Source organism: Canis lupus, chromosome 8 (assembly GCF_011100685.1).
Source record: "Canis lupus familiaris isolate Mischka breed German Shepherd chromosome 8, alternate assembly UU_Cfam_GSD_1.0, whole genome shotgun sequence".
Taxonomy (NCBI): domain Eukaryota; kingdom Metazoa; phylum Chordata; class Mammalia; order Carnivora; family Canidae; genus Canis; species Canis lupus.
This window is the reverse complement of record NC_049229.1, coordinates 25,739,727-25,811,815: the sequence shown is the minus strand read 5'-3', so window position 1 is coordinate 25,811,815 and position 72,089 is coordinate 25,739,727. Positions and strand designations below refer to the sequence as shown.

Genomic DNA, 72,089 nt, shown 5'->3' with positions numbered 1-72,089 from the left:
CATGTAGTCAGACAGTAAGAATTTTAGTTTTACTTCTGCTACTTGCTGTGTTAACTTGAGCAAACCTATTTCACTTGGGCTTACTTTTCCTCAACAGTAAACTGGAATTTTATATACCTTAGATGTTACCAATGGTAAAATGAAATCATAAGTAAGAGCATTTTATAAACAGAAAAACATTATCTACTTGAGAAGAGGCCCTGCTTTGCCTTTGAGATGATAATGGAGTCTTAATTTCAGGCATCTATTAATGATAGAATTACTCTCAGGACTTTCTGATTTAATTTTAGTGAACAAAAACCAACTCTTCTTTTAGTGAGTTGGTGTGTTTCTTATGAATTTTGGTTCAAGGATTTTTCTGTGTGTGTGATAAAGAACAGGTAAGACCTGCCACCTAAACTACCAAAGTAAATATAGGAAATTTGTGGAGGTAGCATTGTTAAATGCTTCCCAACTCTCTTCTTTGTACTAAGCCTTAACTATTGTACCTGTGGAATACTGGATTCTGTACTGGATTCTTGAATGCATGCGAATCTAAAACAGCAGACTGAAACGGCTGACCTTGCACAGATTCTTGTTGAACCACCACAATTGCTGGTCTCAGTATATAGAGTTTCTTTGGATTTCCCAAGACCACAGATGGGCACTGGGAAAAGTTACAAGCTAGAAGAATCAAGCACTAGAGTTGTGGCTTCCTTAACAAGTTCCTTGAGACTGAGGTAGCAGTTTTATAATAACTGAGCTTTCACACAATTTTATTTCCCATAAGATACAGTTCTCACTAATTAGATAATATTAATCTTGTATTAAAAAGCCAATGTGGTAGACAGTAGATGATTTGACATTTAGTGAGAAGCTGCTAAGGTAGCAGGATTTTGGAATGTTTGGAGGATGTGATTAGGTGAAAATCGGGAAAAAAATAAATGCCCTCTAAGATAGACACAAAATATAAGTAGTTATAAACTATTGTTTCTTACATAATAGTGAGACCAAAATTGAATGTTCAAGTTTGCCTTAATAAAAAAATTCTTTATTCTTTTTTTTGTACATGATTACTTAAAAGTGACTTAATAAAGTTAAAAGGTAGATGCATACGGAACTTTTAGCTATTTAAAAGTTTGAGTTATTTACAAAACTTAGATTATACCTTCTCTTAACCACAACTGGAAAAGTGACTCTTTGTATGTATTTCAAACATAATATCTTCACTACTCTCTCCCTCTCTTTTTTAAAGATTTTATTTATTTATTCACAGAAGACACACACACAGAGAAAGAGGCAAAGACAGAGGCAGAGGGAGAAGCAGGTTTCAAGCAGGAAGCCCAATGTGGAACTCGATCCCGAAACTTCAGGATCAAGTCCTGAGCCAAAGGCAGACACCCAATCACTGATCCACCCAGGAGTCCCTCTTTACTGCTCTCTTATCATATATTAAGTTGAATCATAAAAATAGTTTTGCGAATAAAAAAGTGATCAGCTATTAGGAATTTGGGCAGCCTGGGTGGCTCAGCGGTTTAGCGCCGTCTTCGGCCCAGGGCTTGATCCTAGAGACCCGGGATCGGGTCCCACATCAGGCTCCCTGCTGAAGCCTGCTTCTCCCTCTGCCTCTCTGGTCTCTCCTGGATAAATAAATAAAATCTTTAAAAAAATATATTGGGAATTTCATATGGTTCAGCCTCGTGTATTTGCTTCTATTTTCTAATCTTGTTTTGTGAAAGGCGTGGTCCTTCTAGACATACAGTAGGAAGGGAATAGACTGCATATGTGTAATATCTTTAGATTTATGAGTATTTTAAAATTGTTTTTACTTGGTTTCCTGAAAAACTCATCACCTAAAAGGGGTTAATGTCAATGATAAGGCATGAAAATATGCTTCTACCTACTAGTATTGTAAATATATGAAATATTCTGGATTAAATGTATTTGAAGCACTATTTCCACAACTTAATATGATACTTAATATGATACTTAATAATTATAATTTGTGAAAACATTGTTTTAGGATTCTGCGTAATGCACAATTCAATGTAGGCACACATATTATGTACAAACCATTTGATTCTGTTTGCTTTTTTTGATTAAAAGACTATCAGATACAGGGAAGTTACTTCTCCCGCAACGAGTTGTGTTTGTCTGTTTGTTTGTTTGTTTTTAAAGAGACACAAATTTATGTGTAACAGTAACTACCCAATTAAATACTGACTTTAATAACCTCTAAGTACATTTTTCTAATAGTCTCCCTAAGGAATATTTCATTACAAGGTTTGATTCTTTTATATATCCATTTTGGTCACAGGTCATTAATTGCTGATAGAGATTATTATATTTTACAATTTTAATGGTAACATTTCATTTCCTAAGACTACTCATGCCTTTACTAAAACAATATGACATCCTTGACAAACTGAAGTATTTCTGTACATATCTTAAAAATGGATATATATGCTGAAGTATATTTTAATGTAGCTGCATATAATGACACCTGGATTGAAATTCTAACTTAATAAAGTGGATTGTTTTTTAATTGAATGTTTTTCCCCTCAGTTGAGAATATTACCATTTTAATTACGTTTCATTGAAGAGGAGGAAAATGAAAATCAGTTTATATTCTGACAGTTAAAACAAAACTTAGAACATTTCCTACCATATATTTTTTAAAGCTTTCCAATACAATCAATTAGAATAATTTGAAATTGACCAATTTTAAGTTAGGTTTATCATTTGTAAGGTGACTTCTGTGCCAAAACATGAAACATAACATGCTTTTGATAAAACTAAAAGTATGTTGGGAAGATAATTAAGATGTTTGAATTGAATATGTATGGTAAAAAGGGAAAAATCAAAATGTTTTTGGAATTAATTATTGCTTTGTATTTTCACAACACCTTAAACTTACAGAATTAAAAAAACTAGTATCTCCAATTTTAAAATCCATTTTAGAAGTATAAAATTTATTACTGCTGATGAAGTTCAGGGAAGATAAAAGAGAAAAGAAAAAGGAAATATATTCAGACAATTATAACCTAAGAGCTGGTTCAGGAATACTCTTCTTTTGGCTTTGCATTAGCAAATTTAGGATCTTACTTATATAGTTGTAGACATGCTGTTTTTGAGGTGTGGGATGGGTAGATATCTAGACATCCAATTGGCAATCTAGAATATTGGATATAGTAAGAAAACAATGCCATGGTATTAGCAATGATAACAACAGTAACCTTTATTTGGCATTTCCTGTCAGCAGCTGTGGGTCTTAAAATAACAAAATAACTATCTTACTTTTTCAACAACTCCATACAAATGTGTAGTAGGCATTCTAAACTTTATTTGTCTTAAATGGAACTCTGTTTTGGCTTTACCTCTTTCTTCTCATCATCTAGTTCTCCTCCCAGCCTTCTATATCTCAGTAAATAATGTCATCATTGATTCTGTTCCTAATATATATGCAATATATTGCTTATATATTTACATAGAGATCATATTGACTTCCCTTTTCTGTACATCTAATCTCTCATCAATTTCTGTCTTCACTTTCAATATATATACCAAACTTCATTACTTTTCATCTTCTTTATAATTGCTATGCCCATGATTGTCAGCCTTGGAAATGATCCATTGGTCTCTGATCTTGGCATTGTACCAGTTGGTTGTTTTGAAATACGTAGGTCTATTGTTAAGTGTTCCGTCATTCTTTAAGAAAATCCAAACTGCTTTCCGTAGCCTATGCAGTCATAAGTAATCTGGCCCTTGCCTACCCTCTCACCTCTTATATTGTTCTCTACCTGTTTTCTCTTCTCTGTCCATTTTAGTTTTCTTATTTTCCTCCAACAATCTAACTGTATTCTTAGTTTAGACATTTGTAATTGTTATGTAGCTCTGGAACTCTATCTTCTCTTTTCTTTCTTTTTCTTTTTTTAATTTATTTATTTATTCATGAGAGACACACACACACACAGAGGCAGAGACACAGGCAGAGGGAGAAGCAGGCTCCTTGCAGGGAACCCCAATGCAGCACTCAATCCCAGAGTCCAGGATCATGCCCTGAGCCAAAGGCAGGCACTCAACTGCTGAGCCACACAGGCATCCCTCTACCTTTTCATTACATTGCCATGCTGAATTACTTTGATCTTTCACATTCCAGTTACAATGGTGTTTCCTGACTTCGTAGGGCCTACATTAACTAAAGTACCCACGCAGCCCAAGTTATTGTCCATTTCTTACGCTTTCCTATTTATTTCCTCTTCAGTCCTTAATGGTCTTGTGTTTTTATTGATTGAGTCATTCATTAATTCGGCTATTACTTGTGTTTTTATTGATTCAATTATTGCCTCTTTACCTACAACTAGGCTGTTAGCTCTAAGAATGTAGATGCTTGATTAGGGATATAGTAAATGCTCAATAAATATTTTCAGAAGAAATTAAAGCTGTAGAATTGAAAAATGATTCTTTTTATGAATATAAACTCATCATCTGATGACTATTAGCACCAAGGAATGTAGTATATTCTCTCATATCCTAGAGTCCTGACAAAATATATGGCCTAAGAAATCATCTATTCCAATTCTGCTCATCTCCCATTATGAAAACCTCAGTTTAGAGAGATTTAATTGTCTCACATAAATCATAAGCAAGAGTTGAGATGGAGTTTACCCCTAAAAATCTAACATCAAGTTATTCAATGTCTTCCTTATACCCTCTTTTTATAGTTTAGTTTGTGGCACATTTTAGAAAGTATATTGATAATATCTGCAAGTTATCACCTTAAGTATAGCTAAATATGATCGATATTAAACTTGAAAAGATTAACATCTGATGAACACCTTTGAAAAAAAGATAAATATGACTTTTCAGAATAAAGTGTTTCTCAGTTTCTATCTCTGACATTAAAAAAAGGTTAAAAAGTTAATCCACAGGTACCAGGATCTCTTCCATCATTCATTTTTAAGTTTTTCAGAATATATCTATATTCAGTTTTAGCCAACACACACTGAATAGATACCATGTGCTAGGTATTATGCTGATTACTTTTGTCCATGTTATCTCACTTAATTATCACAATCATTTGGTAGTTATTTTTATAACTTTTGGTTTGAGAGAAAGCCTTGTACAGTGAGTAAGTTACCAGAGTCTTCTGATTCATAATTAATTGCTCCTTGCATTGCATTTTATCGTCTCTGCCCTGTCAGGAAAATATCTGCATGATATAATTAGTGGAAAGAAATTTAGCATCTTGACAACTATATTGTAATGTACCATAATATTCTAGGACCTATCTTCCAAGTCAAAAACCCTAGATTTTTCTTTATTTCTCTTGGCCCATATTTAATTTTTCAAAAGATCATGATTACTCTATTTCTAAACTATTTTAAATTTGCTCACTCTCTCCATCTCCATTGCCATTGTGCTAGTCCCAATTCATATCATCTTTAACCTGAACTAACTCTGGTATCTCTATTCCCACACTTGTTTCCTTCCAAGACATTCTTTGTATACTGCAACTAAAATTAGCTTTTCAAAACTGAAATCAGATCATAGCTCTCTGTTAAACAAAACAAAAAGATAAACCAAAAATAACCTGTAATGACTTATTATTGTATTAGGATCAAAACCAAACTTTTGTCTTTGGCCTGTAATACTATAGATTCTGACTTCCATCTGCTCCATTCTCCAAGTTATCTCTCTCTCTCTCTCTTTTTTTTTCCTAGGTTCCAGTTACTGGGGCTTTCCTTCTCTTATTAAACATGCCAAATCTTTGTGATCTTTGCATCTGTCATACCATTTTCCTTCCTTGACTTTTCTATTTCTGTGAAAAATGCCATTAGAATTTTAATAGGAATTGCATTAAATCTGTAGATTGTTAAAATGTCCATACTACCCAAAGCAATTCTAATTCTTACAATATGCAAGCATGGAAAATCTTTCCACTTATTTGTGTCTTCAATTTCTATCATCAGTTTCTTATAGTTTTTCATGTACAGGTCTTTCACCTCCTTGATTAAATTTATTCTGAGGTATTTTATTCCTTTTGTTGTAAATGTAAATGGGATTATTTTCTTAATTTCTCTTTCTGATAGTTCATTATAGCATATAGAAACAGAACTGATTTTTGTATGTTCATCTTCTATCTAGTAACTTTGCTGATTCTTTAAAAAAATTCCAACAGGTTTTGGGCGGAGTCCTTAGGGTTTTCTATATATAACCTCATGTCAGGCAGCCAGCGTGGCTCAGCTGAGAGACAGCATGAGAGGGAATGATGGATGGGGGAGGGGCAGAGGTAGAAGGAGAGAGAGAATCTTAAGCAGGCTCCACACCCAGGGTGGAGCACAACACCACTGGGCTCAATCTTAAGATCCTGAGATCATGACCCAAGCTGAAATCAAGAGTCAGATGCCTAACTGACTGAGCTACCCAGGCTCCCTGTATTTCTTTCTTATTTGGATGATATTTGTTTCTCTTTCTTGCCTAATTGCTCTGGCTAGGATGTGATACTATGTTGAACAAAGTGGGACAAGTGGACATCCTGTTTTTGAGCTTAAGGGAAAGGCCTTTTTACTATTGCATGTAATGTTGGTTATGGGTTTGTCTTCTTTGGTTATTTTATTATATAATTACCTTTGTCTTTCATTGCATTCTTTGTTTTAAGGTTTGTTTTTTCTGATATAACTACCCAAGCTTTCTATTGTTTTAAATTTGCATAGACTCTGTCCCTTCACTTTAAGTCTATGCAATTCCTTATATCTAAAGTGAGTCTAGTTTAGGCAGCATATGAGTCTTTAAAAAAAAAATCCATTCAAACACTCTTTATATCGAATTTAGTTCATTTGCATTTATTTATTTATTTATTTATTTATTTATTTATTTATTTATTTATGATAGAGAGAAAGAGAAAGACAGAGAGAGAGAGAGAGAGAGAGAGAGGCAGAGACACAGGCAGAGGGAGAAGCAGGCTCCATGCTGGGAGCCCGACGCGGGACTCCATCCCGGGACTTCAAGATCACATCCTGGGCCAAAGGCAGGTGCTAAACCGCTGAGCCACCCAGGGATTCCCTAGTTCATTTGCTTTTAAAGTGATTTTTGATAGGTATGTACTTATTGCCATCTTGTTAATGATGTTCTGGCTGTTTTATAGTTCTCTTCATTTTTTTCCTCTTACCTTCTTCCCTTGTGATTTATTTTCTTTAGTGTTATGCTTAGATTCTTTTGTGTGGTTACCATAAGGCTGACATAAAGCAATATACTTATAATTGTCTATTTAAGTGGATAAGAACTTTAAGTTTGGATGCATTCTAAAGTTCTACTTTTTACCCACTCCCAGGATTTATGTCATCAATGTTGCAGTTTATATCATCTCGTGTATCCCTTAACAAATTATTGACTACTTAGTTTTACTACTTTTGTCATCTAACCTTTATATTAGTTTTATAAGTGACTACTACTTTTACATTACGTTATTCGAAATTGTATTATATATTTCTATTTACTCATAATATTTATACTTTCATATGTTTTCCTGTTACTAATGAGTGCCCTTTAGTATCTGCTTAAAGAATTCTCTTAACATTTCTTTTCAGGCCACTCTAGCGATGAACTCTTTTAGCTTTTGCTTGTCTAAAAAACTCTATTTTCTCCTTTAATTCCGAAGGATAACTTTGCCAAGTTGACTATTCTTGATTGGCAATGTTTTTCTTTCAGCAATTTAATAAATCATGCCATTGCTTCCTGCCCACAAATTTTCTGCTGAAAAAGAAAAAAATAAACACAGTAAAAACAAATTATTCTTCTCTTACAGTATTTAAAATTATTTCTTTGACTTTTGATTATAATTGTCTTGGTTTGGGTCACTTTGCTTCAACTTTTTTTTTTTTTTTAACTCTCTGGTCTTTCTGGATACAGATGTCTGTTTCCTTCTTCATATTAGAGGAGTTTTTAGCTGTTATTTCTTTAAGTTTTCTGCCCCTTTCTGACTCTGTTCTCCTTCTATGATGCCTGTAATGCAAGTGTTCATGCACTTGATGTTGTTCCATCAGTCCCTTAAGCTAGCTTCACTTTTTTTTTCTGCTCTGATTGAGAAAAGTAAAACTATGACAAAAACAGCACAAAAGCCAATAGGTAAAAAAAACCATGAATGTATTAATGCAGGATACCTTTCTGTGTGTTAAGTGGTAAAGTAATTAAAAATTATTTCTAAAAAAAATATTTCTAAACTATTGCTGTAAGGCTAATATAAAAGATAAAGTGGAATAGAAAAGATGAAAAGAATAAATAATACTAGAAGAAGGAAGAATTAAAAAAATAAGTGAAAAGGAACAGCACAAATAGAAAACAAATAGCAAAATGACCAACTTAAACCAAACTGCATCATTAATTACTTAGAGAAGTATTCAATTGTCAGCAACTCTTTAATCCACACACTCCACCAAAACTAATTGTTATCAAATTTAATTAATGGTCTCTAATCATATGATGTGTTTGTCCAGGGTAGTACTGAGTTATTTCAATTTATAGAAGGAGAATATTGATGTGGACAACATGACGTAGTGATTATATTCCCAGTTCTTAGTTAAAGGAGGAAAAAAGGACTTGATATATCATTAGAAATTACTATTGTGAAAATTCTTATGTGTATTATAAAAGATTAGCATGAAATAGTTCTACTTCTAAACATTTAAAAATTCTGAGGCCATGTAGTAAACTTATTCCATAAAGATTATACAACATTAAAGATAAATATTAGTTCTCTATGACTATTCATGCTAAAATTTAAAGGAAGAAAAAATGATCTAAAATTCTGTACCTTACAAAATCTGTTAGATGATAATATGTAAATAAGTTTTGCCCATTCAGACTTTGTTAAAAATTTAAAAATTACACATGCAAATTCAGAACTAAATGTTTTTAAAACATTCAAGTAAGACAAATGACTTTATTACTGAAATATGTTGACAGATAACAGTGTATAAATTTAAGGTATACATGTTAGTTTGACACATTTATAGATTGTTATGATTGCTATTGTAGAGATTATTAGTACCTCTGTGAAGTTACCACTAAAATGATAAGACAATTACATAAGAATCATTAAGATCTAGTCTCTTAGCAAGTTTGATGATTATAATACAATATTGTTGTCTATATTCACTACAATGTGCATTACATCTCTAGGACTTATTTACTATTTGTTGGAAGTTTGTACCCTTAAACAACGTATGTCCTATCCCTCTAAACCCCGTCCTCTATTACAACCATTTTACTTTCTGTTTTTATGAGTTTGGCTATTTATAAGATTCTACATATAAGTGGTATCATCTAGTCCTTGTCTATTGTGGTCTTAGCTCACAGCATAATATGCTCAAAGTCAATCAATGTTGTCACCAATGGGAGGATATCCTCCTTTCTTATGACTGAATAATATTACAGATACATACACACCATCTTCTTTATCCATTCACCCATTTATGGAATTTTCATTGTTTCCAGATTCTTGCTATTGTGAATAGTGTTGCAATAAATGTGGAATCATATGTCTTTTCAATATTTTGTTTTCATTACCTTTGTTTATCCTACATCCAGAAGTAGGATTGCTGAATCATATGGTAGATTGATTTTTAATACCTTGAGGAACATCCATATTGTTTATTTTAGCACCTAAACCAATTTACATTCCCACCAACAGTGTACAAGGGTCCCTTTTTGTCTACATCCTCACCAACACTTATTTGTTTTCTTGATTATAGCCATTCTAACAAATGCAGTGACAGCTCATTGTGGTTTTGATTTGCATTTCTTGATGATCAGTGATATTGAACAACTTTTTATGTACTTGTTGGCATTTTGATGTCTTCTTTGGAATAATGTCTACTTAGTTTCTCTAATTCCATTTAAAAGTTCGATTGTGCTTTCATTATTAAGATGTATGAGTTCTTTGCAGATTTGAGAATTAACTTCTTATCTGATATATGATTTGTACAACTTTTCTACTAGGTTGCCATTTCATTAATTGTTTCATTTGCTGTGCAGAAACTTTTATTTTTGCCTTTGTTGTTTGTGACTTTGATGTTCTGTCCAGAAAAACATTGCTAATACCAAACTCAAAGTATTAGCATTTTCTTCTGGAGGTTTTATGGTATCAGGTCTTATGTTTAAGTCTTTCTCCCATTTTGTGTTAATTTTTGTGGATGATGTAATATAGAGCTCCAATTTCATTGTTCTGTATATTTACCCAGTTTTTTTCAACACCGTTTGTTGAAGAGACCATCATTTCCCATTGGATGTTCTTGGTTGTCTTGTTAAAATTATATTTAACATATATATATATATATTTGATATATATGTATATATAAATGCATCTATGCAAAATAGAATTAAATGCTGATATATATATTATATATGTACATATATATTATATATGTATATATATATCAGCATTTAATTCTAAGCTCCCTATTCTGTTCCATTGGCCTATGCATCTATTTTTTATGCCGATGCCATACTCTTTTTATTAATACAGCTTTGTAGTCTATTTTAAAAATGAGGACATGTGCTACTTCGGGCTTTGTTCTTTTTACCCAGGATTGCTTTGCCTATTTGGGGTCTTTGGTAGTTCCATATAAATTTTAGGGATTTTTTTCTGTTTCTGTGATGAATGCTATTGGTATTTTGATAGGGACTGCATTGACTGTTGCTAGCTGTGAGTACTATGGACATTTTCACAATAATCTTCTGATCCATGCACACAGGATATCTTTTCACGTGTGTGTTCTTTGATTTCTTTTAGAAAAGCTTGCATTTTTTGTTGTACAGATCTTTCACTTCCTTAAATTTATGTCTAGATATTATCATTTTTGAAGCTACTGTGAATGGGATAGTTTATTTATTTTTCAGATGTTTTATTATTAGTATATAGAAATGCAATTGATTTTGGCTGTATTATATTCTGTTTCTAATTTTGAGTCTTGTTTTTTAGTCTAGCTAATCTTTAAAAAAAAAAACAGCTCTAAGTTTTGTGATCCTATTTGTTTTTCTAGTCTCTATTTCATTCCTTCTTCGAACTTTAGACTTAATTTGTTCTTGAGGTATAAAGTTAGGTTGAGATTTTTCTAATTCCTTAATACATGCATTTATTACTGTAAACTTTCCTGTTAGAACTGCTTTTGCTGTTAGCTATTGGTTTGTTCTAATGGCCCTTATGTTGAGGTTATTCCTGCTAGATGCAATCTGTATCCTGTAAGATTCGACACACCGTATTTTCATTTTCATTTGTTTCAAGATAACTTTTGTTTTCTTTTGGATTTCTATGACTCATTGGTCATTCAAAGTGTGCTGTATAGTTTTCATATATTGGTAGATATTCCAGCTTTCTTTTTGTTGATTTCTAGTTTCATGTCATTAAGGTCAGGAAAGGTACTTGGTATTATTTCAATTTTTAAAAATTTGTTAAGATTTGTTTTGTGTCTTATCATATGAGCTATCTTGGAGAATGTTCCATGGGCACTTGAGAAGAATATGTATTCTACTGCTGTTAGATGAAATATTCTATATGTGTCTACTAAGTTCATTTGTTCTAACGTGGTTCAATTCCAACATTTCCCTGTTGATTTTCTGTCTGGATGATGTAGCCATTGCTGACAGTGGGATATTAAAATCACTTACTATTATTATATTTTTTTTCAATTTTACCTTTAGATATACCAGTTTTGCTTAATATATTTGGGTGCTCTGCCACTGGTTGCATATAGATTTATAATTGTTTATTTTCTTAATGTCTTGACTCTCATATCATTGTATAATAACATTCTGTCTCTTGTTAATATTTTTGGCTAGAAATCAATTTTGTCTGCTATAAGTGTGGCTATTCTTTCTTTTGGTTTCCATTTGCATGGACTATCTTTTTACATCCTTCCACTTTGAAACTATATGTATCTTTACAGCTGAAATGAGTGTCCTGTAGACAGCTTATAGTCTGTTTATTTTTTGAGAGGGGCTTATATTTTAATCCATCCAGCTTTTCTGTGCCTTTTGATTGATGAATTCAATTCATTTACATCTGGAATGATAATTGATATCTAAGGACTTTTCTACCACTGTCTTGTGGTTATCTCCACTGTTTCTTTTCCCTCTGTTCTGCCTGCCTTTGTAAATTAGTGCTTTTACATAAGAACACTTTTTTAACATGTTTCATGAATCTACTCTAGATTTTTGCTTTGCAGTTGCCATGACGCTTACCCAAAGATCTCAGATAAAAAGTCCATTTTTATGCTGATAGCAATTTATCTTCATTTGCCAATAAAGTCTCTGCCCTTTTACTCCTCACCCTTTATATTTTTGATGTCACAGTTTACCTCTTTTTATGCTGTGAATTCATTAACAAATTATAGTAGCTATAGTTATTAAGTTCTTTCCCTTTAATCTTCACACTATAATTTAATGGATCATTCTGACAGTTTTCTAATTCTATCTTTCTTTTCTCTTTTTAAAAAAGATTTTTTTTATTTATTTATTCATGAGAGACACACAGAGAGAGGCAGAGACATAGGCAGAAGGAGAAGCAGGCTCTTGTAGGGCGCCCAATGTGGGATTCCATCCCAGGACACTGGGATCACACCCTGAGCTGAAAGCAGACACTCAACCACTGAGCCACCCAGGTGTCCCTCTAATTCTGTTTTTCACTTTTACCAGAATGTTATAAATGTTACCAGAATGTTATGCTTTCAAGTTCCTGATTAGCATCTTTTAAAATTCCAATATGATTAATCTACATTATATTAATTTCATGTGTACAAAATAATGATTCAAGAAATCTATACATTACTCAGTGCGCATCATGATAAATGTACTCTAAATCCCATCACCTATTTCACCCATTCCCCCACCCACCTCTCCTTTGGTTTCCAGTTGGTTTCTTTATTTAAAAGTCTGTTTTTTGATTTGTCTCTTTGTTTTGCTTCTTAAATTCCACACAGGAGTGAAATCATATGGCATTTTTCTGATTATTTGACTTAACATTATATCCTCTAGATCACTCCATGTCCTTGCAAATGGCAAGCATATATGTGCACATATATATATATGTATTAACTTAGTGCACTTTATGTCCAATTCCTTCCCAAGGTTTAGGAGGGGTTGACTATTATTTCTTGAAGTGAACTCTTTGCTCCAATCCACCTCTCCTTTCCTTCTCGCACACTATTTTTGAATTTCATAGCTTTCATAGGGTTTCTTTGCATTTAAAAAATCTCTTCTTTGAACTGAATTATTTCTATATTTCTATCCTTCAAATCACTTAATATTTCTTCTATCTAGTCTGCCCTGTTACCTATGCTCTCAATATATTCATCTCATTCATTGAATTCTCCAGCTCCAGAATTCTGCTTGGTTCTTTTTTATAATTTTGGTCTCTTTAATAAAAAGGAGTTCTTTGCCAGTTTTTTTTTTTGTGTGTGTGTGGGGGGGGGGGGGGGGCAGGTTGGTAGCTGTTTGAATTTTTTCATAACAGCTATTTTGAATTCTTTACCAGTTAGATTGCAATAGTCCATCCCTTTGAATTTAGTTGCTGCAGAATTTTCTTTTTTTGCAACACTTATTTCCTTGATTTTTCATGTTTAACTATTTGCATGTATAGTAGCATAGACCTTCCTCAGTTGAGAATTTATGTATATTTTGTTTCTTATAATTCAACAGGCTGGCAATTAGAATCCTTTCTTTTATATATTAGAAGGTGGCTATAGCTCAATTCTCTGGTTTCTCCTACTGGAAGAGCTAGATGTAGAGATGGGAAAGATATGCACTTAGCATTTGGGGTTTTGGGTGGGTGCCCACTCTCCCAGTACTGGGATATTCAAGTGACGCACTCCCAGAAGTTCACTGCAGATCTCCTGCTGAAACCCTGAAGCAGACATCAGGAAATATGTTGCTTCAGTGTCCTTTGATATCTTGTTTGCCTCCTTCACTTTCCTTCCTTTCTCCTCTGCTACCCACTCCTTTGTCCCCACCAGAGGTCTCCTCTGCAATTTAGGTGCTGATGGAAAGAAATGGATCCTTTTATCTGCCACTCAAACAACTTGGGCAACTGGGTTGTCACTTGTTGCTTTTGCTTTCCATCTCCTCTGTTGGAGAGGTGGCTTCTGATCTGCCAAAAGCCCAGTACTGACTTGGCAAGTTGTTTCCTCTGCCTCAAAACTTGTCTTTGTTCCTCTCTGATGGCATACTGGATTCTCCTGTCAGGCAGGCTTGATCTCCACAAATTCTCCATCTTCCACGGGAATCCATCCAATTCTGTCCCTTCTCCATTCTCCCTTTCCTGATTGTGTTGAATGGGGGTAGGGCAGGCTCCTAACTCCCTTGGATCCACTGCCCCCACTGAGGTCTTATCTGCCCACTTTTGGATGCAGTGGGGAGTAAAGGTTCCTGTGTGTTCTGTTATAATGTGTAGTGGAATTTAGAGTCAGTTATACCTGTCCAATCAACTGTAAATCAAAAAGGAGAGAAAAAAGGAATGTTTGATACTGCCATGATGCAGACATCCAAAAGTAACTCTTGTCTTTGAATTTTCAGGGGCAATATTTTCTTCACTTTGTATAATGAGAAAAAATGAGGAAATAAGCTAAAATATTTTTTGAAATATGAAACAAAGGGGCTTTGAAAGCAGAGGCAACAGATGATGATTTTGCTGTATAATACAAATGAGTCTCCCTGAGGTTTTCACATTTGATGGAAAAGTATGTGCCAGCAAAATCCTTCTCTAAAACATTCCTTGCTTTAAATGATCAAAAATTGAATTTAAGTAAGATTCACCCAGAATAAAAAAAAGATAAGTTCAGAATGATAAGGAGACAGAGAGGTCATGAAAAATGGTCTCTGAAAGCAAGCAAAATAACACGTGGATTCCATAGTGAAGAATGGAAGAGCAAGCAGTACCACATCAAGAGAGCACCAAGTTTACCAAATGGATAAACTGAACAATCATTCCAAGAGTATTTAGTGAAGTTCCATAGTTGAAACTGATTGTTTTTAAAGTTAATACCCCTATGGATTTCCCTCTTTTCTGCTGAGTTCAGGTGGCCTAAGTTGCTTATAGGAAAGTAAGTACTGTTTTCAAACCTAACATTATCTCTATGCTGAGCATAGACAAGCTAGGAGGTTTTAGGGGCTGATATATATATATTTTTACTTGTAAAAGTTAACTGGTTTCAATTAATTTCAACTGAAATTAATCAAATAATTGGGGAATGAAAAAATATAAAATGCTTGAAATTCGAGAATTTTAAGTTTAAAATCTGCCACTGCCATTTCCATGGGATATTTTCTCTAGGTATTTGTGTTTCCCTGATATTTTGTCATTTTTCAATAATGGAATATTCTGGAAATTGCTACAGAATTAAAGAAAAGGAGCATGATATTCATCACTCGTCTATTCATAATTATTTAGGCACATTGATTTTATTTTAAAATATTGCTTTTAAAAATGTTAATAGTTGATATTTGTTTCTGTATATTAGTGAGTTTCTTGAAAAGCTGATATATTTTGCTGCTTATCCTTAAAATGTCAACTTATTGTAATGAATTTAATGGAGGGTTTTAATAATTATGACATTTTCTTGAATAAAAAAGTAGATGACAATCATTTTTGCACAAAGCTCATTTTGTATTCTGGAAAAGTCTGTTTAGTTAATTCAAGGGTGTTAAAAATACTATTGTTACTTTCAAGTAAATTATGGATTATTTGTGGCCTAGTACGAGAGCCTTTGCAATAACACGTATTGATAGCGTGATTATTTTTAGCTCAGTCATAGAAAAATGCCTGTAATATTTGGAGACTGTTGTCTAGGTAATTCAGAATGCTGGCTTAAAGGTAAAAGAATTGTTGGTTTGGACTTTCTAAGGTGTATATGCAATTATTAGGATACTCTATGTGGAATAAAATCAACACTTTTTCTGAGATATTATTGAGGTCTTTAAGATGGAGAGGGAGTGCTCAAAACAAAGACCACTTCTTATTAGAAAATGTGCACTTTACTATCCTTTTTATCAGTAAGAAATGAATTCAAGGAGAATACTGATAGCCTAGAAAGGGAAAGAATGCTATTATTTGTGTAATTTGTGGGGCTATTACAAGAGAATAGTTTTTGCTATCCAAACACCATCCCTCTTCTGGAAAAAATAAAGATGTTTTCTCACTTTGTGGTATAGAGGATGCTTTGTTCTGTATAACCAGTCTAACAGTAGATTGATATAAAAGATGAGAAAATATGACCAAAAATTAACCTTATACTGTCATCTTAATTTTAAGATTACTATGTAAAATATGCCTTATCAAGTCCTATAGTCTATAGTTATTAGAAGTGAGCAAAAGATTGCTATTGTACTTCTTGTTGGCAAAAACAAAGGACAATGAATTACAGTGTCTAAGAAATAAAACACAGTTCATAAGAATAGGCATAACTACTGCTGGAATTGAAAACTGATAGAAAATAGTCAATGAATGATGTCACCAACATCCCTAAATGGTATTAAGTTTCAACTGAGTAATTCCTGTATAGACTCAAAATGTGAGCCAAATACAAAGCAGATAAGTGTAAAATTCTGTAAGGCAAGAAAACAGTGTTACCTATCTAGGTAGCTTTCTGATTCTCTAGATTGATCTTAGGATAAAATATATGAAAATGCCTATCCCTTAGCTCTGGATTTTCTATGGTTCAGTCACATAAGGCCTTTGTTAACTGCAACCTCAGTCCTTTATTTAAAATTATTCTATGGGCCACAGATCACCTTGAACATGGCTGTAAGCAGTCTTTCATGAATATTGTATAAGTTAGGATTATATTCAGCTGTAGTGTGAAACACCTAACATCATGGGCTTAGATGAGGGGTACTACTCATGTAGCAAAGTGTGAGGGAGACAACGAAGGGCAGTTCCTCAGCATCGTCAAAGTCCCAGGCATTCTATCTTCTTGCTCTGCAGTCTTTAGCATGTGGCTTTTGCCCATTCAGTCACAAAATTTTCCTGGATCTTCAACATATCATAGTTAAGCAGGAAGAAAAGGAAAACACAAAGGAATGAAGGAAGATGTGGTCTTATTTTGTTCTTTTGAAAAAATTTCCAAGAGTCCTGCCTTGTTTTAGCTTATAATTTCTCTGACATTTCAGTCATTTGAACTAAGTCACATGGCTACTGCTAGAACCAAGAAAGTGGAGATGATGGGCATTTTATTTATTTTTTTTAAAGATTTTTTTTTATTTATTCATGAGAGACACAGAGAGAGGGAGGCAGAGACACAGGCAGAGGGAGAAGCAGGCTCCATGCAGGGAGCCTGACGTGGGACTCGATCTGGGGTCTCCAGGATCAGGCCCTGGACTGAAGGTGGCACTAAACCGCTGAGCCACCGGGGCTGCCCTGATGGGCATTTTAGACAAAGCACATGGCTGCACCATAGGAAAAGTGGAATTCTCTTAATAGGAGGGAAGAAAAGAATGTATTTATTGGTAACCAGCTGTGTCTGTCATATATATCATTTCTTGCAATCACGGTTTAAGAAAAAATAGTCATCAGAAAGATCAAGGCTATTATTTTATGTCAAGAATATGAAGTGCCACTGTGCTATATTGCCAGGGAAGGGCAACCACGTGTTTGATGTGCAACTGAACGGAGAAAAGTGCTGATATCCTTTCATGAAAGTAAATAAGCCTTACCAGGATAGAGGCTTAATACACAGTCAACCCTCCTGTGTCCAGATTTATAATAAGGAAATGCGTGAGTGTGGAACTGTAGTTTGTCTCAGAAAATAGCCATGGTTCCACTTAACACATTTTTTAAAAAGTACTTTAAGATATTGAATATGTGATCAATTCATTCAGCAAATATATACAAGGCACATACCAAGCATTATGTATGACACAAAGAGGGAACAGACAAAGGCTTTATATAGAGTATTGTTGTTTGCTAGAAGAGATTCATAGGTACAAGTAGCTATTAAAATCTAGATAACATGACAAATAACATAAAATATATCAGTGTATATTAGGAAAGGCCTGACACAATTGCATGAGATTTGTATTTATTTCCTGGTGATGGAGATGGAAAAAAATAAATTTGAACATGACATAGACAGACAGGTGTGATAGTTTATAGAGACTTTGGAGCCAAAAGTCCTAGGTTCAGGTCTATCTAGATTGACCACTCTCTACCTCTAGCAGCCATCCTCACAGGGTCTACTTTTGTTAATAGATATACCATATATAGATGTTATATACCAGCTATATCTTTACTAGCTACCTCATTATGATTCTGGTTTTCAAAAAGTATAGATAAAAAAATCTGTTAATTTCATATTACATGTTTGAAGAAATAGTCTTAAAGATAGCAACACCATACTACCACCCTATTTTCCTCTGGATCTTTTTGTACTTTTATAATCTTTTTTTTTTAATTTTTTTTTAAAATTATTTATGATAGTCACAGAGAGAGAGAGAGAGAGAGAGAGAGAGAGGCAGAGACACAGGCAGAGGGAGAAGCAGGCTCCATGCACCAGGAGCCCGACGTGGGATTCGATCCCGGGTCTCCAGGATCGCGCCCTGGGCCAAAGGCAGGCGCCAAACCGCTGCGCCACCCAGGGATCCCTGTACTTTTATAATCTAATTAAGAGTAAAATATTTTCTCTTGCTTTATGAAACTCAGGAAATATTGGACATTTCAAGGGAAAAATAACATGAAGATGTAAAATATAACATAATCTAAAACATATTCTTATTTATATATTTAAGTCTACAGTTAAGTTTTTTAAGTTTAAAAGACACTTTTTAAACTTTTATTTAAATTCAATTAACATATAGTGTTTTATTAGTCTCAGAGGTGGAGTTCAGTGATTTATCAGTTGCATATAATACCCAGTGCTCATTACATAATATGCCTTTCTTAATGCCCATCACCCAGTTACCCCATTCTCCACCCATCTCCCCTCCAGCAACTCTCAGGTTGTATCCTATAGTTAAGAATCTCTCATGTTTTTTTTTTTTTTTTTTTGCTCCTCTGATTTCATCTTATTTTTTTCTACCTTCTCCTATGATCCTCTGTTTTGTTTCTTAAATTCCACGAGTGAGATCGTATGATAATTGTCTTTCTATGAATGACTTATTCTGATTAGCATAATACTCGAGTTCCATCCACATTGTTGCAAATGGTAAGATTACATTTTTTTTAAGATTATTTATTTATTTATTTGTTTATTCGTGGGAGACACACAGAGAGAGGCAGAGACATAAGCAGAGGCAGAAGCAGGCTCTCTGTAGGTTGCCTGATGTGGAACTCCATCCCAGGACCCCAGGATCATAACCTGAGCCAAAGGCAGACACTCAACCACCAAGCCACTCAGGTGCCCCAGATTTATTTTTTTGATGGCTGAGTAATATTCCATTGTAGATATATACCATATCTTTATCCATTCATCTGTTTAAGGACATGTGGGATTTTTCCATAGTTTGGCTATTATGGACATTGCTGCTATAAACATGGGGGTGCAGGTGCTCCTTCAGATCACTACGTTTGTAACCTTTGAGTAATTACCTAATAGTGTAAGTGCTGGTTTGTAGGATAGCTCTGTTTTCAACCTTTTGAAGAACTTCCATACTGTTTTCCAGTGTGGCTGTAGCAGTTTGCATTCCCACCACCAGCATAAGAGGGTTCCCCTTTCTCTGCATCCTCACAAACATTTGTTGTTTCCTGGCTTGTTAATTTTAGCCATTCTTACTGGTGTGAGGTGGTATCTCATTGTGGTTTTGGCTTGTTTTTCCCTGATGCTGAGGGAAAAGCATGCTGAGGGAAATGCCCTGATGTTGAGCATTTATTTTTTCACCTGTCTATTGGTCATTTGTATGTCTTCTTTGGAGAAATATCTGTTCGTGTCTTTTGCCCATTTCTTGACTGTATTATTCTTTTGGGCTTTGAGCTTGATAAGTTCGTTATAGATCTTATTTAAGATATATAGATCTTAGCGCTTTATTTGATAAGATATTTGCAAATATCTTCTCACATTCTGTAAGTTATCTTTTGGTTTTGCCAACTGTCTCTTTTCCTGTGCAAAAACTTTTTTTATCTTGATGAAGTCCCGATAGTTCATTTTTGCCTTTGTTTCCCTTGCCTTTGAAGACACGTCTAGCAAGAAGTTGCTGTGGCTGAGGTCAAAGAGGTTGCTGCCTATATCCTCTAGGATTTTGATGGATTCCTGTCTCACATTTAGGTCTTTTATCCATTTTTAGTTTATCTTAGTGTATGGTGCAAGAAAGTGGTCCAGTTTCATTCCTCTGCACGCGGCTTACCAATTTTCTCAGCACCATTTATTGAAGAGACTTTTTTCCATTGGATATTCTTTCCTGATTTGTTGAAGATTAGTTGACCATAGAATTGAAGGTCCATTTCTGGGTTTTGTATTCTGTTCCATTGATCTATAGCTCTACTTTTGTGCCAGTACCATACTATCTTGATGATTACAACTTTGTAATAGAGCTTGAAGTCTGGCATTGTGATGCCACAAGCTTTGGTTTTCTTTTTCAAAATTTCTTCAGCTACTCAGAGTCTTTTCCAGTTCCATACAAATCTAGGATTATTTGTTCTAGCTCTGTGAAAAATGTTGATAGTATTTTGGTAGGAATTGCATTGAATGTGTATGTTGCTCTGGGTAGCATAGACATTTTAACAATATTTGTTCTTTTTTTATTTTTTTTAATTTTTTTTTTAGGTATTTATTTATTTATTTATGATAGTCACAGAGAGAGAGAGAGGCAGAGACACAGGCAGAGGGAGAAGCAGGCCCCATGCACCGGGAGCCCGACGTGGGATTCGATCCCGGGTCTCCAGGATCGCGCCCTGGGCCAAAGGCAGGCGCCAAACCGCTGTGCCATCCAGGGATCCCAACAATATTTGTTCTTACAATCCATGAACATGGAATGTTTTCCTATTTCTTTACATCTTCCTCAATTTCTTTCATAAGTGCTCTATCGTTTTCAGAATATAGAATTCTTTACCTCTTTGGTTAGGTTTATTTCTAGGTATCTTATGTTTTTGGGTGCAATTGCAAATGGGATCGATTCCTTATTTTCTTTTTCTTCTGTCTCATGTTAGTGTATAGAAATGCAACTAATTTCTGTGGATTGATTTTATACCCTGACACTTTGCTGAATTCCTGTTTGAGTTCTAGCAATTTTTGGGTGGAGTCTTTTGGGCTTTCCACATAGAGTATGATGTCACCTGCAAAGAGTGAGTTTGACTTACTTGCACATTCTGACACTTTTTTTTTTTTTTTTTTTTTTTTGAGGCCAGGACTTCTAGTACTATGTTGAACAATAGTGGTGAGAGTGGACGTACCTGTCATGTTCCTGACTTTAGGTAAAAGCTCAATTTTTAACCATTGAGAATGATTTTCCTTGTGGGCTCTTTGTATATAGCTTTTATGATATTGATGTTTGCTATCTTTATACCTACATTGTGGAGAGTTTTAATCAAGAAAGAATGCCATCTTTTGTCAAATGCTTTTTATGAGTCATTTGAAAGAATCATAGAGTTCTTGTCCTTTCTTTTATTAATGTAGTATATCACATTGATTGATTTGTGGATGTGGACTCTTGTTTATTGGGAAATTTTGGATGACTGCTTCAATTTCCTTGTTGGCTATAGGTCTGTTCATGTTTCAGTTTCAGTTTTGGTAGTTTATGTGCTTCTAGGAATGCATCCATTTCTTCCAGGTTGCCTAATTTGTTGGCATACAGTTGGTCATAGTACTTTCTTATAATTGTTTATATTTCTTCAGTATTGGTTGTGATCTCTCCTCTTTAATTCATGATTTTATTTATTTGTTTTTTTTTTTTAATAAATCTGCACAGGAGCTCTTGGATCTTATTCATTCTTCCTCTGTCCAACTGTTCTTTGATTTCAACTTCATTGATTTCTGCTCTAATCTTTATTATTTCTCTTTTCCTGCTGGGTTTAGGCTTTATTTGCTATTCTTACTCCAGCTCTTTTAGGTGTAAGTTAGCTTGTATACTTGAGACTTTTCTTATTTCTTGAGAAAGGCCTGTATTGCTATATTTCCTTCTTAGAACTGCCTTTGCTGCATCCCAAAGTTTCTGAACTCTTGTTTTCATTTTCATTTGCTTCCATGAATTTTTTAAATTCTTCTTTAATTTCCTGGTTGACCTATTCATTCTTTGGTAGGATGGTCTTTAACTTACCTGTATTTACTGTTCCTTCCAAATCCTCTCTTGTGATTTAGTTCAAGTTTTAAAGCATTGTGGTCTATGAATATTCAGGGAATAATCCCAGTCTTTTGGTAACAGTTGTAACCTGATTTGTGACCCAGTATGTGATCTATTCTGAAGAATGTTCTATGTACCCTGGAGAAGAATGTGTATTCTGTCACTTTAGAATGGAATGCTCTGATTATATCTATGAAGTCCATCTGGTCCAGTAGACACTCCTTTCTTAATTCAGCATTACTATTTGTGTTGACTACAGTGTGGCATTTTTAACAATAAGTGAACTCAAAAGTCTTATTGGTTGAAATTCTTCTCTGATATTTGGCTTCAAGATATTCTTGATGATTTGCAGAAAATTTTCAGTGTGAATGCTTAAGTAGATTGAAAATTCTTTACAATTATCTGAATTAAATAATCGCCTCTTGTACTTGAAACTTTGATTTAGAGTGGACTAGAAGGTCTAGAAGCCCCTTAAACCATTAGCCGATCATAACCAACATGTTAAAATAGTCTTATAAATTTCATACTGACTTTTGATAAGGTCTTCTTACTCATATCCCTTGTGAAAGCTGATGACTTTAATGGACTATGACAAATATGTTGATAATTCCTAAATATAGTTCTTTGTTATTTTGTATATCACAGTCAAGTATATATGGTCAGATGTAGTTTAAGCTAATATTTTCCAGTGAATAGTTCTTGGAGTAGGTATATGTGACTATATATGGGAATAAAAATCTATATTCAACAAAAAATTAATCATTTATAGGCAGATAACTTAGTAATGAATCATCTCTTAAATTCTCCAAATAGGTTTTCTACAAAGGAAAACAAAAATTAGAAAAAATAACTTTCAATTAAAGCTATTCTTTTTTTAAGCAAAAAGTTTTTAAAAATTTATTTATTTTAGAAAGAGTGAGCTGGGGGGGTGGGACAGAGTGCCAGGAGAGGAAAGAATCTCAAGCAGACTCCCCTGTTGAGCACAGAGCCAGACACAGGGCTTCATCTCAGGAACCTGAGATCCTGACGTGAGCCAAAACCAAGAGTCAGATGCTTAACCAACTGAGCCACCCAGACACCCCAATTAAAGTTATTCTTTGATCACCCTAGATGAGAGATAACTTGACTATTACCTACAGAAATATTATTTATCATTTATTATTATTATTAGGTGATGAAATTGATCAAGTTCAGGCTTTGTGATAATCTTACACCCATAAGAAATACAAGGATTAAATCATTGGAAAAAAAAAAAACCAATATATTAGTATTGCTTTGAGGGGCACGTGCCATTAATACCAGAACAATTGTTGTAGCCCACTTGGTAGAGTCCTATTAAACAAGGACATGTGGTTCCATTAGATACTCGTTTGTCAAATAATAGTTCTCTCGGGGGCAGAGAAATGTTTCAGTTCATTTATACAGTAAATGTTTTTGAGCAGTTACCATGTTCTGGGCATGATGCTAGACTCTGTTTTCACTGGAATTGGTTAATAGTAATAACCAGAGGCAATATTAAATTTCTCCTGTAAATTTGCAAAGCATGGGCAGTTAGTTGATAGTTTTTGTTGTCTGACTTTTGCTGGATCAGAGATTTTAAATATTTATCTTGACTGTTATTGATTCCATGATATTTTTGAAGGCTTCTCTATGAAGCTATGATGCATGATTGTCGTAGTTCTGAAAAATGAATGTTGGTCCCATCCACATCTAACACTTCTATAAACTATGCCAATGTGCTTTTCTCCTTTGACATTTTATGTAATTAAATTTTCTGCCTTGGGGTTGGTTGAATATTAGAAGATGAAGTGGAAAATAGTTGTGGGGAATTTTTTAAAAAAGTAAATATTCAGTTTTGATATTTAAAAGCAGAATATTGCAGTAAGAAACCCATCTTGAAACAAAGACTAGTAGAGAAAGGATTTCCTAAAATCTCTTAGCTTTCTTTCTTTTTTTTTCTCTCTTAGCTTTCAATTAATAGATCATAAATGAAGACTAAAACTATAATTTGAATTCCTCAAAGTGTTGAAAGGATATCTCTTTGTTTATGAAAACTAGATTTTCTGTATTAAAGAAGAAAATAATGAACAGGATATTAAAAAAACCTAACGCTTGACCATCTAGCTTCTAGCAGGTTATAGGGAGAAGTCAACAGGAGAGACGAGAGGAAGGACAGTCAAAAGGTAGGATGCAAGTCTCTCCAGGATCTGAACCTTGAATTGGTGGAGATACCTTAGAAATATCTTGATTATCCACATCAGTATGGAAATAGATAGTGACAATATTCTTTTTTTTTAATATTTTATTTATTTATTCATGAGAGAGAGAGAGAGAGAGAGAGAGAGAGAGAGAGGCAGAGACACAGGCAGAGGGAGAAGCAGACTCCATGCACCGGGAGCCCGATGTGGGATTCGATCCTGGATCTCCAGGATCGCGCCCTGGGCCAAAGGCAGGCGCTAAACCGCTGAGCCACTCAGGGATCCCGAGAGTGACAATATTCTACCTGTGGTACACTTTGTTTTAGGGGATGCCTTATTCATTGGGCTATTACCAGTATGGCATGTAATGATAGTAACTTAGGCTCCTTTGCATGGGTGTTGGCTATTTGTCTTTAGGACCTCTTCACCATAGGTAAGGAAGCCTCAAGACTCCCTATGCACCATTGTGGAGACTCTGAATATGTATCTGAGAGGACTTTTAGCCCAGGTATAGGTGGGTCAAGAACTTTGAGATTTTAAGAAGTGGCTGAAGACATGGACTTCAGTGGTGAAAATTAACCCATCTGTACCTAACACTTAGGTAGAACCAGTTGCATCTCAGAATTTGCAAGTTATCGCAGACACTCAGGTGTAACCAAGTACATCAGCACCCACCAGTCCAACTATTATTTCAAAATACAGATAAGAGGGATCCCTGGGTGGTGCAACGGTTTGGCGCCTGCCTTTGGCCCAGGGCGCGATCCTGGAGACCCGGGATCGAATCCCACGTCAGGCTCCCGGTGCATGGAGACTGCTTCTCCCTCTGCCTATGTCTCTACCTCTCTCTCTCTCTCTCTCTGTATGACTATCATAAATAAATAATAAAAAAATTTAAAAAAATACAGATAAGAGAAAACGCAAAAGAGCACTAAATGGATCCAAGAGCTCCCTGTCTTAAGCAATGAAACTCCATAAAACAAAATTCTACTCCAAATACTCAGGCCAGTGTTGTAGAAGTGAAAGGAATGAACTCAGAATTCTAAAAGATTTCTACTAGAGAAACCCAACTAAAATTGCCATGTAGGACTGTATTTTCATCCTTTCTGTCTCAGCCCTAAAAGTTGAAGACTCACACAATAGTTTAGAAGCAATAGAGAATCAGACAATTATATTTTTGTTGCCTACTTGAGAAAATTTCTAACCTCCTAATAAGCATTTATAAAAATCTCTATGAAAAAATATATACAGCATATATAAAGTCTTGATAAATATGAGTTCCAGAGAACTAACCTCAAAAATGTCATAGATATCTACTTAGAATTTCATTTGCTTCGAAGAATGGACTAAGTGAAATTGCTTTTGAAAAGAAAGTGAGGGTGCATTTCACAACACCTAATATTTGGTACTGATCTGGGGCCTTGGGGTGGGTATCTGGAAGTAATAACATTTTTTCTCTGTCAGCAGTTGACATTATATGAGGTTGGCGATATGAGTCAGGGAAGAAACTAAACCAATAATTATTGAATCCTAAAGAACTATTGCGTACAACTATAGGAACTTAAAAGGAACAGATGACTAAAAATAATAGAGACCTGAGTTGAAAAAATTAGTTGAACACCTAATTTTCCATTTGGTATTCCATTGAAAACCAAAAATAACTACTTCTAATTAAATTTTATTTTCTTCTAACTTGTTATTTCCCATATCAATGTTCTACTCACTAAGCCATAACCTCATGGAAATTGGCCCATCAGGTTTTCAATTGTAGGAGAGAAATGAGAAATCTGTATGCTCTGCTTATGTTGAACAAGGGTAGGGGATTTATCACTTCAAAGGAGAGTTTGCATATTTCTAAAATATTGCTTATATAAATCTGTGTATGTATAAAAATCATTATCTAAACCATTCCTATACTAAATAGATTTTTAATAAGTGATATTGAGGAATTCGAAATTCAATTACTTGTTTGTCAGTCATGTAAATTTTATGGTAGTTAATGTTTAGATAATACAGAATTCCAACCATACTTGAGAGTGAATAGTCTGTGAATTTCCTTACATAAGCATCAGTAATCCATGTCTTATTACAGGATTTTCAAGGTTATCATTTTCTGCATAAAGAAGCTTAAAAACAATGGGAATGAAAATTTAAATTAAACTCCCAAAGGAGGTGGCTTGTGGTGACCTATTGTGGGTATAAAATCCACTATATGAATAGTTGCTATTTAATTTATTCTGTAGAAGTGAGATGGCATTTTTCTCCTGCCTGTTGTGTTTCATGAGCAATTTTTATTATTTAAAGACAAGGGGATGCCTGGGTGGCTTAGCGGTTGAACACCTGCCTTTGGCTCAAGGCATGATCCTGGATTCCCAGGTTTGAATCCCACATCAGGCTCCTTGCATGCAGCCTGCTTCTCTGTCTGCCTGTGTCTCTGCCTCTCTCTCTCTCTCTCTCTCTCTCTCTGTCTCTCCTGAATAAATAAATAAAATCTTAAAAAAATAAAGACAAGGAGAGAAGATTAGGGTTTTTTGGATTTTTGTTTTTGTTTTTGTTTTTTTAAAGAGATTCAAGACAGGTATATGTACTTTATCTATAATGAAAGCATTTAATACTTACTGTAAGTTCATTCAACTTACAATATTTTAAGCCTTTTGCTTTTTCATGCATGAAACCAGCTTATATAGGAGGTGAATCAGTGCAATTGGTCTCCTGAATGCATCAAGGTTCTAGAAATAACAGTTGCAACAAGAGGAAAAAAAGGTAGATAGAAAGAAAGGAAAAGGAGCTTCCATTCATATTTTGTGACAGGCACATCTCTGTTAGCTTATAAGGCCTAAAATGAATAACTACTGCAAAGAGATTTGGACTGATGAATCTAAAATTTGAGAGTACTTGACATGCCTGGGAAGGCAGCCATGTGAAAGATTAAAATAGCCCACTCTGATTTCAGCTCCATTGAAGAGTAGCAGAATCAGTCATGGAGGATGATTCAGAGGCATATTTATTTCACTGTGATATTATTGTCACACAGGAGCCATTTATTTGCTAATAAAATTATTCCTGAGGTTTATAATTTCACGCTTGTAATACTTGCTCTATGATTTTTTTATCATTTGTCTGTAAATATGAAGTCTAATTTAGATACATCTTACAATTGGTTAACCTGTGCAATGCATGGTGAGAAAAAAAGAGTTCTGTGTCACTGAAAGTTATATTGAAAAGTTTCATACTGGGGACTTTTTTGAATTTTTCTTAGTTTGTCTTTCACTTCTATAATTTGGTTTACTCCATTACTCAAAAATGTGAGACTGAGGTTTACTGATTTTTTTAATCTCTGAAGAGAGTTTACTGTCATTGACAATGTTATTTTTAAACAGAGGTTCACCTTCAGGTAACTTGGAGTTTACTTCTAACCAACAATTGTGGGTTTACAAGACTGCATAATAGTATAATCAGTGGTTAATCCTTCATTCCCAGGTCAAAAGAGTTCTGCTGGAATCTCAGCTCTGACTCTTACCAGTTGTGTGACCTTAGGGGAGTATTTTTATTTTTCTGAGCTTAGTGAAATAAACGTACTTCACATGTCTAAAAATAAACTGTATAATTATGGTAAGGATTTAAATGAGATCATGAACATAAAGAATTTAACTAAACACCTAGCAATGAACTATTAAAATTTAATGATCATTTTTTTCCTAAAGACATTTAGATAAGCATACAGGTGACAAACAGAAAAGGGCTGAAATAAAATAATACTTATGATTCAAGGAATACATCAAAAACCAAATAGCAGCTTTTTCCAACATTCCCTGTAAAGAATATAGGGAATTCTTTATATTGTTCTCTTCATCTCTTCATTAAATCTGAAATTATGTCAAAATAAGAGATTAAAAAAAAGAATAAAATGGAGTAAATAGGGCAGAGGCACAGAAAAAGTGCTGAGCATGAAACTCATCAGCCTCAGATTAGTTTTATTCAGGAAACCTGGGACCTTGGCACTTCATTTGGAGTTTTGTTCCACTCATTACCACGAAAGAGATCTCAAGCTTGATCTATAACAAATTTATCCACCTTGTAAGTTTATTGCTTAAGAACAAGTAATAGAGCCTTTCAGAATTATAAAACTCCTAGCTCCTACCACTATAATAGGAAACATTTTACTCAACCCATGACAAATCAAGATGTAATTTCAAAAAAAGTGAGAAATTATCATATTTGATTTATAAATACATTATGCAATATCTAGCAGTTAGCAAATCTGTTATTTCTAAAAGCAAAAGATATTTGTAGGTAAAGCTTAATAAACAAAATAACAATATATCCAGAAGATAGCAACTGTGAATTAAAATTAGAGAAGCTCTTAATAATTAAATTCTCAATGTTAAAAACAACTATTGAGATTCAATGGAAGAAAAAAAACTTGCAAATAAACCAGGTAGCCTAGAAATATCAAAATTAAGAAAAAGATATGTCATGAATACATAAAATAGATGCAGATACTGTCTATGTCATTTACTACCATAAAATATACAAAAATATATTATCAGTTTTTTAAATGTATTAAAACTTACAATACACACTTACATACCAACATAGTGCCATTTCTGCCAAGAGAAATGTAAACAAATGTAAAGATGAGGATTAAATAAACTGATAAAATTAACTGTAGTATATACCATACTACTGCAATAATTACATAGCCACCTCCTGGTGTTGTGGTGAGCCCAAGTATTGCTAGGATCCACTTAAAATGCTGTGTGACACTATCTCTGCATGAGATATGAGCATGTTGTCTCTTCAATACATTGCATTTTGCAGTAAAAAGTGATCTCTCATGATTTCCATTTATTTTTTGTACTGTTTAGTGCAATACCGTAAGCCTTGAATAACACCAGGAGACCTATGCAAAGTGCCAACAGTGATGCTGAAAGTGCTCCCAAGAAGCACAGAAAAGTCATGACATTTCAAGAACAAGTCAAATTGCTTGATATGTACCATAGATTGAGGTCTGCAGTTGCACACCATTTCAAGATAAATGAGTTTCAGGTAAGGACCACTGTTAAAAATAAAAATTAAAAGGAAATAATGAAGTCATTGCTGCTGCTATGCCAACAGGAGCAAAAACTTTGCACTCTTTACAAAATACAAAACTTTGCACTTTTTATCTTGTATTGAAAAATATAGGTTTTATGTGGGGGCAGGATTGCTGCACGAAAAGTATACCTATAGTCACTAACATGATTCAAGAAAGAGTGAAGTCATCATATGACAATCCTAAGTGAAAGGAAGGTGGAGGATCTAAAGCTGGAAAATTTAATGCCAGAGGGGTTTAATTTCAGAAAAGGGTTTGGCTTGAAAAAATGTAAAGATAACAGGAGAAGCAGCAGAAGCAGCTTCCATCAACTGAGAGACAAAAGACAAGTTTCCAGACATCATTAAGAAAATCATTGAGGAGAAAGGATGTCTGCCTGAACAGGTTTTTATTGCAGATGAAAAGTTATGTTGGACTTATGGGTCTGGGTAGCCAGTGGCATTGTCTAATATCAAGAGAATTGTAAAAGTCTGTCCCTTACAGACTAGTACCTAGGTAAGGTACTCCCTGACTTCAGGGATAAAGCATACATAGAACCAATCCAGGAGGAGCAAGATGGCGGAAGAGTAGGGTCTCCAAATCACCTGTCTCCACCAAATTACCTAGAAAACATTCAAATTATCCTGAAAATCTATCAATTCGGCCTGAGATTTAAAGAGAGACCAGCTGGAATGCAACAGTGAGAAGAGTTCGCGCTTCTCTCAAGGTAGGAAGACGGGGAAAAAGAAATAAAGAAACAAAGGCATCCAAGGGGGAGGGGCCCCGCAAATGACATATCAGATAAAGGGCTAGTTTCCAAGATCTATAAAGAACTTCTTAAACTCAACACCAAAGAAACAAACAATCCAATCATGAAATGGGCAAAAGACATGAACAGAAATCTCACAGAGGAAGACATAGACATGGCCAACATGCATATGAGAAAATGCTCCGCATCACTTGCCATCAGGGAAATACAAATCAAAACCACAATGAGATACCACCTCACACCAGTGAGAATGGGGAAAATTAACAAGGCAGGAAACCACAAATGTTGGAGAGGATGCGGAGAAAAGGGAACCCTCATACACTGTTGGTGGGAATGTGAACTGGTGAAGCCACTCTGGAAAACTGTGTGGAGGTTCCTCAAACAGTTAAAAATATACCTGCCCTACGACCCAGCAATTGCACTGTTGGGGATTTACCCCAAAGATACAAATGCAATGAAACGCCGGGACACCTGCACCCCGATGTTTCTAGCAGCAATGGCCACGATAGCCAAACTGTGGAAGGAGCCTCGGTGTCCAACGAAAGATGAATGGATAAAGAAGATGTGGTTTATGTATACAATGGAATATTACTCAGCTATTAGAAATGACAAATACCCACCATTTGCTTCAACGTGGATGGAACTGGAGGGTATTATGCTGAGTGAAGTAAGTCAGTCGGAGAAGGACAAACATTGTATGTTCTCATTCATTTGGGGAATATAAATAATAGTGAAAGGGAATATAAGGGAAGGGAGAAGAAATGTGTGGGAAATATCAGAAAGGGAGACAGAACGTAAAGACTGCTAACTCTGGGAAACGAACTAGGGGTGGTAGAAGGGGAGGAGGGCGGGGGGTGGGAGTGAATGGGTGACGGGCACTGGGGGTTATTCTGTATGTTAGTAAATTGAACACCAATAAAAAATAAATTTAAAAAAATAAAATAAAATAAAAAGGAGCAAAGAGAAAAAAAAAGGAATTGTATTAAATCTACAAATCATTTTGGGTACAATTGACCTTCTTACTGTATTGAAACTTCTATTCCATGAGCACAGTATGTCTCCCCATTTATTTAGGCCTTAAAAGTTTGTTTCATTAGCATTTTGTTATTTTCAGCATACAGATTCTGTGCAAATTTTGTTAAGTGCATTACAAAATCATTTCATCATTTGGGAATAACTATCAATAGTGTCATGTTTTTAATTTCACTTTCTGCATGTTCATTGTTGGTATATAGAAATGCAGTTGATTTCTGTGTGTTGATCTTGTGTCCTGTGACTTTGCTGAACCACCTTTTAGTTATAGAAGTTTTATTTTTTTTAGTTATAGAAGTTTCATAAATAGATTCCCTTGTATTTCCTACTTAGACCATCATGTCACCTGCAAATAGGGACAGTTTTACTTCTTCCTTTCTAATCTGTAGGCCTTTTATTTCTTTTGCTTTCCTTAACACAATGGCTACAACTTCCAGTATTATGTTGGATGAGAGTGGTGAGAGTATATATCCTTGCTTTGTTCTTGACCTTAGAGGGAAACATTCAGTTTGTCATCATAAAGTATCATGTTAGCTGTAGACTTTTTGTAAATGCTCTTTAGCACATGCTCACATCATATCATGAGACATACTGTGTTGATGGATTAGAGAACTATCATTAGAAGAGTCAACATAGTAACTATGTCAGTTCTCCCCCAAATGATCTATAGGTTAATTCCTCTATATTTCTATTTTTCTGAGAGTTTTATTTACCATGAATAGATAGAAGATTTTGTCAAGTGTTTTTATGCATTAATTGATGTAATTATATGTTTTTCATCTTTAGCCTATTGGTATGAAAAGTTATATTATTTAATTTTCAAATATTGAACTATGCTTGCATGCCTGTAATAAATTCCACTTGTTATTGGTGCAAAAAAAAAAAAAAAAAAAAAGAACCAATCCAGAAAAAGTGTTCCTATTGTCCATACCTTCTTGTTGTACAACCAAAAGACTGGCAGCTAGTATTTATCTTTTCTCTTTAAAGCTCAGGGGTTAACAGCTTTATAGATAAGTGCAGTCCTGATCATAAACCCAACTGCATTTGCACAAAACAGAGTTAGCTTAACCCTTCCTGCCTTAAATCCTAGTGCTCGCTTCTTTTCCTTACTAATCTATGTCCTTTGGGACCTTTTTTTTTTTTTTTTTTTTTGTCCAGAATAAGTTGTTGTTGAAGTGGTTTATTTGCCTCCAAACATAATGTCTCTAATTCAGTCTCTAGATCAGGGGATCATGAGGACTTTTGAGGCTCTTTACACATGGTACTCTAGGGAAAGGACTGTAAATGGTATGAAAGAGAATCCTGATAGAACATCATGAAAATCTGAGGGGATTACATCATTGAAAAATCCATGAAAGCCATCGAGCCTGAGACCAATTCTTAGTGGAGAAAACAGTATCCAGGTGTTGTACATAACTTCACAGGATTTGTGATAGAACCAACCAAGGAAATCTTAAAAGAGATTGTGGATATTGTTAAAAAAAAAAAAAAAAGAGTGAGGAGTCAAGAGTTTCAATATATGGATCGTGAAGAAATTAAAGAACTAATTAACAGAAGATGACTTGATGGAGCTGAATGCTTCTGAACCCAGTGCCAGATGATGATGAAGAAGGTGTAGAAGCAGCAGTGCCAGACAACAAACTGACATCGGACAATCTGGCAGAGGGTTCCAATTATTCAAGACTACTTTTGACTTATGACATAGACCCTCCTAGGACATGAGCACTGAAACTAAAACAGTGGAAGAAGGCTTGATGCCAGGAAACCTAGGAGGCTCAGTGGTTGAATGTCTGCCTTTGGTTTAGGTTGTGATCCCGAGGTCCTGGAATCGAGTCCTTCATCGGGCTCTCCACAGAGAGCCTGCTGCTCTCTCTGCCTACATCTCTATCTTTCTCCTGTGTTTCTCATGAAGAAATAAAATCTTGAAAAAAAGAAGGCTTGATGCCATATAGGAACATTTTTAGAGAAATGAAAAAGTTAAAAAGTCATACAGAGGGACACCTGGGTGACTAAACAGTTGAGCGTCTGCCTTTGGCTCAGGGTGTGATCCTGGAGTCCTGGGATCGAGTCCCATGTTGGGCTTCCTTGCATGGAGCCTGCTTCTCCCTCTGCCTGTGTCTCTGCCTCTCTCTCTCTGTCTCAAGAATAAATAAATAAAATCTTTTTAAAAAAAGTCAGACAGAAATTATGACATATTTACATGAGGTTACACTGTGTGTGCGTCTTTCACCTTGAGACAGCAAGGCCAACCCCTCCTTTTCCTTCTCAGCCTATTGAACATGAGGATGATGAGGATGAAGACCTTTATGATGATCCACCTCCACTTAGTGAATAGCAAATATGTATTATAGTTCATAAACTTATATATGCATGTGTCTTCAATTAAAAATCTAGTGACTAAATGGCAAGAACTATAGGAAACATATTTGTGTTATCATCCTCATGGCCTAAGTACTCATCATGTAGAACACCGTGTGCAAGGCTTGTATGGAAGTGACTAGCCTATCCTGACATAGGTATAAGGTGAGTGATACTTAATATAAAATTAATGTGTTTTCTTATGGTTTCATGACTTTGAAGAACTATATTACCATATGGTATGCCTCTGTTTCTCCCCCAAAAGGAGAAACTATATCAGCCTATTATCACTGATAAGTGGTTTTTCAAAAAACAAATTAACATTGTTTCCTATACTGTACTATGAATATGCTATAATACTGTATGCTGTAACATTTTTATAATAATTCATTTATGCAAGGTAGGCTACCTTGAAGCAATCGTATCAATTACATTAAGCTATCATAAAGTATACTATTGCTGCTTCTTTGTTATCAAAGCATAAATCACTATACCTGTAAATAAATGTTTCTTTTTCACAATGTCTTTCCATTTTTGATGTTTAGTGTTAGTGATACAGAACATCTACAGTGTTTTGTATCATATAAGACAATATTGATGCAAGTACTGACAGATGATTCATCTTGTAAACAAATGACATAAGCTTATAGTATCAAATATAGTACTGTAAATGCATTTTCTTTTATTTTAATAGCATTTTCCTTATTCTAGACAGCAGTATATGATAAAAATAACATAAAATATGTATTAATCAATTGCTTATTGTCAGTGAGGCTTCCAGTCAACAATAGACTGTTCGTAATCAAGTTGTAGGGGGAGTCAAAAAGTTATATGTGGATTTTTACTATGTAGGAGTCACTGCCCCTAATATACTTCATTGTTCAAGGGTCAGTTGTATGAACAGATATCCAAATCTACCAGGAAAACTTTTTTCCTATCATCATACATGTCAATTTTTGCACATTCAGCACTCCAGGGTTATGGGGCGACTGTTATGGGGTGGATATTCTCTTAAATGATGTGTATTCCTCACCAGGAACAATAGCATTAAATATTACTTTTTTCTAACTAGTTAATCTCAAATAAAACCATTTTACATACTAAACTTATAGGAACGGCAAAATGTTAACCATCAACAAATGAAGACAAAATAACTTTTATCACATTCCTTTTCTTGTATTCCTGTTATCCTTTCACCAAATCTTTCTGTACTATAATAATACCTTCATTAACTACCTTGCCAAAAAGAATTCATTAAAGTATATATTATAATAGTAACCAACATGTTATTAGAGCTTGCTAACATGACCTATACAATGTCATGGTCACACATTCTCTCCAGTTTACAGATGAGCTAACTGAAGCTCATAAAGTTTAATTTTTCCAAGGACACAAATACCTGGACAGCCACAACAAAAGCAAAACAAACAAGTGTGATGCCATCAAACTAAAAAGCCTCTGGTCAGCAAAGGAAAACATTAACAAAATGAAAAGTCAACCTATGGAGGAACTATTTTCAATCCATACATCCAATAAGGGGTTAATATTTAAATATACAAGAAACTCTTACAACTGATTAGTCAAAAGCCAAAGTAACTCAATTAAAAAGTAGCAAAAGACCTGAATGGACATTTTTTCTACAGAAGATATCCAGATGGTCAATAGACACATGAAAAGATGTCCAACATTACTAATCACCAGGGAAATGCAAATCAAAATCACAATATCACCTCACAAAATGACTGTTAGGATGACTGTTAGGATGACTCATATCAAAAAGAAAAAAAGATAACAAATGCTCAAAAATATCTGGAAAAAAGGGAACCCTGTATGCTATTGGTTGGAATGTAAACTGGTACAGCCACTATGGAAAGTAATATGGATGTTCCTCAAGATATTAAAAACTAGAACCACCATATGATCCAGTAATTCTCCTTTTGTGTGTATGTCAAAGGAAATGAAACCATATCTAAGAGGTATCTGTACTCCCACATTCATTGCAGTATTATTCACAACAACCAATGTATAGAAATGTCTGTCAGTGGATGAATGGATCAAGAAAAATAAGACACACACAGAGGAATATTATTCAGCTTTAAAGAGGGAAATCCTGTCATTTGCAGCAACATTGATGAACCTGGAGGGCATTATGCTAAGTGAAATAAGCCAGACAGAAAAATACTGAATGATATGGAACATTTAAACAAACTTCTAAAAACAGTAAAAAAGTGATTGCCAGGGGATGGAGGAAATAGGGAGAGGTTGGTAAAAGGGTGCAAACTTTTAGTGACAAGATGCATAAGGTCTGAGAAACTAATGTACGATAAGGTGAATGTAGTTGATAATGCATTGTTGTAAAACTGAAATTTGTTAAGAAAATAAAACATAAATGTTTTCATCAAGAAAGGAAAAAGGTATATATGAGAGGTGATAGGTGTCTTAATTAATATTCCTGATGTGTACATATATAAAATAATCATGTTGTAGTCTTTACGTATAACTTTGACAATAATACCTCAATAAGCCTGGGAAAAGAAGTTTCTATGAGGAAAATAATTGTATTTTATTTGCTGCTTTAGATATACTTCTTTAGTACCTGCTGCACAGCATAAATTAAATATTTTTTCTATGACCTCAATTGTATTTTGTCATCATCTCTAGGTGCCCTCCACTTAATTTATTCTGCTTACAGTTCTTCCTTTGACTAACTATCCCTCTTTTTGAGATTTTTGTTCTGTTTACCACTTTCTGTTTTAGGGTAGTATGCTAAAATAAAATCCTTCCTGAGTTTTCATCTGCTTAATGTATTCATCCATTTACATTGTTTTTGGTCTTAAATACTGCAGTCACTCTAATAGAAATTTCCATTTTACTTTTTCTAGTTAAAAATTACTAATAAAGTATATGCTTCTGCTTCTATATATTGGAGAAGATTAAAAATATCTAAAGAAAGTAGCTTCCTTCAATTAACTGAAAATATAGTTGAGTAAAAAAAGAATAGATAGAAAAATATTTGCTTAAAACTGGTAGTTCTGTTACTATATGCAACATAGATCGAGGAGAGAAAGCTCTGTGTAGGTGGATTTAATTTCTCCTTACCTTTATGGTAAAGAACATACTTTTTTCCCTACTCAGGCTTCTCTTTTATATAAGAGAATTTTGCTTCTAGTTTTCGTATTAAATTATTATAGAAGTAAAATATATACAAAAGACAAGAGAATACTATATTGAACTTCATGGACCCATCACCTAGTTTAAATGATTATTGCCTCAATATCAATCTTGGTTCATTCATATCTGCACCAACTCTCCTTGCTGGATTATTCTGAAACCAATCCCAAATATCATATAATTTTATTTGTAAATGGACCATTTTAAACATAGTAATATCATCATCACAGTTATATAAAAGAAACAATTTCTTAATATCATCAAAATCGACTCATATTGCCCCAGTTGTCTTCTTTTTATAGTAGTTTTTACTTGAATCAAAATACAAAAATGTTTCTATATTTGCAATTAATTGAAATCTCAAAAGTATTGATACATAATTAATTTCTAATGCTAGAAATTTATTCCTTTTAATTGTGTGATTCTTGTCTAAGCTTATACTGGGGAACATATTTGGCATCAGCAAAAATCCTAGGAAGAAAATTGAGATATCAGAGTATGAATTCTGCAGGGAATCACTCCTGTTTCACTGGTTTGTAGATGAGAGCTTAAACCAGCCTAGAACTTCTTACCAATTACTCACTTATACACTATAGTGGTCACCCTGATTAAGTACCACCAAGAGTGCATAGCCACCTGCCTAAAGAAATGGTGAGTGATTCTCATGACATAGGGATTCTTGGGCTGCCTTTTTACCACCATGGCTGTTATTCCATAGAAAGTTATTGTAATCAAATGACAATATTCATTTTCTGCTATTATAGCTTTATATGTTTTATTTTTCCTTTATTTTTTTGGCAAGGGAAAAGAAGTATACAGTCACTGTAACAGCAATGATTGGAAATAACTCTTGAAATGTCAAGGACTTTTTCTTTAAACAATAATTAGCAGATTAAATGCCAACAAGTACATTTAATAACCCTGATATTTTACATTTGGACCATAGCCAGCATCATCAGTAAATGTAGTCACTTAAGGGTCTCATAGCAGTATAATCTTGAATTAAAATGTTATTTATTCAGGTATATTTTAATTCCCTAACAGTAACCTCCAGTATATCAGGTATGTGTAGCAAGTACTGAAAAAATGACACTGCACATAGTTTGCTAAATAACAGGAAAGTATTTAGAAGTAAATGCCATGTCATTTTAGCTTTTTCCTTAAAAGATTTTTTGATATAATTTCATTACAGTGCCACCAATATTCAGGTGTTTTGTTCATGTACAATGCTTTAGAAAATATGAACACTAATTAAATAATTGATTCATTGAATCAATATTTATAAGGTGCCTACTATAGGCCAGATGCTATTCCAAGGAGTTGGTATAAAGCAGAGACTAAAACTAAGACCCCTCCCCCCTTTAAATAAGCCTCCAAATGAAAATAGGAAGGAAGAATTCTCACTGACATTTCTGAAAAAATATTTGAGTGCATTTATTAAACATCTAACATATTCTAGGGACCATGCTAAGCAGTAGGGTCAGTGAAAAGAGTTGGAAACATTCTTCCTTCCAGAATGATATGAGAAGCTAATAAAGATAAAAAGAAATAGCAAGCCAGACAGAGTAAAGGGTTTGGAGCAGAAACCTCAGCTGACAACTAAAGGCAGTGTTGGCAAATGAAAATATTTACTAGAAGATAATGAAAGAAAAGGAAATAAAACATAAGAGGATATAGAGACAGAACCTTTCCACCTTATATTGGTGGTAAATTCTTGGACAAATAAGATTGATTTAGCTTTTAGTTTGCTGTAGATTGAACTGTATGACAAGCTATTGAGAGTAAAAGTTCAGATTGCTAAAAGTGGGAGCTGAAAGATACTTTAACAACTCGGAAAGTCAGAGCAACAATGTTGAAATACACTTTCCTAAATCAAGTTGATGCCAAACTTGAACTAAATCAAAATTTATAAGGTTCTCACAAATGAATTTGGATTCTATAACTCAAAGTTTATGAATATTAATAAATTTATTTCTCTCATGATTTTTCTTCTATACAGTTCTTAGAAGTTGGTATTTGAATCAGAAAAAAATATTTATTTTGGTAACTCTTGGATTTTATTATCCTTTTTCTCTCCCTCACGAGAGACCACATTCTTCCCATATTAGAATCTTTGCATATGCTCTTCTCTAGCCTAGAATGGTCATCTCCCCACACTAACTGTAAATTCCTTCTTCTAATTCCTTAGGAGGTCTTACCTGACTGCAGACTCATCAGCCCTCCTACCTCCATGGAAATAAGTTCATTCATCAAAACACTGATCAGACACTGCAAATATTGATTAACTTCTACATCTTCCACTGGACTGTAATCTCATAAAGGTAATAAACCAGTCTGTCTTTCCAGTATTTTCACAGTGAATAATTCAGAGTAGATACTCAGCAAACATTTGCTGGATAAATGAATTCAGCATGTTTCTTAGAGCTAGCTGTCTCTTCTCAAGAACACTGAACCTACAGTCTAGTGAACAATTCTGAATTGCGGGTAACCCCAAACTTCTTCCATAGACATAGGGTTATTACTGTTGACATACAGTCATTGAAAACAAAAGGTCTGTCCATCTAGTCACTTTTCTAATCAATACCTTTCCAAAACTAGACCCAAATTGTTTGGATGCTTTATATATAGAAGAGTAAGCCCACAAAAATCTTAAGCCAATCAGAAAACCAAGAGTGTCCTAAAACATCATCAGCTGAAGAGTGATTTAGTAGACAATCTTCCACCATTTAAAGTCATTAAAAAATACAGCAATAATGAAAAGTTCTAAAAAGTCAGAATAAAGATGTTATTCCTTACTGGACTTATAATAGGCCCCATATTCCCAGGGACAAAGGCAATTAAATTCCAAAAATTTTAGCACTGGTGAGTGGTTTAATTATTTGACAGACTTTCTGCATACTCAGCAAGATACATTCTCTGCTTAGATCTGGGCTAATTTGGAAAGAATTTTGAGATTCTGATACTGTTCCAGGTGTGGCATGAAACAAACAGGCTCTGATGCAGAACCTCCTCACAGAAACAAAGATAAATGCATGCACGATGTGCAAGTAACATCTTCCCAATGGGGTTGTGTGCTTTTGTGTGCATGTGTCATTTTTAATCTTTTTTTGCAGAGCTGGTCAGTTGGAATATCAGGAGATAAGGAGCCATAAAGTACAAATTTTTGAAACCTTGCAGGACAAACAAAGGTTAAAATAAAAATCAAAGACATAAAAGAAGAAGAAAAAAATTGGCCTTCTGAGGGATATACAATTTAAACCAGATCCTGGCAGAACAAATTATCAGACAAAGCATCATCTGCACACATTCCCACTTAAATATTGATTTTCCTTTTTAAAGAAATATGTTCCATCTTATAACTCTTGCAGAATTTTTGCCACTTTAGTATGATTATTACTTTTCTGTTTGTATGAGTACATTGAAAAATAGACAATTGGGAGCTAAGAGTCTCAAGGAAAGATCAGAATTATACACGGTAAAACAATAAATAAGAAACCCGAAGAAACAAAGGATATAGGTTTTGAAAAGCTCAGAAAGATTGAAAAAGTAATCTGTTCATCTAATCTATTCCCAATGCAGGAAAAATTGAAAATTAGATCTTGCAAGTATGTCAGTAAAATGTAGCCCTACTTAAGATATCCCTCTAGACAGTCAAATGATCTGAAGGCAAATGCTGAGATGCAGTTTTCAAGCCATTAATCCAAGTTCTAGAAAAGTTCTCCAATATAAAAGCTGAGATAAATAAATGCAATGAAAAATAAACTACTGCTTTTCCCTCCAGAATTTAGCAATGAGAAATACACTTCTAATAGATGTTATTGCCAGGGTCCATGGGCAGTGTGTTGTAATAGGCACACAGAGGAAGACGAAACCAAAGGACTCACCTTTCACTGACAAATAATGATAGTAGTAAAATTGTTGTAATTATAAGCAGTCCAAATAGGTATCCGGTCTCTAAGAAATAATGGAATCATTGCCTCTTGCAGGAGCACTACTAACTCATAGATCCCTTTGTGAGAATTCAGAAACAAAACAAAAACTTATTTTCCTTGGGGCAGGCTTAGCCCAGCACCTTTCTGTAACTCTTACAGTCTGGCTCTGATCATGCTGAGATGTTTCCATTGCTGACTTCAGGTGGGATGTACACAAAGGTTTCCTGTAACTGACAGAAGTTTTGCATCTAATTTGGAGATGACTATAGGAGAAAAGCACATACTTACACATGATTTTCTTTTATTTAATGACTACTACTAATGCTATTTGAGAAAATTGCAAATACATTTTTTAAAGATTTTATGTATTTATTCATGAGAAACAGAGAGAGAAAGAGAGAAGCAGAGACATAGGCAGAGGGAGAAGCAGGCTCCATGCAGGAGCCGGATGTGGGACTTGATCCCGAGTTCACAGGATCACCACCCCAGCCAAAGGCAGATGCTCAACCACTGGGCCATCAAGGCATCCCTGAAAATACATTTCTAAGGTAAGTGTACAAAGTAAAAAGTTTATTTTTGAATTGACAGTGAAAAGTGAAATGTAACGTTTAGTTAATGAATAAGGCCAGAATACACTTCAGTGATCGAACAATATATTTTTAATTTTCTGTCATTTTTAATTTTCTGAACCAAACAATTCTCATAGGTTTGTAGTGTACTAGAACAACAACAACAAATGACAGGAACACATCACTTTAAACATATTTTTAGCTATCTTCAATAACTTACCTTCTCCACACATGAAGGCATTATTTATATGCTTACTTAGTCATGCAATGAGAGAAATTCTCTTTGCTGGTACAGTTAAAACTCAGTCAAAGGAGAGAATCTTAAATAACCTAAAATCTAATGTGTATTTATCATATATAACAATTATATAATATGTTGTATATAATACAATATAAAGTAGAACAAAACAAGACAAACTATACAAGTACAGGAAATATGTTTGCTCTGCTGTGGGCAGGATCCCTCTAGAATTTAACCAGCGCTTAAAGTTTTAATAAATCTTTGTCATCCATCAGTGTAATTATCTGCTATGGACTGAATGTTTTTTTTAAAATATTTTATTTATTTATTTATTCATGAGAGACACACACACACAGAGGCAGAGACATAGGCAGAGGGAGAAGCAGGCTCCATGCAGGAGCCCGATGTGGGACTCAATCCCAGGACTCCAGGATCACGCCCTGGGCTGAAGGCAGGTGCTAAACTGCTGAGCCACCCAGGCATCCTGGATGAATGTCTTTATCTCCCAATATTTATATGTTGAAATCCTAACCCCCAATATAATTGTATTTGGAGGTAGAGACTTTGGAAGGTAATTAGGTCATACTGTGGAACCTCCATGAATGGGATTAATGTCCCTATAAGGGGATAATATGACTAATGCTAGCACATACTCTTTCTGATGGGAGGATGTACAATGATAAACATGGCTGTCTGAAAACCAGGGAGATAGTACCCAGCAGATTTCAGATCTGTCAGAGCCTTGATCTTGGACCTCCCAGCCCACAGAACTGTGAGAAATAAATTTCTGTTAAGTTACTTGGTCTATGGTTACTTGTTATAGCAGCCTGAACTAAGACAGTTATCTATATCAAGTTTATCTTTTTTTTCCCAAAATACCCAACTAGCTTTCATGGACAATTTTCTATGTATTTCTTTTTTAAAAAATATTTTATTTATTTATTCATGAGAGACAGAGAGAGAGGCAGAGACATAGGCAGAGGGAGAAACAGGCTCCATGAGGGAGCCCAATATGGACCCAATCCCAGGACTCCAGGATCATGCCCTGGGCTGAAGGTAGGTGCTAAACTGCTGAGCCACCCAGGGATCCCAATTTTCTACATATTTCAAATAATAATGCATAATTAAATTTCATCACTAAATTCTAAATATAATCAGCATAATCTCTATAAGAAACACAGAGATGAGTCTTTTTCATTATATCACTCAGGCAGTGGAGTAAAAGTGGCTACAGGGATATGAAACAAATAGAGAATAGTGAAAATGTCAATGCCAACAAGTGGCATCTTCCAGCTACCTAGCTCCAGTGGCAGATTTTTATACAAAATGTAAAGTTTAATGAGGGAGATTATTTACTTCCAACACACTTTCTCCCTCCTCTTAATTATTTTCTCCTCCAAGATCAATGTTACTTTGTTGCAGAAGAATATAGACCAGCATTCATACAAAACCTACAAATGTGAATATCTTACCATTTATGCTGAGTAAGGCAGGCTCAATTCATGCAAAATGTAGAGTTCCTGTTATCTTTTCATTGTTCTTGTTGCTCTGTGTCATTTTCCTCTCTCGAGAGTTATCAAATATGTCATTGGAAATAGTGTCAATTTGTGTATTCAGTTTGAAAACCACCCTGATTCTAACTATACTTACTGTTTTATATCACTAAACAATGGTCATCTTTCTTACCTGACTTTGTAGGACAACTCTTGAGCAGAGATCCCATGATTTGGGAGAGGGTATTTTATTTCTTTATACTTTTTTTCCTTAGGAAGTTTATAGGAAAGAAAGGAAGATGGTTAAATACAGTATAAATGTAAAACATTAGACATACACATTGAAATCAACAGTAAAATACTGAGTTTGCTGGCACTTGGAATTTCTCCCTGCAATGAAGGACTTTTATCTGCATGCCAATGTTGTAAATTTACCTCAATCTCATAATTATATGCTTAAAATACTACATTATGTATTTTGGTGAAGGAGTACTTTGAATCTAATTGCACTCTAAAATTTTATAATTTATTCTATATGTAGGCCTGTCAATTGCATCTATGTATAGATAATCATAGTCATAAATTGACTCTTCTGTGCTTTTCATATTTGACAGAGATTTTAATGAAAGGCGAATACCAAGTATATAATTACTTGCTCTGTTCATGCCCCATTAAATGAATAGGGCTCTAAATTTTCCAATGGGTGATACCAGTAAGAAGGTAGATTCTTTCCACCCAAACTTCCTCAATTAAAAAAAATATATATGAGAATACCTAAGGCACCTAGTATTTGACTATATGAACAAGTAGAGTCTCCTGAAAAGTTTTTTTTGGGGGATGTTCTATATGACTATTTTTTTTCTTCTAAGAAATAAAAAATGTGTTTTATTATTTTTTAATTCTATAGTATGTTTTTTTTCCTTTTGATTTTATGGATTTTAAGGTTTCTTTCTTTTTTTTTCTTTCATTTTAGTGATATTTTAGGAAAATATAATGACTTCTTAAACCTCTAAGAGGCCCTTTTTCCAGTGAAGTCTGGGAAAAAATAAAAAAGAGAAATAATTATTTTGAAAGTCTAATATTTGGTTAACAGAAAGAACAACCATTAAGGAAATAGGCCCATTGCAATGACTTTTTGTTTCACACTTAAAAATATGTTTTAAAAATCATGCTTACCTCATTCAATGAACAGTATTTGCTAAGTGAAAAATCTCAAAATCCCACGTATCTTTAACAGAAACGGAGTGAGCAGGGGAACAATCAGTCTGTTCTCATTCACATCGGGCAGATATCTGACTTTGTAGATCATTAAAAATCCATTTTTTGAATTGGAATAAAACACAAGTTTTAAAAGAATACTTTTAAATATGTGTTAATAAAAATTATTTTATCTTTTTTTAATTAAGAAAAATTAGATTTTCTCAAGAAAACTAGAACTAGGTATTTCAAGTTTCAAAAATTTATGTTTATGACTTCAGAATTTTAAAAGATATATATATACATCCAGCAAATTTAGATTACAATGTATATTTGTATTGATTTGAATCAAGAGACTGAGATACTGAGGTATAGATATAGGGAATATTTGTAATTAATATCTGTTACTTTTTGGGTATTCATCTAGAAATGTCTTTTATTTTCCCCACGATAAGTACAGTTTTAAGATATACGTTGTCATTATGGAAGTATCTCAGAAATAGTAGGAGCACATTTGAAGGAAATTAAACAATAATATTTTGTATTTATGTTCCAATTTAAATATTAATGACATATTTATATATTTTGTGAATTCTAATTATATATCATCAATAAGTACTTGAGACAAGATTAAGCCAATTTTCCTATATATAGCAACTTTAATTATAACATAAAATTTAAATTCTTTTTCACACCTCCAAACTTGGTAAAATGAAAGAATACAAAAGATGGATATTATACATATATATAAATACATACATATATATATATATATATATATATATATATATAAGTTAATCCTAACTAATGCTAATTATTTTGAAATTTCTCTTTCAGTGGAATGTAGAACAACACATCACAATACCTGTGATACATTGTGATCACTCATTTTAAGTCAACTTGACTGGGCCATGGTGCCCAGATGTGTGCTCAAACATTACTATGAATGTTTCTGTGAGGGTGTTTTTGGATAAAATTAACATTTAAATCAGCGGATTTAAGTAAAGCAGATCATTCTTCATTAATGCGGATGGGCCTCATTCAATCAGTTGAAGGCCAGACTAGAACAGAAAATTGACTGCTTCTGAGCATGAGGGAACTCTGATAGCAGACAGCCCCCATACAAACTGCAACATAGGTCTACCCTAGCTTTTCATCATGTTGGCCTCTGGACTATAGCATTAGCTTTTCTCTGAGTCTCCAGCCTCTTGGAGCAAGATTGCTAGCCCCCCTATCATTGAGCCAATTTTAAAAAATCAATGTCTCTCTCCCTTCTTTCCAGTCTTCTCCTTCCCACCTCAGGATTAAGGTTAGAGTGGGTCTTTGCAAAGATTTCTTGGATTTGACACTCAAAAGCAAAGGTAAAAAAAAATAAAAAAATAAAAAATAAAAAATAAAAATAAACCAGTGGGACTACATCAAACTAAAAAGCTTCTGTTTAGCAAAATAAATCATTAATAACATGAAAAGGCAACCTACCAAAAGGGAGAAAATATTTGCAAACCATATATGTGATAAGGGTTTAATATGCAACATATATAAAGAACTCCTACAATGCAATAGAAAAAAATCAATTAAAATGGACAGAGAATCTAAACAGATATTTTTCCAAAAAAGTCATGCAAGTGACCAGTAGGTACATGAAGTGTGTTCAGCATCACTGATCATCAGGGAAATGCAAATCAAAACCATATTGAGAGCTCACCACATAGATCGGCTACTATCAAGAAGAAAAGTGTTGGTAAGGATAGAGAGGAAAGTGAACCCTTGTACACTGCTGGAGAGACTGTAAAACAATGTATTCATTTCTGAAAATAGGATGGAGATTCCTCAATAAAATAGTACTATCATATGAATTAGCAATTCCAGTTCTGGGTGTTTATCTGAAGGAAAAGAAAAGCTAAATTACTATCTTGAAAAGACCTCTGCACCTCCATGTTCACTGAGAATTATTTATGATTGTCAAGAAATGGGAACAACTTGTGTTCATCATAGATAAATGAATAAACAACATGTAGTGTCTTTATATATATATATATATATATATATATATATATGTATATACATACATGCAATGGAAGATTACTTTGCTATTTGCAATAGCATTGATAGACTTGAAGGCATTATGCTAAGTCAAATATGCCAGACAGAGTAAGACAAATTGTGTATGATCTCACATATATGTGGAATCTAAAAAGAAAAGAAAAGAAAATCCCTGAGCTTATAGATATAGGAAACAGACTTGGCAGTTACCAGAGTTGAGGTAGGGTGAAATGGGTGAAGGTGGTCAAATGGTATAAACTTCCAGTTATAAATTAAGTCCTGAGGATATAATGTACAGCATAACTACAGTTAACAATATTGTGTTGCATATTTGAAAGTTACTAAAAGAGTAAATCTTAAAAGTTCTCATTACAAGGGGAAACACAGCTTGTTTTATGATGAATGTTATACACTTAAAACTAAGATAATGTTGGGCAGCCTGGGTGGCTCAGCAGTTTAGCACCATCTTCAGGCGTGATCCTGCAGACCAGGGATTGAGTCCCACATCAGGCTCCTTGCATGGAGCCTGCTTCTCCCTCTGCCTATGTCTCTGTATCTGTCTGTCTCTCTCTCTCTCTCTCATCTCTCAGGAATAAATAAATAAAATCTTTAAAAAAACTAAGACAATGTATTTGTCAATTATATCTACTTAAAAAATCATTTTGATAAAAAATGCTGTATACAGAAGACATTGCTGCAAAGCACAAAGGCTTTATGCTTTGGCACCAGTTAGAATTGAATTTGAAGTTAGTTTCTCCTGTGGAATTTTGAGAAATTCACTGAGCCTTAGTTTTTTATCTGTACCATGATTTTTCTAATATTTACTCTAGTGGACATTTCTGTCTGCCTATATTCTTCTAAGCACTCTTTCTAGCTGTGGGACTTCACATTATATGTGTCACCTTTCTGGAGAGATAGAAATCACTTATGCAGCTTTTCTTGCAGGTGAAATGCAGGCATGTGACCTAGGCTTTTCCAACATGATATCCTTGTGTTCAAATTTGATTTTGAAAAGAATGGCTTGAGGAATGAGATTCCCTGAAGAATTGCAGTGGTGAGGATGGCAAGAAATGCTTTGTTTCTGGGGACAGTCCCGGTAGAGATCTAGGGGCTAGGGATTATTAGCAGAGTGAACCACACACCTGTATCCTCTGGACTCACCTGGTGGTATAATTTGAATTACATCCAAAAGCTAAATTGTTGGTGTTCAGATATATGTGAGATAATATAGTCTATTGAATCTTTCTGCTTAAACTAGCTAGAATGGATTCTCTTGCTTATGATGGAGACATATACTTTACAGGTATACTATGAATTAGAAAATGTGCAAAGTGCTTAAGGCAATTCCTGTTACATATAGTAGAGTTACAATATTGTGGTATGCTCTGTCACTTAAGCTTTCTACAATCGAAAGTTTTTTCCTAAATTTTATTCCATTTTTTAGAAACTTTCTGTGGGTTATGTATAAAAATTAGCACAGTGTCAGTAATGTAGGGTGCTATTATAATGTGTATCAATGGATTAAATATACAAGGAGATTTCTTATAAAGTTGGACTGACCATCAAAATGTCTACAAATTATAAAAGCTTTTAGAAATTATTCAGAGATTGCATATGCTATTCTTATTTGTTTTTGTCAAAGACTGTATTTTATAATTTGCATAAGGAATTCTACAAGACATCTCCTAACTGCAGAATGAATGCACCAAGCCATAAAGAGATCTGGATCCAATGCGGAGATATTTTCTTTACAAGTTCAAGCAGAAGGAAAAATAGAATTAATAAGGAAAAATGTTTTCAAACTCAAATCTTATATTTGCAAGTCAAGAAGGGAGAGATTAGTGGAAGGCAGAAAATTGTTTTAAACAAACCTGGCTATCTTAGATATAGGAAAGGTTAATTGAACAAAGTGGCAAATAAGATGGGTAGGTAAAAGGAGATAAAAAAACACTCCACAACCCCTTTCCCACAAGATTTGTTCTTTCAATTTCCTTTTCTGAACTGAATTAATTTGCTCTTTGAAGAAGCATTTATTGAACTCCTTTTAGTGCCACCCACTATTTAAACATAGTGTACAACTATGAACAAAGCAGCTTTCCATAGACCTATAGGGAAACATAAGCTGTTCCTCCTGAATGTCCTCAGGAGAGTTGATATATTCTCGGATGAAGGGAAGTGAAACAAAATAACCAAGGGTATGGGGGAGACAGTATTTGTATATTTTCTGGTTCTGTTTTCTTTTTATTTCACTATCACAGACTGCTCCTAAGTAGACAGTGCTTTGAAAGAAAGACTATAAAACCAAATGGCAACTAACTCTACTAGTCTTGTATCTAAACCAATCATAATGTTATCACAGTTCTACTTTATACTCTGCAAAATTTCCTTCACCTATAGTCTAACATAGGAGAAAAAGATAATCAGAAAAAAAAGAGTGATTTCCACAAAACTAGTGTTTCCTTCAAACTGAGTCTCACTCCTACACCTTTTAAAGAATCAATGTCATTTGAAAGAGAAAAAGAATAGAGCTTATACAATCCATCCAGATTTTCAATACCTATACAAGTCTACTTATTCTGGTGGTGTAGAGATATTTTGTGCTTTAGAATAGTGCCTGGCATTTACTATGAGTCAGTACATGTTTTCTCAACATAAACACAATAACTTTTAATTTCATCAGTCTATCATACTTTTATCATTCTAACCGAAAATCTCCTGGATATTTTATTTTTTTAAAGATTTTTATTTATTTATTCATAGAGACAGAGAGAGAGAGAGAGAGGCAGAGACATAGGCAGAGGGAGAAACAGGCATCATACAGAGAGCCTGACGTGGGACTTGATCCAGGGTCTCCAGGATCACGCCCTGGGCTGCAGGCGGTGCTAAACCGCTGCACTACCGGAGCTGCCCTCCTCCTGGATATTTTCTAAGAAACCACATTTCTGTAACATATATACACGCACTTGAATCAGCATCAACATCGCTAGATTCTTGAAAAGTAACTTGATTGAAAACTCTTCTATAGAAAATTTGTATGCCAAAAGAAGACAGAAAATGGGAATATACAAAACTAAAAGTCACTAAATATACATTTAAAAAAACCCAAAACTGAGCAGATAACATCTGCTTGCAAAAACCAACTGAATATATGAACATGAAAAATCTGCTTTGGGAGGTTAACTCTATTAGATGCAAATTAGAAGGCAGGCTCCCTAACTCACAATAATTCCCAGAGTGAGGATTCACCCTCTTCTATCCTTTGGGGTAACTGATTTTCTTTTCTGTCAACCCTCTACAAAGATGTAAAGGTGTATGCCATATGATGCTTCCTCTCTAGGACAGAGTAATCACATTCATGAACTATTAGGCCAGTAATATGCATCACATCCCTGACCTCAATGGCTGCTCCAGAACAATGTTTACCCATCTTTCCTGATACTAAGCGATCACTGTTAAAGGTATTCCCTTTCCAGGCCTTTCTCCCATATACTGCTGAGATCCAGTGAGTCTGGGTAGGGCTTGGCAACTGGCATTTTAACAAGTCTTCTGATGAGGAAATTTTGAAATGTGTTGCTCTAAAGTAGTGCTTCTCAAGCTTTGCTCTGAGGTGATTTAAAAATCCAAATGCCCTAGCCCTCTTTCATGTAATTGGATCATAGTCTCTGGCAGTAGGAAACAGGCATCAGTGTTTTTAAAAAACAGTCTGTGAGTATTAGCAGCATCAGCCTCATTAGAGAGCTCATTACAAATAGAAACTCAGACCCTACTCCATATTTACCTAATCCTAATAATCAGAATTTTTAAAATCAGAATTCCCAGGTGATTTTTATGCACATTAAAGCTTTAGAAGCATGGCTGGGATAGAAGTCTGGTGAAAATCAGGCAAAGGGTTTTCTAAATTGAACTGAGAGAGAACTTCCCCATTGGTGGGGAAGGCAGAGAGGAGGCCAGTAGCCCTCATTTCTATCATTCTCATGATTTGATCATGTGAGTTACTGAGTTAAATATCTTGGTTTTTGTGTTTTTGTTTTTTGTTTTAAACAAAGAAGTTCTAATTCAGTGAACTCCTTCTAAAACCACCTTTATTGAGACGCCTGGGTGGCTCAGCAGTTGAGCCTCTGTCTTTGGCTCAGGGCATGATCCCGGGATTCCGGGATCCAGTCCCGCAATGGGCTCCCTGGGAGGAGCCTGCTTCTCCCTCTTTTTATGTCTCTGCCCCTCTCTCTGTCTCTCATGAATAAATAAAAAAGATCTTAAAAAAATAAAAATAAAGCCACCTTTATTCAATTCCAAAAACATTAAGTTTTCTAGGAAATTGCTGAGGCTCTTTTTAAAAACGGAATAACACATTTTGTGAATAAAATTTCTTAGTTGTTTGAAATTTAATTCACTTCCTGTACTTTCATTCTTCTTTAAATTCATATCTTTGCAAAATGATCATGTAAAGTGTAGCCATTTCATACATTATAAAGTGCCAAAGAAAAATATTTTCCTGAACCTTCTGTAATATATGTATATTGAGAAATTACTTCTCTTTCAACAACCCCATACACTAGCTCAAGGGAGATGAGAATAATAATTATTAGAGCATTCTTTTTTTTTCTGTAGCATAAGTGGGTTGGTGAATACATGAGCAGATTGAATATTTTTAAGTTTGGAGGAAATTAGAAGTCTTAAAATGAATCCTTGGAATGGTGACTTAATATTGGTAAGCTATTTTCAAATGATTTAATTAAAGTAGAAAAGTTATTTGGAAGAGAGCCAGTGGTTGCAACTTCTTTGTGTGGCTTCTGTGAGCCAAATGTATGTTAAGAACATACATTGTGACCCAGAAAAGGTCACATACATTGTGACCCAGAAGAGGTTGTCACAAAGCAGTCAGTAGCCTTTGGCCTCTGGGTCAAAAACTGTGATTTTGTGCACAGACTGAATTTAAGATGGGAAAACATCTATCAAAGTGAATGAAGGGAAGAATACCTAACACTATACTTCAAGGAACTAGAACAACAAACTAAATTCAACATTAGCAGAAGGAAGAAAATAAAGATCAGAGCCAAAATAAATGAAAAGAAAGCCCCTTCCAAAAGGGAAAAAAATGATGGAATAAGAGTTGTTTTTTTTGAAAAGATAAACAAAATTGGCCAACTCTTAGAAAGACTAGTAAAAAAAGAAAGGACAAAAACAAATCAGAAGTGAAAAGAAAAACATCATAAAACTACAGAAGTAAAAAGGTCATAAGAGACTGCTACCGACAGTTATATGCCAAAAAACTAAATAACCTAAGTGAAATGGGTAAATTCCTAGAAATGAAAACTTACCAAATCTAAATTGGGAAGAAATGGAGTCTGAAGAGGTCTATAACTAGTATGGAGATTAAGTAATGAAGAATCACCTAACAAATTAAATCTCAGGACCAGATGGCTTCCCTGGTGAATTTTACCATATATTTAAAGAAGAATTAATGTCAATCCTTCTCAACTTTTCCAAAAATCAAAAAAGAGGAAATATTCTCAAATTCATTTTATAAGGCCAGAATTATCCTGATACCCAAGTCAAGAAAGGATGCAACAAGAAAGCTAGAGGCTACTATCCCTGATGAAATCTCAAAAACAAAAACAAAAACAAAACAAAACCACAAACCAAATTTGGCAAAGGATCATGTGACACGATCAAATGGATTTGTATTTCGAATTCAGTGATCATTTGATATACACAAATCAGTCAATGTGATACATCGCAATAGAATGGAAGAATAAAAGTCATATAATCATCTTAATAGACACAGAAGCGGCATTTGCCAAAATTCAACACCCATTCATGATAAAAATTCTTAACAAATTAGATAAAAAAGAAAGTACTTCAACATAATAAAGGACATCTATGACAAGCCCACAGCTATAGCTGTTATAATACACGGTGGTGAAAAGTTGAAAGCTTTTTTTCCCTAAGATCAGGAATATGACCACTACTTTTACCATTTCTATTCAGCATAGTAGTAGAAGTCCTAGCTAGAGCAATCAAGCAAGAAAGAGAAATTAAAAAGAAAATCAGAATTAGAAAGAACAAAGTACAATTTTCTGTATTTGCAAGGGATACGAATTTATAAATAGAAAATTCTAAAAATTTCACCAAAAGATTGCTAGATCTAATCAACAAATTCAATGAAGTTGTGTGATACAAAATTAATATATAAAATCAGTAGTGGTTTCATACACCAATAAAAAATTATCTGAAAAAGAAAAAAAGAAAATGATTACATTTACGATAGCATCAAAACAGTAAAATATTTAAAAATAAACTTAACCAAAAAGGTGAAATCTCTACTCTGAAAACTGAGATACTGATGAAAGAAGTCAGTGGTATCCCATGTTCAGTTTTTTTAAAAAAAGGAAAAGTGCAATTACATGGGTAAAACTTGAGGACTTACTAACAGAAATATGCAAATCATAGAATCCTTTTCCCTTCAGAATGAGCAGAATAAAGACATGAAGCATGGATTTCAAGCATCTATCTTAAGTTGGTGAATAAAAATCACATGTTAAGAAGAGTAGAGCATGGGGTCGGGATGGGGTGAAGGGGGAAGAAGTTTCCTGAAGAAAGCAGACTTTTAGCTATTAGATGGTCCTAGAACAGAGCCTGATAGTCATGTCCTGTTTTGAAATTTAATATTGCAGTTAATCCTACTGTGTTAACAATACTAAGAACAAAATTATATGCCTTTAAAAAAATTATATGCCTTTTAGTATTTTCTTTGTATTATAGTTGTGGAATATGTATTGTCCTTTTAAACAATCTTAGCTCATTTTTTTGGAATATGGCAGGATAATCATAAAGCCAGGTACATATATCTGCATATGTGCAGGCATACCTACATGTAAATTAATTATGATTGCATTTACCTCTACTAGATTCTGAGTTTATTTGGTGCTGAAAGTATGTCATATTCTCTCTAGTGCAATATATTGCTAAGAACCAATCAACTGAACTGACAAATCAGAACCAATAGAAAATAAGGATAATAAAATGTCCTTGAAAGCAAAAAAATGGAGGATACAAGCCATGTAATTCAGTAGGCAAATGTTCCTCTTGGTGACCAACACACAGATACAGCTTTCAAAGCAGCCGCTTTTGTCTCATATGTATCCCTTGTCTTTCCTAGGCCCTGAAAATTGACCTCTTCCTTTCACTGAAGTATTTTTATAAAACAAATCATCCCATTCCTTTTTATTTATATAAATATAGATACAAAAGTAGAATGAGGGGGTAGGCCAAACATTCATATTTATTGGCTATATATAGAAATTAATTCCAGTTTTCATGAAAGTATAATGACCAGCTTTCTAGAAACAAAAAAGGTAAAATAGTCCCATTTCTGCACCAAAAGAAAGGTGGCAGGAAGGTAGGGAGGAAGGGGAGGATGGAGGGAGGGAGGGAAGGAGGGCGGGACAGAAGGAAGGAAGGAAGGAAGGAAGGAAGGAAGGAAGGAAGGAAGGAAGGGAGGAAGGAAAGAAGGAAGGAAAGGAAAGGAAAGGAAGGAAAGGAAGGAGGAAGGAAGGGAGGAAGGAAGGAAGGAAGGAAGGAAGGAAGGAAGGAAGGAAGGAAGGAAGGAAGGGAGGAAGGAGATAAGAGAAACACTGACTGGTAGTGTTGGCCAAATTCTATGGTGTAAATGCTGCCTTCATGGATAATTTCAAGCTACAAACTATTTTACCACTGGTTCATAAAATTCCCCCAAATTTAACAATCTCCTCTTGCCAGCAGGCAGAAGCTGCCACAATGCACCTTTCTTTTTTCCAGGAGGAGGTTTCAAGCTTGTGCTTCCTATAAGTTTCTATGGAAAAAAAAAATCGGCTTTTAAAGGCTTTAGTTTAAAAACGTTCTTAAAATCATTTACTTTACTGTGCCCCTTAATATCTGCAAATAGTGCCCCTCTTTACATGGTTGTCAGTGTTTAGATAACTCTTCTTTGGGTTGAAGAACACAGGTACAAGCCCAGATTTGATCAGTTCATCCAGGGAATCCACAGCAAAGCCAAGAAGCAAACCTTGGTCTACCTGTGGTATTTTCTTAGAGACCTTTGCTCTTTCAGAGCCCGAAGACGTGAGTGTTTCTGAACCAGTTAAAGTTCCATTTAAGCAGTAAGAGTTCCCATGTATTTAAATGACAGGACAGGTATTCTGCAGAGATTTAATAAGTCTTGGTAGTCTACATATCACTGATAGTATTCATGTTCCTATGCCATTGTTACACTGAAATCAGCCTGAGGTATGTGTTTATTTTATACACAGGCAGTGACTCTGAGGCTATACATAACATAGGTCAATTAAAACTCTGGGTCAAACTATGGTGCTTCTGTTTTCATACCTTAATATAAGTGATCCATAAACTAGTTTCCAAGGAAACTAATAAAGAAAAACAATCACCCCCAATTGGTGTTAATAGCAAATAACTGTAATACAATGTGTCTTCATTGTTCTTAATATCTACTTGAAGGGCATCTTATACACTATAAATACAATGTATGCTACAATGTATGCTATAGAGAAATAATCACAACAAAGTAGTTATACTACTTTTATGCTATAAAATTATAGCACTTTATAGTTTGTAGGATCAAGTCCCACATCAGGCTCCCCAGGGGAGCCTGCTTTTCCCTCTGCCTGTGTCTCTGCCTCTCTCTTGCTGTCTCTCATGAATAAATAAATAAATCTTTTTAAAAAAAGTAATGGAAAGATAGTAGATGTGAATTTAAAACCAAAATTGATTTACCTTTTTATCATTCTCTGCAGAAAACTAACCATGAAGTGTCTACCCATCCAAAGAAAGGATAAAGAAGGAAGGAGAAAAGAAGAATCTATCAACAGAAAGTACAGAAGGAAGAGGGGAAAAAGGGAGTGAGAAAATCACACACTAAAATTAATGGTTATACACAAGGACAAGGATGTAGCTAACGGTATAATTATCACCCTGTTCCCTTGAAATTTGTACTCCCAAAACTCATTAGCAAAATTGTTTTGTGAGCCTCACTTGGAGAGGGAAGTAAACGGTGTTGGTTGGTTTAACAAATAAGTATTGAGCCCCTAGACTAGGTACAGTTTTAGTCCCAAACAGTACTTTCCATTTATGGACCTCTTAGGGAAAATCTACATGGTATCCCACTTAGTTTCTATCAGAACAAACAGCTACATACATTAGGAAAGAGAGTGTATATCAGCTGCACTGTCTTCTAGGTGGGATTCATTTAGGACAGTCCAAACATCGGCTTTTTAGAAGATAATGGTTCATGTTTCAACTGATGAGTTTCAGCATAAACAATGTGTATTCATCAGTGTTCTTCACAGAACCAGAACCAGCAGGAAGATATGGTGTATGAGAGAGAGTGAGATTTGTTCTGAGGAATCTATTTAATATGAGCAGGACATCCAGGAAAGCCCGTGGTATAACTGGTCTGAATCCGAAGGCCTGAGAATTGGGGCAACCAGTGGTGTAAATCTCAGTTTAAGAGCTAAGCTAGAGGAGATGAGATGTCCTAGTACAATTAGTAAGGCAGGTGGAGGGTGGCGGGTGGGGGCGGGGAGGACAAATTTCTCCTTCCTACATCTTTTGTCCTATTTAGGCCCAGACTACCCTGCAGAGAGTAATCTACTTTACTGAGTCCTCTGATTTAAATGCTAATTTTACCCTGAAACTCCGTGACAGACATACCTCAGAAACTACGTTTAGTCTGGGCACCCAGTGGCTAGCTAAGTTGAGATATAAAATTATTATACACTGCACAATAGCTTCTGAACCAACACGTAAACTAGTCTATACCCTTCACTAGAAGGTAGACAACACATTTATTCTACTGTATTTCAAGGTGCCAATATCCTTGAAACAACACCTTGAATATCACAGGCAAATCAATCATGATTTCTGGGCACCAATGTTGACTCTGACAGTGCTTGATACATGTCAGTATACATTCAGAAATATCTCCCACATATTTGCCACATAATAATTAAAACTTAATGTCTTTAAAGTTTGGGTTTTGTTTTGTTCCTCTCTGAAATTTTCAATCTTCTAAGATTATAGCAGGCACTCACTAGATAGTTCTTCAACAAAATTTGAAACAAATTAGCACATAAAGTTTATCTCAATTTATTATATCATAAGACTTGATTTTTTTAATTCATGCTGTGTATGTGTGGGAGACACAGGCTCTTTATGATTAACTAAATTTGCATTTGACTCTTGACTTGTCAAGTTTAGATATACAAGTCAGCATTAACATTTTAGTTTTCCCTTCTTAAGAGCTTGATTGAAATTTTAGCATTTTAATTCTAAATTGTGTTCATAGAAACCTTGAAAATAAATAGTAATCAGAATATTCTAGTTTAATTACAGAATTTGAGATCTTCTACTTGGAATAAAGTTCAAGCGTCTCTTATTCCATCTGTATCAGTGCATGGTAGGGATTTTTAGGTAATGTTCTTTGTACACTTGGATTGCTTCTCCTCAGAAGCTTTGTTTGAAATTCACTCATCCAGTAATTGTCAGGAAGAGTCTTCCATAAGATTTGAAAAATTTAGTATAGACTCATGGATTTTTTTACAATTTATAGAGAAGAGAGGGAGTTTTATATAAAATCTGTCAGTTAGAGAGCACTGTACATAATTGATAGCAATAGAAGTAAGTTCAATATATTCTATATACTGCTATGGAACTTTGCTATTCTAATAGGTTTGTTTCACTTTTTCAGTACCATATAGTTTTATCATCAGTTACATATTTACTCACAACTCAAGATTTTTAAAAAGGATCAGAGCAGATTTCTGAGGTTAAATGGGTCGCTCAACAGCTATTAAAAGATCTGTTCAAAGCTGAACACTGTCATTTGCTTCAGTTTCTACTCATATTACAATGTTTTATTATTTATTTATTTATTTATTATTTTAAAAGATTTTATTTATTCATAAGAGACACACAGAGAGAGAGAGAGAGAGGCAGAGACAGGCAGAGGGAGAAGCAGGCTCCATGCAGGGAGCCTGATGTGGGACTAGATGCCGAGTCTCCAGGATCAGGCCCTGGGCTGAAGGCGGTGCTAAACCACTGAGCCATCTGGGCTGCCCTATTACAATGTTTTAAAATAAATATTAATATTAATATTATAGTGTTTTTAATGTAAAGCATTAAATTTCTCTCATGAAATAATAATTTTGGAAAAAACCCCATCTCAATTATTTGACAATTTCAAATGTCTTTGGAGTTTTCTTAAATACACAATTACACCTTGAAGGAAATTATACCATGCCTCTAGAAAAATGAAATAATGTGTGCAGTTTATGAAGTGCATTCATAGCATGCATATGTATGATTCTTCAAGAACATTCTGGCATATGCATGAAAAAAGCCTTTTAAATTTTTTTTTTCAATTTTTAGGAATACACCAAAATAAATGAAAATACTTCTTTTGCATCCATGAAATATATATTCATGCTATCCTGGTGGTACAGTGTGTGATTACTTTTCAAATGTTAAAGAAAGGATACAAGGATTTGCACAGTAACATAATGAAGAGTTTGATGTCAATGATTTGTGAGCAGATCCTCTCATCTTTCAAAGGTAACTTTTCTGATGCATTACTTATTTAGTTGTCTCAATGTTGAAAGGTCCATGGATAAGTGTAAGTCATCCAAATATTCAGTGTGTAACAATGCACCATAATCAGTGTCTTAGTCTTTGCTATCTTTTAGGTCTCACAATATCATGTTAATTGGCAGATGCCAACGTCAAAAATCATTTCTGCCACACCTATATTACAAAGTATACAAAAGGAAAGTTTCAGAGCTAAAAGGCCAGTCTGCTTGAACACATTATAAATCAATCAGTGCTTATGAAATGAAGAGGAAAGGAGTACAGTAATTTGATCAGTATGTTTCCTTGATCAGGGTCACCCATTCTTTCTGAAGTCACTGCATCAGGGCCACAAAAGTGGCAACAATACACAGGAGAAAAACCTTTATTAAATTGTCAGGAATCTCAGCACTAGAGTCTGACTGTCAATGTTTTATAGCTAAAACTCCCTTTTCTACTTGAGGCTAGAGGTAAGTGCTCTGTAAACCAAGGAGTGAGGGAGGAATGATGGATTCCACTTGCTGGAGCTATTAGTCTTGAAATGTTTTGCACAGCTGCTCCAAAAAGATCGAAAAATGCAACCAAAGATAAGAAATTTCAGGTATTAGTCTTTGATTCTATGCAAGAGGTTTCATGGCTTGAATTAAAAGGATCTTATCTGCAAGCCAAGCACCACGTTTTGGAATATGAAATGGACTAAGCCTAATTTTCATTTTTTTTATGGATGTGTGAAGTATCTTTATGGGATTCCCACCACTTAATTCAAGAAGAGAGTTCACCATACAGCTGAAGATTTAAATATTTTACTTTCATTATAGCATATACATAGGTCTGACAGGAAATTTTGCAAAAGTATTGCTGGTGTCCATCAACTACTAGACATGCATGCATAAGAAGTAACATTTTGCAGAGGTCCCAAGAGATTGGATTTTAGCTAAAATCAGCCTGTCAGTTTTAGTCTTTCCTTAGGTCTCCCTTGGTTCTTTATGAGAAAAGGAAATGGAACAATAGAAATTGAATGTCTATAATTCTACAGAATGGAAAATATATATGTGTAATATATATGTGTATACATATTATACATACATATTGTAAATATTATGCATATATATATATATGTATACACACAAATTGACCCTCTTTTATCCTTTGGAATTTTAGGATTTCTTTTTAATTTCATTTTAAAACATTATTATTGGTCATTCTCTCCTACTGTGATGTAAAAAGATTCTTAGGTTGTCTCATTAGTTATTGATACTCTATTTAATTGTATAATTTAGAAAAATATGCCCCCCTGCAGGGTGAACATTGGTTGGTAAGAAGAATGCAAGTTGAATTTCAGTCTTTAGCTGCTCCCATGGGCAGGTCCCTTTGTGCATGTGCACAAACTACACCATTGTACATGACAATTTGGCTATTGGTGTGGTAGGAGTAAGGAAATAGAGAAAAGAATTAAGAGAATTGGAGCATGGGGCAAGAAGGTGAGTTTTACTGTATTACTAGGGCTTTATCTACTTGAACAGAGCTCTTTCAGAAGGAAAGAAGCAGTGGGGTACCTGGGTGGTTCAGTCCATTAAGTGTCAGACTCAATTTCAGCTCAGGTCATGATCTCAGGGTCATAAGATTGAGCCCTGCATTGAGCTCTGCACTGGGCATGGAACCTGCTTAAGATTCTCTCTCTCCCTCTGTCTCCCACCACTCCCACCTCTGCTCTTGCACTCTATTAAAAAAAAAAAAAAAAAAAAAAAAAGGAAAGAAAGTACAGTCATCAGTAGACCTGAAGTTAACTAAAGTACATTCTTAGAGATGAAGTAAGACTGTCACCCCTTAGTCTCACAGAATACATGGTAATGGCTTATTCTTTGTGGTCACTTTAGACTTTGATGAAAAAATCCTGGGTGATATGATGGGAGGTGTTCAGAAAATGCTACCTTGAGATTTTCTAGATTTAATACTCAATTACTCTTGGGTTGCCTGCATGGTTCATTTAAGTGTCCGCCTTTGGCTTAGGTTGTGATCTCAGGGTCCTGGGATTAAGCCCTGTGTTAGGCTTTCTGCTCAGCAGGAGCCTGCTTCTCCCTTTCCCTCTGTGCTATCTCAAAAGATAAAAAAAAAAATTTAAATACATAAATACTCTGGGACACCTGGGTAGCTCAGTGGTTTAACACCTGCCTTCAGCCCAGGATGTGATCCTGGAGTCCCAGGATCAAGTCCCACATCAGGCTCCCTGGATGGAGTCTGTTTCACCCTCTGCCTATGTCTCTGCCTCTCTCTCTCTTTCTCTCTCTCTCTCTTTCTCTCTCTCTGTGTTTCTGATGAATAAATAAAACCTTTAAAAAAGTAAATACTCAATTATTCTTTATTGGATTTAGAATCCCAATTTTACATGAAAAATATGTAGCTTTGAAGCATTTATCTCTCTGTTAACTATATAATGCGTATATTCCATAGGAAATACTTTTGGTCAACTACCACTGAGGCCCTTCATATAGTCACATTATTCTCTCTCTTCCAGGTGCATATTTGTTTAACTTGGAGGCTGAAGAAGCAAAGGCAAAGAAAGTTCACTAATTTGCACAAGATCGCACAGAAATTATGAAGTGCCAATTTGAATCAGGAAATCTGCATCTACCATGGTTAGAATATGCATGATTTAACTGAACCTCATCTCCCAATATGCCTGTTCCAAAACATACATGTGCTCTTGGGCAGCTCAAATGGCACTGGGAGCCTGGGACCCAACACAGATATAGGTATGACAAGTGACAAAACAGGTCTATTAACATTCATCATCACTACATGAATTCAAACTCCAAAGCCTGCAAATATATATACACACATACACACACACTGGCTCATTTTCATATATTTGTATATTTATAAGTAAATAAATACACAACATACAGAGTCAACTTATAAGATTGCCTGCAGGGAGTACAGGTATTCCTCAGAAATAGTGTGGCTTTGGTTCCAGGTCACCACAATAAAGCAAATATTATAATACAGTGAGTCAAATGAATATTTTGGTTTCCCAGATCATATAAAAATTATGTTTACACTACATTACACTGAAGTCTATTAAGTGTCTAGTAGCATGTCTAAAAAATGTTCATACCTTAATTAAAAAATACTTTATTGCTAAAACATGCTATTCCTCATCAGAGTTTCAGTGAGGCATAATCACTGATCACAGATTACCATAACAAAATAATAATGAAAAACTTTGATTGTGAGAATTACAAAATCTGACAAAGTGAGCACTTAGAAAAATGGTGCAGATAAGACTTACTTGATGCCACAAAATATCAATTTGTAAAAATCACAATATCTGCAATAAGATGAAGTGCTATAAAATGAGGTATGCATATATATGGATTATTCCAGAAAACAGCTTTTATTGAAGTAAAATTATGGTATATTTTAGAAATGCCAAGCTCCTTGTATATTTTTCAAGAGAACCCTCAAATGTTCATTTGGTTTATAAAATGGAGATGACTCTCCAGCTTAGCTGATGAGTCCTTTCTCTTTCTATGTTAAAAACCCAGTAATCCATAGTGAGTTTCAAACTCCTTAGAAAACAATAAAAGTTACAGGTTTCTCCACAAAGCTGTGCCAGCATGGAGCTGCTTAGTTTTGACTCAGGCTAGAAAATAAATGAAGCACTTGCTGTTTTAGTCTTGTTGCCTGTTACTCAAAAAATACAGTGGTGAATTACTGAGTATCTAACAAGGCTTAGGGAAAGAGATCTGTTAGCAGTGAATCACTTGTTATTGGTTTTTTACCTATAGGAAGTAGAAAATATGCTTGTTTTCTTTCTTTATGGGTACCAACGTCTCTTTAATCACTATGTGGTATAACTCAACAACCTCAAGCCTACTGTTTTCATTGTCGCCAAATAAATAAACTGTAGTGCAGTATATTAATCCAATCACCAGACTTATTTCTCTGTAGCTGAAGAATGCCATAGCCATTGCATTTAGTGGTTGCATTATACGAGAGAGCTATAAAAGACTAGGTAAAAATCAAAATAGGGGTGCCTGGGTGGCTCAGTCAGTTGGGCCTCCAGTTTTTGATTTTAGCTCACGTCATGATCACAGAGATTGAACCCCACTTCAGCCTCTGCACTCAACAAGAAGTCTTGTGAATTCTCTCTCCTTCTGCCCCTGCCCCCTATTTATGCACTCTCTCTAAACTTAAAAAAAAAATCAAAATAGTATATCAAAATATTTTAAAGCTATTATTTAATTCTTATTCCAGAATTTCCAACCTATTGCTAATTTTTCAGATACCCTATCATCTATTTTAAAATCATGCATGAAAAGGATGTATAGAGAAATTTCTAGATATAAGCTGATGTATTTTATTACACAAGGTAAAGCAACCTATCTGCAAGAAGTTGTTGTCCTAGTAATTATCGAAGTCATAAAAACATGTTGCTTTTGTGATATATCTTGAACTCATTCTTCTTTCTATACTCTTCTTTCATTCTTATCCTACTCTCCTCTCACCTACACAGATTCTGTACATCTTCTAACACCCTGTGCAGTTATCAGCTAAATGCAGCTAATGTTCAGTTCTTTTGAGATTTATCTAGTACTTGAAGCCTGGAAACGTGTTTTTTTTTCCTTATTAAGTACTAGATTTACACATTTAAAAAAATGCACTGTAATGGTATGCTGAAAATTGTAGATCAATTGCTTCTTATAAAATAGCTCGGGATCCCTGGGTGGCGCAGCGGTTTGGCACCTGCCTTTGGCCCAGGGCACGATCCTGGAGACCCGGGATCGAATCCCACGTCGGGCTCCCGGTGCATGGAGCCTGCTTCTCCCTCTGCCTGTGTCTCTGCCTCTCTCTCTCTCTCTGTATGTGACTATCATAAATAATAAATAAAAAATTAAAAAAATAATAAAATAAAATAGCTCAATAGGCTTGCAATTAAGATGTATTTGGGCAGTTGCTAGTTACCATTTTATATGCCAAATGATTAAACCTAAAGCTCTAGACATAAGAATGGTAATCATCATGACTTCATGAACTGGTAAATTAAGCTAATTATCCATGCTATTCTGGTACAAAAAAATTAGATAAAAGTTAGTATCTGAAAAGAATAAGAGATTAGGAATTATTTGATATCTAAGAAGAACAAAAGACTAGGAATTAGATGTCCTAGATCTAGACATATATTATTAAAAAGGTGGGTGACTTGGGATAAAACATTTACTCAACGATCTCATTTTCCTCACTTTTAAGACAAAAGTTAGTCTATAAAATGACTTCCAATTCCAAAATTTATTGATTTAGGAGTTATATGACAAATATTTCCACATCTTTGTTTCATTTAGGTAGATAGGGTTTTAGTTCATAGTTTAATTGAATACTTTATAACAAGCTCTCCCTATGTGATTGCATGATGGTTAAACAGAGACAAAATATTGCCTCTTGATAAGTGTATAATGGCTCATCTACTTATATTAATTCATTTGCCCATAAAAGCTAAGAGATGAATCCAATGATCAATATGCTTATAGCTAGGATGATGAGCATATTTATACAGGCAAGTCTTCTCATTCATCTTCCTGAGTTGACTTGCAATTAAAGAAATTATACTATTTAGCAGTATAGTGATTTAAAAATTTATAACAGGGATCCCTGGGTGGCGCAGCGGTTTGGCGCCTGCCTTTGGCCCAGGGCGCGATCCTGGAGACCCGGGATCGAATCCCACATCGGGCTCCTGGTGCATGGAGCCTGCTTCTCTCTCTGCCTGTGTCTCTGCCTCTCTCTCTCTCTCTGTCTGTGACTTAAATAAATAAATAATAAATAAAATATTTAAAAAAAAAATAAAAAAAAAATTAAAAAAAATAAAAATTTATAACATAAGTATATTTTGGACTCATGGAATCAGAATCCCAGCAAACAAGTATTTGGAACAATATTAGCAATTTGTAATAAAAAAAACAGTGAAGAAAATGATTCTTACAAGGACCATTCATCATTTTGCATGGTATAATAGCTTTGTCAACCAAAGGCCAGAATTGACAGATAAATTATTCATGAATTTCTTTCATGTATTCAGTATTTTTATTTTATTAACTAATAGGTATACTAATTCACTGAGATTCAATACATGAACTCAACCTTCATGGAGATTGTAGCATAGAGAGCAAAAATATTATCAGATAAATACTTAATTAAAACTGATAACTCCACAAAATAAAATATAGAAGGATTTGATTTAGAATACGTGTTTTAGAGAAATAATAAGAAAATGAATTTTGAGCAGGGATCTGAGTTCACTAAGCCAATTAGTAGAGGACAGGGAAAAGGAGGCCTAAGGGAACAGCTTTTGCAAAGCTAATTCCAGAAGCTACAGAAAGAATGGTGGGCTTGAACAATCAAAGTATACAAACACTGATGTAGAAATTTACCCAACTTTGTGACTAGAACAAGATAAGACCTGAAGGTTAACATGGAGCCTTATATGCCATCTAAGTAGTTTTGTTTTTAATTTCAAGAGCAATAGAAAACCATTTAAAAATATTTGGAGAAGGACCTGCTTATGAAGAAGATGGATTCACTTTTGGAACATGTTACATGTAAACTATGATGAAGATTTCCAAGTAGAGTTGTCAATGGAAACTAGACAATGCTGATTTCTTAAAATTGAGATATAACTTTATATTTGTTTCAAGTGTGCAGCATATATAACATGTATATTGCAAAATGACCACTACATGGTTACAATTTAAGATTTAAGAACTAAGATTTAAGATTTATTCTCTTGGCAACTTTTAAATATGCAAATACAATATTATTAACTATAGCCACATGCTATACATTACATCCTCATGCTTTATTTTATAACTGGAAGTTTGTACCTTTTGACCATTTCTTAATCCATTTCTGCCACCACATGCCTTTTGCTTCTGGCACAAATCAATCTGTTCTCTTTTGTATGAGTTCAGATTTTTAATGCTCTTTTTCAGATTCTACATATAAGATCATACAGTATTCATTTTTCTCTGTCTGGCTTATTTTACTTAGCATAATGCCCACAAGGTCCATCAATGTGGTTCCAGATGGCAAGATTTCCCTCCTTTTTATGCCTCAATGATATTCCATTATGTATATTTTCTTTATCCATTCATCTATTGATGTATACTTAGGTTGTTTCCATGTCTTGAAACATTGTAAATAGTGTTGCAATAAACATAGAGGCACAGATTTGGATAGTAGTTCTATTTTTAATTTTTTTCCCCCACACTATTTTCTATAGTGACTGAACCAGCTTACATTCCCCCTGCCCCCCCCCCCCCCCAGGAGTGCACAAGGGTTGTCTTTCCTCTGTATCATACTCAACACTTGCTATTTCTTGCTTTTTTGCTACTAGGCATTCTAAGTGGTGTGAAGTGAGATATCTCATTGCAATTTTAATTTGCATTTCTCTGATAATTAGTGATGTTGGGCACTTTTTCATATACCTGTTGGCCATCTGTATTTGTTCCTTGGGAAAATGTTTATTCAGATCCTCTCCCTATTTTTTAATTGGATTTTTTGTTTTTATTGATTTATAGAATTTATTTGTTTTGGATATTAATCTCTTATCAAATATAAAATTTGCAAATATTTCACCCATTTTATCTACCTCAACCCTTTACTTAAAGGCAACTACCAATCTGTTCTGTGCTTATGAGTTTATTTTTTTAAGATTCCACATAAAAGTGAGATCATATGGTCTTTGTCTTTCTGTGACTTATTTCACTTAGTATAATGCCCTCACAATTCATCCATGTTGTTCCAAATGGTAAGATGTCCTTCTTTTTTATGGATTGAAAGAAATTGTTAAGTGAGAAAAACATTCTTAATCTCTTTGTTAAGAGAGGGCATCCAGCATACTCCTAATTTACATGTTACACACTTATGGCTAAAAGCATAAGAGCAAGATTTTAGATTTTAACCTTTTTGGAAAGAAGTAGAAAAGCTTATACATTCAGAAAAGCACAGATGTTTATTTAAATATTATTTCTTCTGCAAGATCTTATCAAATAAATTGACTAAGAAAAACAGACTTTTAAAAGTTACTGTTATGTTGTATGGGACAGAGAAATGATTCTTCATGTCTAGGTGTCTAAAAAGATTCCCCTGTAAACAATAATATTTGCAAGGGCAAAATTAATGGAAATGGAATACAGTTACAAATTTTGCACACATTATTACTCTGAACACAGCATATAGGTTAATCTACTGGTATAGAATTGAATAATCTCAGTTTATGACTTTATTGTAACTAGTTTTGTGAGATAGAATAGGGTCCATTTTTCTATAGTGGCGAGGAAAAGAAATATTTTCAACCTGTTTTTCTGAGACTCTTGTTGACAGTTTTTTTTAATAGAGTAGATGAGAACTGTTACACATGTAATATGAAATATACAATATCCTGCTTCTATGACATACAGGGCTACAGTTCTGAGGGGAGGACTTATCTGGTCATTTGTGGAAATGGTCCAGACACCAAAGCACGAATGACCTCATCTTGAAAGACAGGATAGTAGGAGAAGGAATAAGAAACCTAAGGTGAACAACCTCCCGTTTCTCAGTCCAGGCTGTTGGGAGAGTGATCATGCAAATTGTGCTTTCTGGGATCTCTCCTGTGCTGGCTTCCTGATGGACTCTGTAATCACAGACACACCAGCAAGAGATGTGAGGACAATAAGAAGAGCCTGGGCATCTCTTCCCAGCTTCAGCACTAGTCTGGGCAGTAGCTGCAAACCTTCAGGTCTATTGTTCCTCCCAGATGGCTACTCTCCTGGTGACTTCTGCTCACTGGGCTCTGGCAATGCTGTTTCTTCCCCTTCCTTTTTTTAGCCTTAGATATGTTAATATCTCAATGTCCTCTCCTTTTTTTTTTTTTTTTTTTTTAAGATTTCATTTATTTATTCACGAGAGAGAGAGAGGCAGAGACACAGGCAGAGGGAGGACCAGGCTCCATGCAGGGAGCCGGATGTGGGACTTGACCTTGGGACTCCAGGATCATGCCCTGGGCTGAAGGCAAATGCCTAACTGCTGAGCCACCCAGGCATCCCTTCTCCTTTTGCCTATAGTTCTGTAAATAACCCCCTTCAGAAAGCTCCTCATTTGAATGCTCTGAAGTTAATTCTGTGTGTTAATGAGACAAATCTATTTTTGTCTTCACAACCATGGATGACTAATGTGACTAGAGTCTCCTTGTCTCCTATAGGTGTCTGGAGCTACACACCGATTAGAACTATGCAGAGGCTCCTGGGTTTCCACCAAGGCAGCAGGGGCATAAGGACATGATCTGGAATCAAAGTTTCAGAAATGGAAACAGTGTTGCTATCTTTAATTCTGGAGATTTCAAGCATTTAGTGCTCATCTGAAGTGAATCTGAGTGTTCTTCTTTTGTGTCATGTTCCTTTTGTGTCATTGAATCATGAAGAAAGAATTGGGCTGGGGGAAGAAATAATTTCAGCAAGGTTGCTTGGGTAGAAAAGTATTACAATTTACTTTCATTTGCTGAGGCTGCATTATCCCAGCTGTTGAGGCAAAGAAAGCTTGAGTCAGTAAGTTAAATATGAAATAGTGTCTTGTTTGTTAAACTACAATGAACTCCAGAAGGAGAAAAGAAAAACAGAATACTCTTTTAGTAAGTCACCTAGGGAGAGAGGGCAAAAAGCTATGTGTGATATTGTTATTTATAACTAGACAGATATATTTGGTTTCCACTTGTTCCTGACATACTTAGCATTTCCTAAATGAGGAGAGCAATAAGGATGTCTTTTGCTATTCATAACAAGACCCTTCCAACTACACTCAGTTTACGTTAATGAGGTGACTTTTGGAAAGCCCCTAAGAATGAGGGCTAGTTGTTAGGGGAGCCAACTGTAATTTGAGGGGTGAACTTTTAGTCCTGACTCTGAACTCTGGGGAGGGGAGAGGCTGGAGGTTGAATCAGTCACTAATGGCCAATGATTCAGTCAATCATGCATACATAATAAAGGTTCCATACATAACCCTGAACTATGGTCTGGAGAGCTTCCTGGTAGATAAACATGGGGGGGGGGTAGATATTGAGAGGGTATAATCCCTGGAAAGGGCTTGGAAGGGCTGTACTCCTTCCCACACACCTTTGCCCTTTGCATTTATCCCATCTAGCTGTTTCTTGAGTAATATATGTATTTTGTAATTATTTTTTTTCTCTCTTGCTTTACTGAGGGATAACTGATATATACAGTTGTCTATAAAGTATACACTGTGATTTGATACATGTCCCCTCTGTGAAATGATTACCACCATCAGGTTAATTAACATATTTATTACCTCACATAATTATTATCTCTGTGTGTGTGGGTGGTGGTGGTGGTGAGAATGCTTAAGACCTACTCTCTTAGCAAATTTCAAATATATGGTGCAATATTATGAACTACAGTCACTATGTTGTACATTGGATCCTAAGAAGTTATTCAGCTTAAAACTGAAAGCTTGAATTACCATCCTTTCATATGCAATCAGTTATCTAGTAAGTAAAAGGTTTCCCTGAGTTCTGTGAAATGTTTTAGCAAATCAATCAATTCAAGGAGGGCATTGTGGGAATCTCTCATATATAGCTGGTTGCTCAGAAGTACAGGTATCAACCTGGACTTGTGATGAATGTCTGAAGTGGATGGGGTGGGAGGCAGTCCTTAGGAATGGCCCCTTAACCTGTGTGATCTGATACTATCTCCAGGTACATTGTGTCAGGATTGAGTTGAACTGTAGGACACCTCACTGGTATCATTATTACATGGTATAGGGGAACCCAAACACCTTTGGTGACCAGAATGGCAGAAATGAAGTGGTATTACAGTCATAAGGGTAGAAGCGAGACACAGAAGTGTACTTTTCTTTTAGACAACATCTTTTCTTTTATACAAAATTATGAATAGACAGGCATGTGTCATTTAAGAAAGAGAATACTGTGTGCAAGATGTAGCCCACTCAGATGGGGATAAACCTCATTAAGATCCTGTTCTCTAAGAGGTCTTAATGATTTGTTTTTGTACAAGCAGTGTAATCTTAACTGTAAAGACTAATTGTCCATATATTTATCTTTAACAAGTACTGTACTGAAGAGTCTTGTTCATTTAAAAAGAGGAAGGTTTTTGAGAGTGATTAAATGTACACTGTGAGATTAAAACGCTGCATAATTAAATAAGTAACAAGTGATGCCAACTGTCAAGTTTCAAGGTGGATGTAACTTCCTTAAAAAGCTTTCCCCAGCTCCACAAGACCAAGTTAAATTTCCCTCCTATGTATTAGCATTGTACCCATAGGAGCACTTGACACTCATTATGTGACCATTTGTAGGTCTCCTCCACCAAATGACAGAAACCATTACAACATTATATGCCCAGTACTTAGTACATCACCTATAGGACAGTAAGAATAAAGTAAATATTTTTTAAATAAGAGACACTATCAGTATTATTTTTTCAATCTTTTCTTGCTGGAGAATTGGAAAAAATGCCCATCTAACAAAAATACCTTTATTATAGACTCACTGACTTCTTCTTTGAAAGTGTGTGTTTTGCATTGTTTATAGAATAAAGGCTAAACTCTTCAATTTGACATATAAGATCCGTCCTGATTTGATGCCATCTTATTTCCTGCCATTCTGTACTACACTTCCAAGAGTCCAATCACTCTGAATTTATGTAGAAACTCTCTACCTTGCATTTGAAAATGTTATTTTTATATAAGAATTCCCTACATTTACCTTTTTATCAAATCCCTACTGATCTGTCTAGGTCCAGTTCAAATTTCCTTCACTGCAAATACACACCCCAGAAAGACATAACCTATTTTTCCCATAGAGCATTTATCTTTGGGCAAAATGGTTCTCCAAGAAGTTGAACCTAGCTTCTGAATCATAGTCACGGTTCCACAAACTCATGCTATTCCCAGGATGGAATAGATGGCTGGCTAAATGTCCTGATTCTATTCCTTGCGGCTCTACAGTTTTTCCTTCTGATTACATTTAGGATACACAATACCACATAGTATTCTTTTTTTTTTTAAACATTTTTTAAAAATTTTTATTTATTTATGATAGTCACACAGAGAGAGAGAGGCAGAGACATAGGCAGAAGGAGAAGCAGGCTCCATGCACCAGGAGCCGGATGTGGGATTTGATCCAGGGTCTCCAGGATCACGCCCTGGGCCAAAGGCAGGCGCTAAATCGCTGCGCCACCCAGGGATCCCTACCACATAGTATTCTTAAGGAAAGATGGAAAGAGGACGAAAGAAGGAAGGGAGGGAAGAATGAATATTCTGCTGGTCTCTATTTGTAGACACATCCATTTTGGGGTGTTTTACTTTCCAGAATCTTCTTAAGAATTTTCCATATAAGCTAATAGTGTCAAAAGACACTACTTAGGAATTTGGAGGCAATAATAATGGACTTCATCCTGACAATGACTTGTTCAGCTCAAAGTGGATTTAAACAATGAGAAGATGGAGGCAGACTTATTTTTTACATTAGCTATGAGTACAGCTTCATAGGAACATTGCTTAGAGCTTCAGCCAATAAATGTCTTAAAAATATAAAACATATATTTGTAGTGAACAAAATTAAAGCTCAGCCTATTTTCTAAGTATATGTGTCTCTTATTTAGGTCTTACCTATGTTAACTTCTGATAAAGACATTTTTTGTGCATTGATACCTAATTGTGCTGTTTGCAAAAAGTTTTCAATTCATTATCATGGACTTTTCACATCTTTATGGAATCCTTGCAGTCACTAAAATATTGGTGGGAACACATTCTTTTTTCCCCAGACACATTCATGTCTGAGGTTACTAAGAATAGAAAAAAAGGAATGGGTAAGAATTTACAATAAGACTGATATTGGAAATATTTTTCTTTCTTTCTGTATATTTCTTTATTGGAGTTCAATTTGCCAACATATAGTATAACACTCAGTGCTCATCCCTCAAGTGCCCCCTTCAGTGCCCGTCACCCAGTCACCCCATCCCCCCGGGGTGGGGATGATCCCAACCTTCTCCTTTCCCCTTTAGTCCATTTCACTATTTTTTATATTCCCTGTATGAGTGAAACCATATAATGTTTGTCCTCTCCGATTGACTTACTTCACTCAGCATAATACCCTCCAGTTCCATCCATGTTGAAGCAAACGGTGGGTATTTGTCGTTTCTAATGGCTGAGTAATATTCCATTGTATACATAGACCACATCTTCTTTATCCATTCATCAACCTCCACACAGTTCTCCAGAGTGGCTGCACCAGTTCACATTACCACCACCAGTGCAAGAGAGTTACCCTTTCTCCACATCCTCTCCAACAATTGTTGTGTCCTGTCTAGTTAATTTTCACCATTCTCACTGGTGTGAGGTGGCTTCTCACGGTGGCTTTGATTTGTATTTCCCTGATGGCAAGTGATGCGGAGCATTTTCTCATGTGCTTGTTGCCATGTGTATATCTTCTTTGGTGATATTTCTGTTCATGTCTTTTGCCCATTTTATGATTGGATTGTTTGTTTCTTGGCTGTTAAGTTTAATAAGTTCTTTACAGATCTTGGATACTAGCCCTTTAGGTGGTATGTCATTTGCAAAAATCTTCCCTCATTCTGTAGGTTTCCTTCTAGTTTTGTTGACTGTTTCTTTTGCTGTGCAGAAACTTTTTATCTTGATGAAGTCCCAATAGTTCATTTTTGCTTTTGTTTCCCTTGCCTTCATAGATGTATCTTGCAAGAAGTTGCTGTGGCCAAGTTCAAAAGTGGTGTTGCCTGTGTTCTCCTCTAGGATTTTGATGGATTCTTGTCTCACATTTAGATCTTTCATCCATTTTGAGTTTATCTTTGTGTATGGTGTAAGAGGATGGTCTAGTTTCATTCTTCTGCACGTGGCTGTCCAATTTTCCCAGCACCATTTTAAAGTCATTTGTATTTCCTTGGTATTGTTTGTGATCTCCTTTTTTATTCATGATTTTATTAATTTGAGTCTTTTTTCCAGTGGATAGTCTTTCCTGCTTTGTCGAGTTGTCTATTGACCATAGAGTTGAGGGCCCATTTCTGGGTTCTCTATTCTGTTCCATTGATCTATGTGTGTTTTTGTGCCAGTACCACACTGTCTTGATGATCACAGCTTTGT

The 72,089-nt window shown here is 34.8% G+C and overlaps 1 long non-coding RNA gene across 1 annotated transcript; it reads left to right on the top strand.

Moving 5' to 3' along the window:
• Positions 1 to 41,256: 41,256 nt before the first annotated feature.
• On the top strand, positions 41,257 to 69,523 carry LOC111097022. The gene is made up of 5 exons (XR_005362858.1): positions 41,257 to 41,315; positions 55,100 to 55,263; positions 57,732 to 57,914; positions 60,442 to 60,679; positions 67,162 to 69,523. It is a non-coding gene; the product is annotated as an uncharacterized LOC111097022 (long non-coding RNA).
• Positions 69,524 to 72,089: the final 2,566 nt, after the last annotated feature.